At 25.8% G+C, this 72,089-nt stretch overlaps 4 protein-coding genes across 11 annotated transcripts in view; 3 read left to right on the forward strand and 1 right to left on the reverse strand.

The window, feature by feature from the left end:
• Window positions 1-7,157, forward strand: part of LOC112603652 (putative phospholipase B-like 2) — an 8,900-nt gene extending 1,743 nt beyond the window's left edge. Inside the window, exons 2-9 of one of the 2 annotated variants that reach the window (XM_025352342.1) lie at window positions 760-997; window positions 1,068-1,162; window positions 1,311-1,466; window positions 1,712-1,937; window positions 3,287-3,609; window positions 4,390-4,560; window positions 4,658-4,924; window positions 5,902-7,157. In XM_025352342.1, coding sequence (XP_025208127.1) covers window positions 760-997; window positions 1,068-1,162; window positions 1,311-1,466; window positions 1,712-1,937; window positions 3,287-3,609; window positions 4,390-4,560; window positions 4,658-4,919 — 1,471 coding nt within the window. In that variant the 3' untranslated portion in view covers window positions 4,920-4,924; window positions 5,902-7,157. Of the gene's footprint in view, window positions 1-759; window positions 998-1,067; window positions 1,163-1,310; window positions 1,467-1,711; window positions 1,938-3,286; window positions 3,610-4,389; window positions 4,561-4,657; window positions 4,985-5,901 lie in introns of those variants that run through there. The other variant, XM_025352341.1, reaches the window with a different exon arrangement.
• A 17,900-nt stretch (window positions 7,158-25,057) lies between these two features.
• LOC112603535 (putative phospholipase B-like lamina ancestor) lies at window positions 25,058-54,797 on the forward strand. Of its 5 annotated transcripts, none has more exons than XM_025352146.1 (10): window positions 25,058-25,504; window positions 50,174-50,394; window positions 50,470-50,606; window positions 50,673-50,822; window positions 50,907-51,153; window positions 51,221-51,321; window positions 51,707-51,862; window positions 51,940-52,183; window positions 52,254-52,499; window positions 54,067-54,797. In XM_025352146.1, the coding sequence occupies exons 3-10, from the start codon at window positions 50,497-50,499 to the stop codon at window positions 54,613-54,615; spliced, it is 1,803 nt and encodes a 600-aa protein (XP_025207931.1). In that variant the 5' UTR covers window positions 25,058-25,504; window positions 50,174-50,394; window positions 50,470-50,496; the 3' UTR covers window positions 54,616-54,797. The 5 variants fall into 5 exon arrangements, with proteins under 5 accessions (XP_025207931.1, XP_025207932.1, XP_025207930.1 ...); XM_025352147.1 differs by having other exon boundaries at window positions 50,489-50,606; XM_025352145.1 differs by lacking the exon at window positions 25,058-25,504 and adding an exon at window positions 37,590-37,860 and having other exon boundaries at window positions 50,174-50,606.
• A 2,140-nt stretch (window positions 54,798-56,937) lies between these two features.
• On the forward strand, window positions 56,938-57,411 carry LOC112603664 (histone-lysine N-methyltransferase SETMAR-like). Its single transcript, XM_025352353.1, has one exon. It carries the CDS (start codon window positions 56,938-56,940, stop codon window positions 57,409-57,411), a length of 474 nt encoding a protein of 157 aa, XP_025208138.1.
• Window positions 57,412-60,396: 2,985 nt separating this feature from the next.
• Window positions 60,397-71,757, reverse strand: LOC112603610 (SUMO-conjugating enzyme UBC9-B). 3 transcript variants are annotated; one of them, XM_025352276.1, is made up of 7 exons: window positions 71,614-71,757; window positions 71,467-71,511; window positions 62,238-62,307; window positions 62,055-62,138; window positions 61,286-61,403; window positions 61,050-61,194; window positions 60,397-60,618 (listed from the first exon to the last, which is right to left on the reverse strand). In XM_025352276.1, the coding sequence occupies exons 3-7, from the start codon at window positions 62,301-62,303 to the stop codon at window positions 60,552-60,554; spliced, it is 480 nt and encodes a 159-aa protein (XP_025208061.1). In that variant the 5' UTR covers window positions 62,304-62,307; window positions 71,467-71,511; window positions 71,614-71,757; the 3' UTR covers window positions 60,397-60,551. The 3 variants fall into 3 exon arrangements, with proteins under 3 accessions (XP_025208061.1, XP_025208060.1, XP_025208059.1); XM_025352275.1 differs by having other exon boundaries at window positions 71,467-71,757; XM_025352274.1 differs by lacking the exons at window positions 71,467-71,511; window positions 71,614-71,757 and adding an exon at window positions 64,848-65,073.
• Between the last annotated feature and the right edge of the window lie 332 nt (window positions 71,758-72,089).

Below are 72,089 nucleotides of genomic sequence, written 5' to 3' on the forward strand. Positions count from 1 at the left end.
TTTTTATGTAATTTGACGACATTGCAAAACTTAATTTTTGAAAAATATTATATTCTTTTATATTTTTGAATGACAACATACATTTATAATTTCATTGTCTAAAATTGTCTAAAGCATAATATTTTTGAAACTTTTCGAGTACTTCGATCCATCAGGATTTTGAATGAGTAAAATTAGTTATAACAGTATTTCAAGTTAATACAATCATCGAGCGAATTGTAGTGAATCAATATTTTACGGAACATATCTGTTCCTCTATACATACACCTACAGAATTTTATGTTTAAGAAACGGATTGTTTTTAGTAGAATTTTATGCAATGTAAGTTTATTTTTAATTTTAATATGAAATTAAAGAATGAATAAGTCTTAAGTGCTGGTTAAGTAATATTTTTTATATGTGTAAGCAATAAGGACCGAAATGAAACGATCATTTCATAATAATATAATAAACTGGTGTATACAATTTAGAACAAAAAAATATTTATTTTTGGAAATTTGTATTTAAGCCGTTTTTCATTAAGTAGAAAAAGGAACCTTTTAGAGGTAAAGTAAATGACTTACATCTTGTGTCTATAGTCTAGTGTACTGCATAATATAATAATACCGATTTTCACTAATGTGCATATAAGTAAAGTAATTTATTTCAAGGTTAGGAAGACTTATTTTAGTAATAATTAAAGTATTTATTTTTATGATATTTATTGATTTTCATATTTTTGATTGATATTGTTGCGACTTAATTAAAACAAAATTATAGATGGGGTTATTTAGAGATCAGGACTTCACAAAAAGCAAAAGACGAAGATCAAGCTTATGGTGCCGGATACTTGGAAGGAATATTAACCGCTGATCTCATATATAGCTATTGGTTTAACACGGCTAAAGGCTATTGCACCGACCGTTTGGAGGTCTGCCAACAATTAAAAGATTACATGTCAACCAATAAAAACTGGATTAAATCGAAATCAAATGAGTCCGACCCATATTGGTACCAGGTACATTATTTTTTTTCATTACCTTTACATTGCGTCTTAAACGATTATTACAATATATTATATTTTGTAGATCGGACTATATTACAAACAACTTGATGGGTTGTACGATGGATATATGCGAGGCAAGTCGCCCGATACGCCCGATTTGACTTGGGACGATTTATAGTGAGATTATTATTATTTTCATACATTATAAATTAAAAAATATTATTTTCATACAGTAAGATAATGGTAAAATTTTCATGTAAATCACATTATTTACACAAACATTTTAAAATTATTTTGTCTTATATGTGTGTGTTTGTTATTATAGCTGGTTAAACGCCCTCGACGACTTGGGTGACTTATCTGTGGCTTTAAATCCATCAGGAGCTAGTCACCGTATCCTAGGAAGTGGATCATGCTCGGCTCTTATCAAGCTGATGCCAGGAAACAAAGACCTATTCGTATCGCATGTGACGTGGAGCGGGTAAACACGACGGAAATAATAACTTATCATTACAATTTAATAAAACCTTATAATCAATTTATATTAAGGCGTATCTAGAGGATTAGACAATTTAAATGATTTTGGTTTTAATAAGTAATACTGTCAAATCTTCCATATATATACCTTAAAATTGTTTTGATGTTTTACATAAGTGTACGAAGTACATAAAACGTAGACGTTATACGACATATTTTATCATTTTAATAATCTCTTGCACTCTCCAGGTACGAAACAATGTTGAGAATACAGAAGAGGTATAGTCTACGGTTTAGAAAGAGCAAAACGTCCAATAAACTAATACGTGGGTTTGATATGTCATTCAGTTCGTTCCCGGGTGGTATTCAATCCGGAGATGATTTTTACCTGATGTCTTCAGGTTTGACCACTTTGGAGACTACTATCGAAAATTATAACAATTCCCTTTGGTCTAACGTGAAACCAGTCGGTCAGGTACATATATACATATACATCCAATTAATATTTTATGTCTTCAATCCTTTATTGAGATCATTCCGTTATTAAAGACTTGTGACAAAGATATATTTCTAATCTGGATCGGTTGCTTATCGTTTGTTAGTAGATCAGTGGCCATTAGGTTCTGTATAAATAAAAAGTTTGCAAATACTTATATTGTAAAGCATATCAATATAATATTAACATTGCATACTACTAAATACTAATTACAAATACGTACATAATATAGGTACTTAATAACTAATTGAGGGGTATTTATTTTGCTTTTGGGGTTCATCTGGCGTAAACTTTAATGTTTGTTGCTCTTTTAGTCTAAATGTGTATAGAAAATATATAATTCACTCGAAAATAAATTTAAGGTGCTATCAATTATATTTCAAACTCTGAATAGATTACGCTTACAATCGAGCACAATACATTTGAACCTCACTTATTATTACTAATTATATTATTTATTTGATATAACTCTTTCTTGTTGCAGTTTACATTATAATAGGTAGTATAATACGTATGTTTCGAATAACTGAATTAAACTAATACCAATTATATTTAAAGATATATGGTATGTAAGAAATATTACTGAATAATTTACGAGAGTTAGAATGCTTACAAAAGTTCTGAAAATAAATAATATTAGAATGTGCCTACTCTGCAACCTACCGATCTTATGTCAAGTGAACTGACTATCAACGTGATCAAATTTAAATTCTGAAAACATATTTGAAATCACCATGAAGTAAACTTAAAAATTGTTTTTCATTTTTTAAGTTGAAATGTTTAATACTGAACTTTTCAATTAATGTTGATTTAAACATTTTGGATATTAAAAATTTTGAAATTTTAATACAATATTGAATTGAAAAAAATAATTTTAAAATGTTAAAATTTCATTTTTAAACAAACTATATAGCAACTACTTTAGAAGTTTTCTAGATAAATTTGAAATCGTTTCCAGAAATTTCATCGATTAACTAGATAAGTTAATACAATTGGTAAAATATAATTGGTACTTTAGAAATGTACACAAAAATTATAAAATAACTAATATTCATGTGTAGCGCGTTATTAATTTGTTAATATTGCCTTACATACTAAGGACGGGTAACTTACTAGTTACTACATACGGAAGTATTTAGATAATTGCCTATATTAAGCTCCTTAAAAACGTCTCATAGAATTACTTTAAATATTCGTAAAAAGACTGCCACACCCGCATTATTTATTGTCGTAGTCTTATGGAGCGTATTATTATAGATTAAATAAACTTAATATATATATTTAATCTATGGTATTATATAATAACAGTAATAATGATTAAAATATAGGTTTTAGAATTTGTGCGAGCAATGATTGCAAATCGCCTGGCCGACAACCCCACAAATTGGGTGGATATATTCAAGCTTCACAATAGCGGTACGTACAACAATCAGTGGATGATCGTCAACTATGCGGCCTTTCAACCGGGAAGTCCCTTGCCTTCCAAAGACGTACTCCACGTCCTCGAACAGATGCCTGGTCACGTGATACACGATGATTTCACTGATCATTTAAGCAATCGGACGTACTGGGCAAGCTACAACGTGCCCTATTTTCCGTTTATATTCAACATAAGTGGAAACTACGACATGGAACAACGTTACGGCTCATGGTAAATAAAAATTTACATTATGCCAATTTTGGAAACTCTTAATTATTGTATGCACATTTTAATATCTATATGGAGCAAGGTTAGGTTAGTGCATCTCGTGATCTATATCGTACATTTTTAATAGTATAAATGCGTTCTCGATAATATTGATATAAATGTTGATATATCCAAGTACATACGTAAGTGCCAACTATTTGTAAACAACATTATCTTCTTGGAACTATTAAAAAATTCAAATACACGTAAAAGGTTTGATTCGAGCTTCTAATCATAAAGGGAGACAATATATGAAAAAAATAATAACCAAATTGAACGAATCTCTAAATTTTTTTTACTTCTTTGATTATATAAGAAAAAAAATAAATTATATTTAAAGATCAATCCATCATTGAATCACAATTTAAAATTTAGGAATCCCCTCCCTCATTGATTGAGCTACGGAAACATTATTGGACTATGATTTAAAAATAATAATAGCTGATGATGTATTATATTATAGCAGTGTCAATGTTGTTATCTATCATAAACTATAATTTTATAATTATTTTGTAAAAATAGTCCAAATGGCAAGTACCTACTTATAAGTTAGTAAGCATCTAGCATAGAAGTAATATTATATAAGTTATAATTTTATGTTAAGTCATAATATTATAATCTTATTTCATATATATTATATAATATTAAAATACATATCTACAACACCTGTGTAGGTGTATATTTTCTTAATTGTGCAACAGAAGATTCGATTTTTAATGATGTCAGCATAATTTACGATTAAAGGTTCTCGTACTCCAACACACCTCGGGCTCGCATATTTGCCAGAGACCATGTAAAGATTCACTGTGACAATTGTATGTTACATCTGATGCGGTCCAATAACTTCACACGTGATCCAGAATCTCGGTGCGACTGCAGTCCACCATATTCAGCGGAAAACGCGATATCTGCTAGGTATTTGATGGTTGAATGAAAAAGTTTTTATTTTCGTGATTATTTAGTTACAGAGTTTTTTGTATGATAATAAGGGTTGTGTGAATTTTTTTTTCAGAAACGATTTAAATTTTAAAAACGGTACGTATCCCATTGAAGCATTGGGTCATCGGTCACACGGAGCCACTGACGTTAAAATTACTACGAGCCAACTATTCCAACAGTTGAAGTTTAAAGCCATTGCAGGCCCCACTCAGGGAAGTAACAACAGTTTAGGACCTTTTTGTTGGAGTAAATCAGATTTCAACGATAAAGTCAGTCATCTTGGTCATCCCGACTGCTTCAATTTTAAACCAGTATTACATCAATGGACTTTATAAAATATGTAAATATGTTAAACGAGCACTTTTATATTTATATCTATTAATAAAAAATAGATTTTAAATACGCTTAATAAAAATTTTAACATTTTATGAAAGAAATTTTAAAATCAAATATATAATGTATGCTCAAGTTACTAAACAATTACTTTAATAAATGTTTGTATGTTTTTCTTTTCCTAATTATTTTAAAGAAGACTGAAAATTCTTAATTTTGACCTACCAAGAATACTAACTAAATCCAATTCACTACAAAAAGAGACCTATCTCAAAGTTGATTATCATAGTATTTTTTTACTAGATAAAGTGGCACAAAAAAATACACATGGTTGTAAATCAATATACTCATTGCTTCGTTCAAAATCTAAAAGTCGACCATATAAATTCTAAACCATATGTTATTTGTATTTCGTACTATAGTAAAATTTAAATAGGGGTTTGAAAAATATTATATAAAATTGAAAATAGGTCTTAGGTGAAAATATACGATTAAGCGATAGAACGCGTGAAATTAATCGATTTGGTGTAATTTTTTTTTTTTTTGATAATGTAATTTAAAAAGTTTCAAATGAATAAACATAGTACAAAATATACTTTTAATATTGAAAATTAAATTTCCGAATGTATTATAATATTAAAAAAAAAAATTCTAATAAGCTGTAAAAGGGGCCCTACTTAGTGTGTTAGTAAAAATAAAATAATAATAAAATAAAATACATCATTCTGAATTATATTTTTTCTAATACTATACGAGACCAGATTTTAATTTTTTTTTAATTTAAGCCGTTCTATTACTGTGTTAATGATACTGTTCGAATGTTCGATAAACAATCAATGTTCTTTAATGTACTATAGTTATGTATCTACGTACCTATTCGATAAATTTGTATTCATATATATACTGCACAGGTCTAATATATCAAATTATTTGATTACACTTTTTCTTTATTATATTATAAATCATAATACATTTACGCACTAGGCGGATATGGCGATGGCGGCTACAAGTACGGCGCGCGCGTCAACTGCATCCATGCAACTGACCTCGGGACCGGGTCCTGGCGGCCGCGGCCCTCCCGACAGCTGCCCGCGGTCAGAAGTTTGCCGACAACTCAAACGTCATTGGTCAGGCGGCGTCACGTCGACCGCGCCCTGCTACAAGTCGCGGTGCATCAGGCGCTGGTGAAGTAAACACAGCTATTTGTGAAACAATATTGTGATGTACTTTATGTACTTACACCTGTGTAATCTATGATTGTGTTATCTTTTTTCTTACGTGGAAAAGATATCTAATCGACGAACAGGATTTATTTGCGCATTACGCACGCATATTGTAATCGGACGGTTTTTTTTTCGTGACTATATAGGCTGTTTTTAAAATGGTTTTTTTATAGAGCGGTGTTTTTAAACAGTTGAGCTATTTTTTCCCCGAAAGATTACGAGCGTCGATTGACGAAAACAAAAACAACAATAATAATCATGTATTTACTATATACCTACGGTGAAGTAGAGATATTCTATTTATCTAGTGCATATCATAATACCTACGTTGCAATCGAAATAAAAATATAATTGTTCATATTTTCTCTTCTCTGCTCTACTGAAGTGTTTTTTTTATTTTAGACATTACTATCGGCGTCTATATAAATTTTTATTTTTTATATCTTTAAATACACGTATACTTATTTACGCGTATCAGCTGGAGGTTTACTCGTAATTAATTTTGACCGATTGGCAAAAATGTTAAAATTCTATCTGAAACGTTATCACGCAAGCCTGCAGGCTGCTGGTTCTAGACTGTGAACCTAACTATATATATATGTGTGTGTATTGTGATCAAGTAGCATCGATAGCGTTAACCTGCTGCAATACTAGCAGCATATTATATCAGCACGCTAAAAGCAGCTTGCAGTACTTATATAGAACTAGGTATAGGTAATTGGCACGAGTTGTTGGTAACGTACTCTGCGACTCTTGTATACATAGATTATATTTTTGACTTCTTTGCATTTTGAAATACAATCGATGAAAATATATTTAAACGTATTTCTGTTGTATGGTCTAGTAATTATGTAACTCCTTATTACTAACACAAGCTGTTTAAGCTTACAGGTAGTAAGTTTATCGAATCTGCAAATTCTTGTCTTATGCAAGTGTTCATATTACTATTTTTATAAATACGAAAAATAATAGGAATTATGTGTTCATAATAAGTACTAGCGATTTGATATAGAATCTAACAAAAAGAAGTAAGCTAATTTTAATATGTATTAAATTATTATCTCACAAAGCGAGTAATATGATTTAGACATATTATGTGTTATAGATTATTTAATGATTTAAGAATAAAATTAAAAATATTCATTATTTTTCAGTGAGGTTGATCGTAGATGAAAATTACAGAACATCTTATCGTCTCGGCTCTCGAGTATGATTTTATGTGTTTCGTCATTAGAAATATTAATTTCACGTGTCGTCTTCTCACTAACTCAAATAGGAATTATCAACAATGGTGGTGTATTGATAATATTTTTTTCTGCGTGGACATCTATAATTTTTTTCTTTTACGCTTTTGACGTCAGTACTACAAAAATTAAATTGTTTTATCTTAGAAATATGTGTATACAGCAACATATTATAGACCTTAATAATTGTTTATATTTTATTACATGTGTATATTAATAAACTGACTTTACTGAATATATTATTTTGTACAAACATTTTTTATTTAAATTACAGGTATACTTACTCATTGTATGTATAATAAAATATAAACTATAATGTTCTATTAACGCTATACCATACAGTACCAGACAGTAACAGTATATATATATTTATAAGATAAAACCTATTTTAATTTCTTAATGTATTGACGTCAAAAGATTAAAATAAAAAATTTAGGTATTTACGCGTTTTTATATACGTACACAATATATACATATTTGTCTACTAATTAATATCAATGTAGTTACCTTTAGTAATTATATTGATGAATATGCCGTGGATTATGTGTGTTTAAATGTTAAAAAAGTGGTGAAATGAAAAGGTATCACTCAACTCGAGTCTATTTCACATTTAACGTCTTACAAAAACTTTATATTTTAATAACAAAATTATATAATAATTAAAAATGTACGAAGATCGTATTTCGTATAAATAAAATTAAAAATCAATACCTCTTATGCATTATTATTATTTATTATTATATAATTCGAAAACCAATAAAATAACCTCTCGGCACAAAGTGATTTATATAACTAGCTAGTAACTAGCTAGTATACACAGCAGCAATATAAACGATATTGTAATTTAAATAAATGTTGACGTTCGAAATTGTATTGGAAAAACGTAATACAGCACGTTTCATAAATGTTGATAAACCTAAATTATAATCTTTAATGTAAAATACGCGCGATACTCGTTCCACACGTACCCACACCTGTGCACAAAATCCTTGCTTGGCCTATTCGGATCAGTAAATTGTATTGCCAATCTTTTTTTTCCGACATAATAATATAATGCATAGTATTGTGTTTTCGATAGCTCTGAAAATGATGAACACTCAAAACTCAAATATACAAAACTGATGATCATTAATATTATACAATATGTCAATGTGACTGTATAGTAATGTATATACATATTAATATTGACCGTAATAGATACACTTTAAAAGTTTTATTGTTTGACAAGGGTAGCCGTGTAGATCAATAAAATCTTATAGGTTGAAATTGATATATATTATTTTGGTTTAGGACGAATTTGAAATTTAAGCCGAAGACGTATGCTTAACAATTTGAAGTGACGGCTAATTGGAAATACGTTTTTTTGTAATGTTTTCTTCGTGAAATTGATTTTATTTCTAAGTTTTAAATAGTAAGTACCTACTAATATAGTTGTTACTTGCTTTAATATCTAATTATACCGCTAAAATGCAGTATAACGACCATATATACATATATATACAGCATATAATATTATAATAATATCATTAAATTAAACCAAGTGTATACGTAATTATTATAGTTTATAATTTATTGCGAAGCTACTAACTATTTTATGATTATCAAACATCAAAAGATTCACTATACCTGCTAAAGAAAAATATTTGAAGTATTATAGATTTTAAATTATTTTTATACATAGATAGGTACATCATAATAATATAAAAACATTATAAGATTATAAATCATAAGATAGTAATCAAAAAAAAAAAAAAAAATGAGATGGGCCAAACATATTAAGTTTATCAATTTGTTGTAATAATATAAAGGAAATGTTTTAAAACAATAAAATAATTATTTGATTATTATCTACGACGATCTTATATATTGTATTTGTCTTGTCCTAAAGTGAATGTCAAATGCATTACCTTCTACATTTTTACCTTGAGTGTATTTGATGATTGCGATTATGGCATTATACTTATACTATACATAGTAAAATACACATCTAATATACATAAATCTATCGTACATACACCTACATAGATAATACTTACATAAACCTATTTGTTATTATATGCGTTGCTCATTAAAATAATTCCGTTATAACTTGTCGAAGAAATAATACATAAATAAAATATACGTTATTATGGTTATACTATATATTTAAACATACCTGCACATAACTCAGCCAGGGTTACTGCATGAAATCATCAGTGTTAGATATACTTACAATGTATGATGGTCGATTCGTAAAAATATTTAACATTACAATACTATTTATAATGTAGCAGTTATTCTAGTTAACGGATCTAGGACATTGATAAACTGGTATACGTACTACTTATAATAAATTATTATTACTGATGTTCGTTTAGTAATTTTTAATATGAATGTGTTTTAGTTAATACTGTGTACACGGAATGAGTGTATTTCATCGTAAAATATATTAAAAAGATACAATAATACAATAGTTTATTTGTACAGCAAACATTTAATACAAATTAATATTAATATTATATCATAATAATAATTATAAAATATAAACTCATATTTATAAATTATAGACTCGCCAATAAAAGCAGTGTTACGTTGAATTACACTAGAATTTAAAGTATAAAAAATATTAATCAATTTAATGATACATGTTACATTCAAAAGCCATTTTTTTCAAACTCGTATTATTATTCAAATAATTTATAGGTACTTCACGAATATGTGAATTTTATTCATTACTGTTAATATGAAACAGTTAATTTCAACAGTTATAAAAATACTAATTAATAAGATTAGTATATAATATAAACATATCTTCTATTTAAATTCCCATCATTCTATTGATTAAAATTGTCTACATGTTAACATATCCTACCATAAATTTATATTTTTTGCTATAGGTACCTTAATCGTTTTCAAGTACGGCGTGTTCATATAATTTAATAAACCGTTTTAAAAATAACTGTTTATAAATATAGGAATACATAAAAAATATTAAATATATTTTTTCTTATGTTGGATTTTATAATAAATAACCTGAAGAATCAATGATTTGATGTCAAATTTTATGCTAAGCTGAGAAAATCTGCGTTAAAAATATTTGTTATTCTCAACATTGCTTTAGTGGTCGATGATGTCGGTATAGGAAACGTACGGCATGCTATAATAGAGGCAAAAACGTTTTAAGGGTGGTTGACAATTGATTGAAAACTATAAGTGTCATGGACGTCTTTGCACGTCAACTGCAGTCGACCCACCTGTCACAAAATCAATACCTTGATGTTGGTAAATCAACGTATGAGTATCAGGGAGCTTACTAAAGAGTATGGGATATCAGTTAGATCTTATCACAAAATTTTTACCGAAAAATTAAAAATGCACCGCATCGCAACGAAATTTGTACTACGTTTGATGATGGACGACCAAAAAGCCAATCGTGTCCAGGTTTGTCAAAAATTGTTTGATCGTTCAAAAGAAAATAACTCGTATATGCGAGTGAATGATAAGTTTAAATATATTTCAGTTTCCGATTTAATTCTTAAAATACAAAATGCAGTTTAAGATTATTTGAAAGAAAGAAATTCACAAATTATAACACAAGTATGCAACTGAAACACGTGCATTTCATTAGCCAAATCCCTCCTTAAATGTATATTTAATTTTCTAGTTATTAGTGTGAATTTTTGCGATATCGGTTCAAACACAAATTTGAAAAAAAAAATTGACTAAAATTGTGCCTTATAGCCCTATAGTTATGCAACACTCATTCCACCACTAAACATTTTTTCAATGGAAGTAACTGTATAGTCGTATAGGTTATAACTTATAAGTGTTTAAGTGTATTAACCAACCTGCAATTTTTTTTTTAAATTCACACTTAAACCAGTACCTATCACACAAATTCACATTAATGACACTAATTATTTACAAAATGATTTCAATAAATATGAAATCGAAAGAGCTTATCTACGAAATTTAAATTAAAATATTATTTTACGTCGACATGTAGTTTACATATCTATATTTTATTTTATTTTAACCGTAGAAATAAATTTTATAATATGTTTGTATTTTTATCGTTAATTTAATTAGATCGAAAGCGTGTAAATTTTCATCGAACAACAATTTCATATTATTTATAAACAATTCGAAAAACTCATTTTTTTTTTTAGTCAAATTTAATTAAATTTTTTTTTTTTTAAAGAATCAAAAAAACGCTTACTAAACTTTCACTTGCATTGTACAATTATTGTCCAACGTTGGCTAAGATTCAGACTTTTGTAAATTTTTGCTCTCGGGCATTATTTATAGAATAATTGTCGAAATAATCTAATAATAGATTATCTAACTTAACACAATAGTATAAAGCTATTATTTTAAAAAGCAAATATCTACGAAGATATGAGTTAGCAAAAAAAGTTCAGTTCAAAATCATTATTTATAATAATACTGCTTTGTTAATCATTTTAAAATGTGCTCGAATTTTACCAACACTATAGTGTTTTTAAATACTTTTTCATTTCTTCTCTGCAGTATAAGTTTTTAAACTAAAAAGAAACTGGTTATGTTAGGTAAAAAAAAAAAATAATGCATCTGGGAAAGAAATATAATATAAGTAAGTTAATATAACCTAGTAGATTATGGCTTCACGGCTATAAGCATAAGAACGATATTTATGTACATGTAATAATATAATATGGGTAGATATTAAATACGTATAGATTATTTCTTTTTAGTTTTTACCCCGTTATTTAATTAATCATTAGCTGCATGATTTATTTTACATTTTTTTATACGTGGAATACTTTTCCTGCATGTCTAAAATGTTTAAAAATAAAATACCTATTTTTATTATAAATGTACAATACATTATTACCTATATTTAAAATGGTTTTTTATGAATTATAAATTAAAAATACTATTAATTTTGATTAAATAGTTAGATATATTCTTTCTTACGAGTTATTATAATAATAAAATAGTTTAATAAATATAAAATAATTAAAACAAATTAATAATTAGTTATTTGTAAACATTGTTTAAATATTAAAAATAATAAACCAGTTTTATCTAATCTTAGGTATGAATCAATAATATTCTTAACAATTATAAAGTAATAACATTGATTATAAATTAGAATTACTAGTATTTATAATCAATAGTATTATGGTATAAATATGTATGTAAACTTGTAAAATATAATTCATTACAACAAATTCTTAATGTTATTATATTAATTATTTTATACAGTATAAAAATATTTAATTAATAACCATATATCTATGAATCCTAATCTCTTAATATTTTTTTAGTATTTGTAAAAATTATACTACACTAAAACTCCAAATTCTTCATTTTTCCGTTTTTTTTTTTTTAAAAACTTTTTTTTAGTTTGAAAATTGCAATTTTAAATTCTATATATTTTTGATTTTTTAGCAAATAAGTTATTAAAATAAGAAATTCCGATTTAGTAATAAAAATATTATAGTGTTACTTTAAAATTAAATTGCAACTAGTAAGCATGATGGGTGGTATTTTAGAATCATAGATATTCATAAAGTTATTAGGTATTATAAATATAATAACATAAAAACATAATAAAAATTAAACTAATATGTACAGAGTATAGAAATTTTTTATAGTATACATACTATTGGAAACTAAGTAAATGATGAAGTATTGTTTTACTATATAGATAAGAGCTAACTCCGTTATTTACTCAACTACAGAAAAGATTAAATGATGGCTTAGCGCCATGATGTGTGTTTGCATTAAACCATACATATAGAACGAACGTACGTATAGTTATAATTTACTAATTTACTAAGAAAAAAAGAAAAAGCCAGATTTTATTTTATAGTTTTTATCTGTAAATTTGATTTTAATTATATGTAACGTAATTAAAACTATGCATATTTTAAAATCGTACACAACTTCTCTGGACTTTTTTTACTAACTACATAGATTTTAAGATAAAAAAAAAATTAACTGTGCACATTATTACAATGGCAACCAGGATCATGTACACTGACTGTATGTTGGGAGTTGGATGGGGAGCAGGGAGTATACAATCGTTATGCTGCACCATGATATTTTTGGCGCCAGTCTGCAGATAGCAATGTTGTTATTTTAAATTTAAATGCACTGATAAACCGTCACATTAATAAAACAATTTCGATCGAAGTTCGATGCATTACTATATTAGTACAACAAAATTATCGATATTTTTATTTTGCTTGTATGAGAAGATCTTATGTCCACAATAGTATACGCACCTGAATAATATCCTAAAAAGAATTTGTAATGGTATTCACAGGTAAGTAATAACTAATAAGTATTTTATAAGTACAAAATATCTTAGGCTAATTGTAGCAGTTAAACTCTGCAGTCCCTTATTCGTAATTACATAAAATAAATATTGTATCTAGTATGCAATAATTACATTATTCATATTCCCCCTCATATTCAAAATATTATATACATATATATTTTTTTTATGCAGTTATTTAACATGATGTACTTCTACGGCTATTTTTGTAATTTTCAAACGCTTTTAGATTATGCGTATAATTAAAATTTTCCGTTGGAGTTAGAATTTTATGGGAAATTTTTGATTTTACACATAAATAAACTATAAAAGCGTACTAATAAATACATGCCAATTAATTGCATAATATTGTAAAATTTCAAATGCCTGTGTGCCTGAGAAGGAGGATTAAAGAAATGAACGTTGCAATAGTCCGTAAACACTTTCAATTAGAAAAAATGTTTTTCTCCTCATTCGTATAGATAGATATAAAACGTATATCATTATATATCATATAATTTATTAAAAACAGGAGTAAACATGTATATTGCATACGAGTATATACATAAAGTGTTATTAATAACTGTTGCTTTATAAATGAAGAGACTGCTTCGTTTAAATTAACTTAAATAACTTTTTAGCTTCATTTTATTAGTAAATTGACACTATTTCTCAGACCTGTCTCAAGATAAGGTTAGCCAATTTGATACAATAAGAAAATAACTTAAAGATTAGAAAAAATTAAATTTTTTTGCGATACAAAGATAATTTTTTTATTGTTATAATATATATATATATATATATATATATTTGAATATTTAAATATTATTTATTATAAAAAAAGTCAATTTACAAATACATATAGTTAATTAATATTATTAACACGTTTAAATGTTTAATAATATGTCAATTCATTCTATTATTAATGCTTATGGTTATAAGTATTCGATATTTGGATTTAATGATGAAAATCTTCAGAGAGTGCAAATCTTTCATAACAATAAATATTATAAGTTCATGCCAGGAAGGTCTGCATGGTCGGATTACTCAAATTTACTAAAGGGCCAGTTTTAAGAAAGTAAAAGGTTTTGTGGGCAGAATAATTATTGTATTCGAAAAGCTTTATTTTTTAGCTGCAGTATGCGCAATACAGGACTTCAATATATTTTTCAGTATCTGAAATATGCAACAAGACGTAGGTTCCTATTATATGGCCTACTTAAATAATTCGCCGACTATCCAAGACTGTTTGATATGTGCTAACTATATAGTATTTAATACTGTTAACGAGTTTTGTGCTTATATTCAATGGGTACATGATAATATCATATTTTTATTATTATTTATTCTCTAAAAAGATTATGGACACCATTGAACATATTTGTGTGGGTGCCCATAATATGTATGCTATGGAACTTTTTTGCATTACAGCACTTGTACGATAGGTATATCGTATACCTATATTATATTATTATGTATATACAACGTAGGATTTCTATATAAGCCTATTCCATCATAAAATTGTATTATACATCGTATTCGTGCGTATATAGGACAGTACGACAGTACCTATAGTTATATAATTTCTGTATTAAACATCAATGTGTACACTACAACTCTCCCGGCACGAAACGTTGACCTAATTCGGTTGAAATTTAGTCGGTCGTTAAAGACAAAATAATATACATAGGTACTAGTTCATCGCAGCGAAAAGAAACCCCAACGTATTATTATAATATTATGTTACGAGTTTATGCCTTAACCCATATTATTGGCTCGTATACACTATGATATAGTGTATTTTATTAATTTACACTACATTACTGATACAGAGAAAAATTCGGAGCCTATTTTTTTTGTTATTTTTCAATTTTTATATCACATGCATTTTTAGTAAACAAATAAAAAAAAATTAACGTGTATACATTTTTAACTAGATAGTATAGTTGTTTACATTTTTAAGCAATTACCTATACATATATATTTTTTTAAATATAATATAATTTACTATTATTAAAAATTTCTTAGCTTTGACAACATAAGTCATTAGCTTTATAAAATATTATATATTAGTTAATTTTATTAAGAATTGGATAATTACAAAATGTACACTCTTAACTATTATAATTTGTAACTATTGTAATTTTTTGTGTTGTATACATTTCTCTACTTCACTGTTCTTGAGACAGATTCAATGAATGCTTAAAAATTGACAAAAATCCAATATAGTTAAAATTGGTATTTGTCCCCATATTTTTACATAAAAAAATATGTCCATAATTTAGAAATTAAATAATACAAAAAATAATTTAATTGAGTCAATGAGTATTTATTTTTTTTTTTTTTTAAATATATTTATAAAAATTTGCATATGCTATATTTCTACTAAGCACAATAGTAACATCATCTGTGACCAGGAGTGGCAACCATTTAAATAAATGAAAAAAAAAATCGATTTTTGTAAGACAAAACTAAATCCATGTTAGAGTCACTCTAAAGCAATCTAAAGGAGTTGAAAAAATAAGTTATATATTCGTGGATATCCTAAATATCCGCCCGAATTTCTGTCGTGTTTTCCAAATTCATAAGTTAGAACTTAGTATTTAGCATATATAATTTTAAAAAAATATTATTAAGGGGGGGGGGGGGTTATTCTAAAAAATTTGGAACATTTAAGCATATGTCCGAGATCAAATCGAATAACAATAAATTCAAATGAAATATATACCTAACACATAGTATAATGGCGATCTTTTGTACCCTCTGTGAAGGCCAACGTCTAGACACTATACCAACAATACGTTGGTTTATACATACAATATGCTTATAGACATATATATGAACGGTTTAATCAGCAAATATATATAATATATATCATTAGAATAAACTATAAAATAAAATCATATAATATTCGTGTGCCTCCCACGCAATTAGTTGACTAAACTATATGATAATAGTAAATACTTTTAAGCTCACAAAAATGTATATTTTAGTGAAATAATTATAATTATATTAATATTAACAAATCTTATTATTTATATATCTATGATTAATTAAATCATAGACAATTTTTGTTTTAAATTTTTTCACTATTAACAAAATTAAATTTTCTTTCAGCACGTGTCATGGCGCGTGTAGCTCATCATAAAAATTTTACACGACCCGGTCACTTGGTAATATAATTCTTACTCACGTTTTACTTTTTACTTCTGACTTTGCACAAAATTTTAATAGTATTATAAAATAAAAAAAAAAATTACAAAATAAAGTTGATTAGTGTGGTAAAATATGACATTTACACGTGTGGGTAGTAGTTATACTATAATGATACATCCATTATTCATCTAATATAATTAAATATACTCGTATCACTGTATTTTATTAAAAGTTCAAATATACATTTAAAAACCTGGTCTTTTGGTAAAAATTCAAAACTAAAAATTTTAATTAAAGTGTTTATATCTGAAAATATGACATTAATTCATTGGACTTTAATTTAAATATTTAAATAAAAATAAATGATAGTAACTTACAACTTAACAATTTTAATTTTATGATTAATTTGATTGTGTAAATAAATCATAAAAATTAAATAATATTTACTGGTTAAATTTCAACCACTGCGAGTGATACTAGCATTAATTAATAGGTACCTATATATGACTATATTTATTAATAAACTCGTAGTTTTGTAACTACTCCTATGACTCATAAGTAAAATTTTGTAGATAGTATTATGTTAAAAACCAATTGTAAAATTTAATGTTTTTCAATTGAATTACAAATAATTCTTATTGAATAATATGTAAAATTATACAGTCAAATGATTTAAATACTATAACTAACTAATAGTTATATTATAATAGTATTATTTTTATTTCTGTTATATGACTTGAAAAGTTTTCAATATAATATGGCATATGAAATCAACAAAATATGTAGACAAACATATTTAAATTACAAATGCAGCGATAAGTATATTATTTTTACCATGAAGTGAGTTTTATTTTTTTTCAAGCTGAATACATTTTCTGATCATAAATTTATATGAAAAATTCTAAAATAAAAAAGTAATCGGAAAAAAAACATAAAAAAATATAAATATTTATGAACATTTTAATATCATATTAAAATGATTTTTTGATAATCTCGTTCATTAAAAATATTAGACAGTTCTCAATTATAACATTTTTGATTTGTTTTAATTGTTTTTTTTTCTTAATGTTGACAAAAAATTTTTTGCTCGGTTAAACAGCTTAAAAAGGTAACACAATAGATTTTTTATAAGTTGTTAATACTTGAAAATAAAAATAAAAAATTGAGCGCAAGTCTACAATAATTTTGTTCGAGTGTTTGAGATGAAATTTTGACTAATTCTCTTTTTTTCTAATTTTAGATTTTTAGCGAAGCAATGAATATATTAATTTTACAATGATATGTATGTTTTTTATTTTTATTTGTGTCTGCAGCTATCAACTTTTGGGACAATAAAAATGTTTAGGTTTTATCTTTGAGAATGGTTCCTGGTAGAAAATTGAATTTAGTTGAGAATTTAGGAGATCAGAAGTAAAAAATTTCCTGTACCTACTTTTAAATATAACCGTAAGAAATAGAAATTTTTTGAGAAACTAGTTTTTGACAAAATAAACTTTGTTTTAATAATTCAAAAACGAATAAACCGTAAATATTCAAAATGTTCATTAAATGTTTATACTAACATTTTATATCTATGATAACATTTTTAAACATTTTGATTTTTTCAAATTATAATCATGCATTTTCCCAGGGACAATAAGCTTAAAAATTTAATAGAAAATGCTAGTTGGATTCATTGTTATTCGTGGAAACTTGAAACTTTTAACATATATACGTATTATTATAATTTTATACACAATAACGTTTTTAAAATCCAATGTTTTTAGTAAAAATTAATTTAATTTATCGTATTACTAATTTTAAAATAAAATATTTTTCTTTTATAACTATATATCATAAACACCAAATACGTATACGATATTTATGGATTTTTATTAAACAAACGACCATTACGACTTTTACTATGTATTACATATTCTATACGTATTTAATATGCATGTTTGATATTATATATTATTATGACTTGATGAATTCGTTAAATATTTCTAACTCTATGTTAAATAAAAAAAAAAAAAAAAACAATTTATAGAATAATTGATGCAAATAAAATCATTAACCAGTTATTATTTAAAACTAATAAGATAAAATATTTTTTTTTGTTTGAAAATCAATAATTGACACTTTAACCCATAAATAACATTAATCTATGTTTATTGTAGTTTATTTGATCTGAGTATTATATTTATTCGTTGAAATTCCATTCAAACATACCCACTTATATTGATCAATGAAGTTCAATATAATATTAAGTACTTTGATACAGATTATTATTGATCACATGTGTTACGTGTGATTAATATTAAATCAATTCAACACTATTATAAATTATAATATCTTACTATACATTTCTTATGTGATATTTCACACAGTAATTTAAAAACTGACGATACATATTATTTAAATGTAAAATTGTGAAGTCATTAATATTATATATTTTATAGTACCTATTACTACTTAGTATTTGTGTTGCAGCTGTTTCGTTAAACGGTTCTTAACTCGATGTAGCAACTGGTCGCAATTTATTTTATACATTTTTTTACTAACAGATGGCATAAAACACATGGTTTAGTAAGCATAAAAGTATGAAACAATTATCCTCTACGTATCATTATGTATTAATAGTACATGTATATGCCATTATATGTGTATCGGGTAGATACTATAATATTAGTAATTTCATAATAATTGTTAAGTTACGAGTGATGGTTGTATAATTTATATCAACCGGCTTTTGTTATGAGTTATATTATTACTTCTTACTTAATATTTATTAGTACATTCTAATTATAGAAACAATACAAGTAAAATAACACGATCGTAATAAAAATAAATTATTTTGTTAAGGAAAAGGACTTTAACTATTGTCTGGTATTCTCAAATGAAGCACTATTATTTCAACTTAAAAGATCACAGTCCTGATGCAGAATCGGGTAGTGTATTATTAATTTTTACCCGAATAACAAAACTCAATTTGTCAAAAACTAATCGGTTAAAATGCCGTAAAAACGGCCACGTATATTTTACTTACTATTTTCACAGCTTTTTTTTGTTGGTTTTCCGTAATTTTTTCAAAAATGCTGAAAACGATTTTAAATTATAAACATTTATATTACCATTAAATTTCAAAATTAACAATTCTTTCGTCAATATCTGTTTAATATATATTTATTTCATAATAGTTGAAAGCTATTTTTTCATTAAATATTGTGGTATATCGATAAGTTTCCGATTGATTAAAATTATGATTATCCAAAATTCCAAACATTAAGGCTTCAAAAAGTATTTACTAAAAGAAGAAAATAAACTTCGAATAAGTTATTATCATCTTATTAAAACAGCAAATAATTTAATAATATTCAGGAATTAAGATAATAGATAATACCAATTATCTAATACAACAATGACGTTAAGTCATAAAAGGATATCAGTGCGCTATTTTTATTTTCAAACCTTGAATTGTTAGCTTTAGTATTTAAAAGAATTAACATATAATCAAACCTAAAATTAAGAACATTATCAATGTTGGTTTTATTACAATATTTAAATTTTAATGCTAGTAATGAGTATTTTTAAATTTTGACATTTTACATATTCGTAACTGGCATAAAAATAAAAATATTGAAAATGTTCAACGTAAGAAAATAAATTTAAGTTCCTGGCTTTGAGTTTGATAATAAGTAAATTTACTCTGATTCTAAATTTAACAACATAAAGTTGGTTTTGCTAAGCAAAGTTTCCATATTGTTCATCGTGAGTCAAAGAAAAAAATAGTACGCTGACATCCTATTAACATTAAACTATTAAAAATAATTTAATAAAATTCTGAGATTACTTTGTACAATTTTCAATAGACACATATATTTGTATAAATATTAAATGAATATGCATTATTGTATGAATAGAACAAACAAGCAATATTATTTATCATTTATAATATAAACAATAAATTATACATTACATTGTATACACTATCAAGTATCATTTATACATTCGTATTTTAACGTTTTCTTTATTAATATACCAATTAATATTTTCATGTAAGTATATTATCATTTATTGTAATATCGTTAATCTTCTTTTAATAAATATCTCACAAATTACATGTTATATTGTGTTAATTTAATCACTCGGAGCTTGTTATATGAATAAATAGCACATAATTTCCTTTTGAAACGTCCTTTGTATACTCGAAGCACTTTTAAAATTGAAAACTTCAATTTTCTTTAAAAAAGTACAGTGCTAAACTACTATTTCAAAGTTCATATTCTTAAATGATAAATTAAAAATTATACCTACGCTTTATGATATTTATTTTAAAAATATTTTACTTATTTTTTATAAAAAAAAATCATATTATGTGATTCATAATGGTGTAAACAAAAAAAAATTGTAAGTACACCACATCTAAATCAAAGTTATAATTAAACATTTTTTAATACAAAGAAATTATTCATACAATGAATATTACAAACATTATTCCGCTTATCAATGAAACAATAGTAATCAGTCGTTCAGGTTAACGCTGGTTTGTATATATATATATATATATATATATATATATATGTATACCTATTGCATTTATTTAGTAAATGAATGTATTATGTATACATAACGTTTTCACACGTGCGCGTACATCATGCAATGTATTATGCATATTATTTTTATTTATTATATTATAATAAATACAATTGCGTTGTCTTTAATTATTTATTACTTAAAAGTTATAAGTTATAACAATAGTTTACAATATGTATGATATAGTTTGTTTATACGCTGTTGAATACCTATAATACTACTTAATCTTAGCATATGAAGCGTATTATAACTAAATTATCGCAATTTAACAAAGGTTTTTAATAAATAATAGTACTACGAGTAAATACTTTAAGAATTATCATGTTATAAAATATGTAATTCTATCTTACATAATCATCATAATTTTCATTAGAAAAATAAAAAAAAATTTAGCATAATCAATATTTGATCGTTATTTTTTTTTTTTTATCATGGCACAAAAATATATACGAACAATCCCCATTCGCTATATTATAATCTTTAAATGCAAATAGCCTATAATATCTCTTTGCATGACTTCAAATTCTACTGAATTTTTAGAGATTAATTTAGTATTTTAGTAGTCATACAAATTAAATATAATTTACGAAATAATAGCAAACAATTATTAAAATCGTATTCTTAACGCAATATGTGTGCCTATATATCATAAATATACAAAATAAAAGAACTAGGTATTTCCATTTTATTTAATTCCAACCGAAGTATAAAATATTACGTGGTTATGTTTTAGACATTGAACGTATTGAAGTGACGGAATAACAAATATTTGTTTTTATTTTTATTTCAGAATTGAAGTAGAAGTTCCTGTTAAATTTTAATATTACGATTTGCGCGAATTATGATGTGTAATTTTTATCGAGATAAGTACGAAAAAACTAAAATATCGAAAATACTGAAAATTTAAATGCCGGTTTATCGGTTGACATTGGTATTAACCTTAGAACTATAATACTGTTAATCCTTAGTACTAGCTATAAAAATTATACGTGTATAATATTATATCATATTATATCAGCGACCAGCTCGTTTTTTTTTTTTTTAAACGTACTTCACACTTTTTCTGTACATAATATTATTATGTCGAATTTATGAGATGAGAGGATAAACACTTGTTTTTGGAAAACTTTAACTCGGTGATAATCACACCCTATATAAATATATAAATTTATATCACACATTTCCATTTTTGTATTACGGCACACTAAAACTGCCAATAAGAGTTATATTATTAATTATTTAAGTCACAGTTGAAGTATAACTATATTAAATAACGTTATTTAATAAAATAAATAGTACTTAAATCGTGCAATAAATGTATAACAATAATATATATAAATACACAGTAAAATTTGCTTTTAACAATCTTCAAGGGATCTAGAGAATCTGATCGTTAAAACCGAACTTCGTTATATCTTAAAAAGTAGCTACACATAAGATATAAAACCAACTAAATACATTGCTTGGAATCGTTTTACTCGGAATATCGTTATATACGGCATTGTAATAAGCGAATTCGACTGTATATATATACATATACATATATATATATTTATATTATAGTGCTTCACAAATATTATTAATTCGGTAAATACACTCGATATTATCTACTATTGTATTATTTTTTGGCATTATGTAACAAACTTACATTCAGACGAGTATATTCGGATTCTAATGGAGACCACTAAATATAATAATTGGACGGCATACACAGTACAGCTGGTGGTCAAACACGCTGCAGGGGTTCGAAACATAGACGCACACGCACACCCCTCGCATAGATATCGTGTTGTATACGCACGTGGATACACACTGTCTTGCATTGACACTATATTCAACTGTATATAACTATTCTCCAATATCGCGTACAATAATATATTATATTCAATAGCGTATAGTTACGATATAACTCACCTATACCTACATAATATACTGTATTGTAAACGTCTATATATATATATATATATACATATATATATTCGTATGACAAGCCGTATACTCGAGGGGTGATTTTGGGGGTTAAAACCTTCCAAACCCGTTAAAAAAAAAATAAAAAATATCACTACCTACCAAAGTAATAATTTAGATATTAGATATAAGTTACATACATAATATCTAAAAAAAGTTGACACCCCTCCAAATTAGTATAAACAGTTGTGGTACTCGCGGAACACTTATAACTACATAACATGTTTGCACATGTTTAACTACCTATAATATTATACTCTCGTCGACCGTATATTATATACAATGATGGATCACGCGTAACATAAAAAAAACAGGATTAAGTCACCGACACCTCGTTTATAGCATTCTATAATGTTATGTAGGTGTGTATATATTATATTGTACATAAGCGTGCGTGTCTTTAAATCTTCATAGACATAGCGATAACGATACGGAGGAAAAAATTGGTTTTACACGTGCTGCACCTACAGCCGCGTACATGTACCTATACTATGGGCGGCGTTTGTTTTACACGCACATGTGATAGCAAGACGAGACTATTGTATAGGTAATATGTAATTGTACCTATAGAATAATATAATGTACATGTATAGTAGTTCAATAGGCGAACTCGAACGCACATGAAGCCAGCCGATTGATTGACCTAGAGAGGAGATCGTGCATGTGTGTTGTACTCTCCATATTGCACACACACGCACACACATACACACACACACTCACACATACACGACGATATATTCGATTCTTTCTTAGCCACGTGAATGGAAATCTCTTATAATATACTATATTTATAGACGTATATGCGATACACAAAAAAACGTACACGCGCGCTTGCGCGAGATACGGGTTCACAGGGGTTCATCCCGGTAGGTCGTTCAACCCGATAGACCACGAACGTTTCCGCAGCAATAAAACGCTATAAGACAGTCTGATCGTCTTTGACGCCCCCCTAGCGAGGGTATAGTGATCAGATCGTCGGGGTTGTGTGGATCCGATGACGGCGGTGGAGACTATACTGTCGCAGTGCCTCAACTATTGGTTGTCCTGGACGTGCCAAATATGCTCAATGGCTTCAACTCCCCCAGTTAGGTTAACTGGTGGAATTAGGACCATGAGATCGTATATCTGGCCGATTGGTTTGTATCTAAATAAAATATATAATTATAACCATAAGACTGACATATATTTATACCCGGCCCAACTGTGTGTTTTTGATACCTGTGTGCTTATCAAACTGATTATTTGAAAGTGTTATTTTGACTAGACCGTATAAAATACGCTTTCATCCCCATCCATAAATATCAGCTATGGCACTGATACTGTGACTACATACTTACAACGGTGCTCGTCAAGAGCGGTAGTGACGTATGTCCCAAAAAACGTAGGACGTCGTGGAGAAATAAAATGATGAGCTATAATACTAAATAGCGTGTTGCTGCCGCTACGGACCGCGATCGACTTGAAACGTTACTGAAATATAAGGACAGCGCCTCGAGAAGGATACAAATATACGATGGTGTGATAATATCTGAAAATGATAATAATAATAATAATACAAAATAATATAATTTTATTAATCGCGTGATCACCATTTTGGTCACCATTGACCGCGCGCGTAACCCTATATAGAGGGGTCCCGTCTGCTGCGGTCCAGACACAGTCGGCGATGGCGGCGGTGGCGACGACGGCGCGGCGGCTTGCGAGCGCGCGGCCAGGTCTCTCTCTCTTCAGTCGTCCGAACACCAGCTCAGCAGCACCGACTCCTCCGACCGGCTGCCCACCCGGTTGCCCGCGTACGGACTTCACGCACACGCCCGCTGTGCCGCGCGTCGTCGTCGTCTTCCGTCCGCATATTCTTCGTATCTATTTTTATGTTTCCATTTCTATCTTTCCCGACATCGATACACAACACAACGCTCAATATATTTATGTTTGATACATATTTTCCATTAGTATTATATACCTATCGCAGGTATCGCCACACACATATTATATATACAAGTATACAATCCAACAGATAGGTATTTGCTTATTCGTTTCGGTTTCGTTTCTTTTCCCTCGTCGCCCGAATACGTTTTGAATGAAGAACATACGTCAAGACAGTGTATCTCATTACCAGAGATTTCTCGAATTCACAGGTAAATGTCACAAAATACAATTACCTATAAAACTATATGCAATTATATAATACATTTTAAATGTCACAAATACGTGAATATACAATTTTATAAAAAGTACTTTTGCCGGGTTGCATGAAAAATACATTAATTTATTTTTATGATAGGTACACTAAAATTTAATGGACCAACCACATACTCGTAAATAATGTTTAAGGGACCATCAGCTCATTATTGATGTTGTGTGATTGTTCATACAACCCGGCAATAATGCATATAATTCGATAATCGTACCGCACCCACCGGTAAACCTATTATATATAAGGTACAGGTAATGTACTGTGTATAGTTATACGAATTTCAGTTGTATTACTTAAACATGTAATGATTCGTTTGATGATTTGACGATTTGAAACGTTGAAGGAGTTGTGAAGAGGTGGGTAGGAAAATTGTGACGAGGTAGTAAAATCTCGCACGTGCAATATCGTATAGTGTAACATATCATCGCAATATCATAATGATTGTGTAGGTAATGCTTACTGTGTACGCGATAACAGCTGGTCGAGAAATTAGGTTTTTAGAGCACGCATGCACACACACACACACACATAAGATATGCGTATATCTGCACTCGAATCTCCGCTGTCCTCGGCGCGTCCAATGTTAAAAAAATTTGCCAAAACGTGTAGGTATTACACACGTGGCCGTCGCAGTCGGTCGGACACGGACGATTCACCGATTTTGGGCTGCAAAAAAGTTTCATTATTATACATTTTATTATTATTATTATTATTATTCCTGCACAAGGTTTGCTCGGTGGGTATCAAATGTGTATTATACATGCCCATGTCATTATTACAATGCCTAACACCTATATATACAAATATATAGCCATATAGGAACCTTAAATTTCATTGTGCAGGTTATTGTAGTTTATATTATATTAAACACCGTCAACGTTCAGGTAGACGATGTGAAATTCATGCTCAGAAATATGATTTGAGATTTGTTCAACGATTGTATATATTTGATTTAATTTAGACCAACGACGGGTGTTCTAATTTTCATATGACGAGAATAATCTTCATGAACCCATCATGATTGATAACAATTTAAAGAAGGTATTCAAGAAAGGTCCACGTATGTCCTTGATCTAAGACACCTAACAACCAACAAGAAAGTCAAAGAAAATATGTTCATACAAATATTCATGTAAATCAAATGTATACAGAAATAATTAATGAAATTGCAAATTTTTTTCCTATTTTCCTATAATCACTAACTATACTATTATGAAATCAGTTATAACATTATCTTAGATAAAAATACCAATTCAATTATAAAGTACCTGCACATAAATAGTATAGGTAGAGAGAAAATGATAATAATTAATAAGAAATTGCATATTATACGGCTTACACACTTATAATAATAATATAATATTTATGTAATTATATCTTCCACGTTTGTTTGAAATTACTATTATATAATTTATAGTGAAAATAGCAAATTTAAATTGATCAATATTAAATTTATTTATATATACATAATTTTACATAAATACATCATGTATAATTGGTAATTTACCATACACATTTTGCAGAATTTCTTTCGATATAATTTAATTCATACAGAAAAAAACATAATCACATAATATGATTGTACGTGTGTTTACTTTAATTCTAAAATTAAAGTATAATTTTTCATTGTAAATTGTAATATTAATTGATTATTATTCTCTCTAACTTAGATTTTTTCTTTATTAATCTATCTGACCTAAATCATTATGACTCAAATTATTAATTTGCTATGATTATTATTTATTAGTATTAGTATTATTTCACGTATTATTATTTTATTTATTATTTTTATCAAATATATATTCTACTTGTGGTGAAGAATTTATTATATATTCTGCACCTGAGGCCTATCAGACGAAAATTAAAATTAATAAAAAAAACATAATAAATATAATAGTAATTTTAATATAACATATACTCAGACATCTTTAATTGCAAAAAAACAATTTTATCTAAATATATTTTGAAGACTTCACGTAGGTATAAAAAACATTTAAACTTGTTTAAACCACTAGATTGTATATTGTATTATTTATAAAAAAAATTAGTCATTATTTATGTACCTACTACTAGTAGATTAAATATAACTTATTGATCAAAGATAATTTAACCGTTTTTAAATTATTACCACAAAAAATATATTAAAAAAATAAAAAAAAATAACGGAACTTGTATATCCACAATAGTGTTGTCATCATCAGTACCGAAACAAAGATAAATGCCTTATGTTGTTCAAATGACAGTTGTATTGCCAAAAATATTGCTGTACTTGTATTTTTTAAATTTTTTTCATGACTACGATTTTAATACATTAAATTACATTATTCGGAATAATTAATTTTTTAAGTACGTTCTAACTAAATCTAGACAATGTATTTTTAAAAAAAAAAAAAAATTAAAATTAAATATACTATATTAAATCGTATGATATCAATCAGATTATTTAAATTTATACTAATAACTTTCAATTCACTATAAAATAACTTTATCGAGTGAGAACTTTCTTATCAATAAATTTTAACTAATGTTTTAATTTGATACATTTAAAAATATGTGGTACCATATTAGAATAATAAATATTGAAAATAATAGGTATTATTTATCGACAGTAGTTTTTTATATAAGCATTTCAAAAATTACTGTATGACAATATTTTACATTGATGTCTTCAATAAGTGAAACGTATTGTAGCATAAGTGTAGTATGTGATTTAATACAAGAAATTTATAATATTATTTTAATAAGCTAGTAGATTTCAATATTTTTTTTATCCATTTTCTCAATTCGTTCTGTAGAAATTCTATGGTTCTTCGACGTCTATCTTATTACAAAATTTTTACTTTCAACCTAGATATCAAATTATAACTGTAGCATAACATTATATTATACTCCAACTATATTTGCATTTCTAAAATTATATAAACCATCAACATAAACTTGACTCTTGAATGATATAAAAAACGTTATTATCTATTATTCAATTGAATAAAATTTTAATCATAAATGTAAAATAATTGTTGTTAAAAATAAAGCACTTTTATTGCGTTTAACTAAAGGGATGAAGTATCAAGCGTAAATTTTTTTTTCTAAAATATAAATAACATTATAGAATTTTTCGACTTATATTTTACAAGATGGTATAGTTAATAATAACGCTTATAATAAAGTATTAAAATAATTAGTAAACTGATGGAATTGCCGAAATTAATTTTGACACTACGTACAACACAATTGCGATCGTTTTACCTTTTCAGCTACAAAAAACACACATAACATGATGGCGCTAAATAGGTGTTGTTCGTTTAATAATTTTCCTTTGCAGAATTAGGATTGAAAACGAAAATAAATTGTTGATTTTGTTAAAAAATTGTTTCATGTTATGACATTATTACACACAATACACTATTTAAAAATATTAATATATAAAAACACTTATTTACGCTTATAAATCATATAAAAAATTGTTTATTATATTATAATTATAGTTTATAGGATATTGGTCTTCATAAATTTGTGTCTTTAATTTATACATATTAAGAAAATACAAATGTTTAATATGCCATTTATTTATATTTTTAAATAGCTTATTGAAAAATTGTTAAAATTATAACACCTATATTTCATGAAACACAATCCTATTGTATATTTTTCATGTAAAAAAGTAAAACGGGAGCAATCGTCTTGCAACCTATTTTGACACGTGCGATATACGGATTTGATAAAAATACTTCTTCTACTTTTGAATTAATATGAAAATATTAAATTATTCAAATCTTATTTAGAAACGAGATTATAAATATTGGTGTTCGAATAAAAAGCAAAATGTAGTCAAATGGCCGAGACTGGTAACCACATTTATCTATATTGTTTTATATTATAAATTTAATTTGCTTGAAATAAATTATGAAAATATTCCTTTACAATAATTATCTAATATAACTGTTAAATTATGTTGGTAAATTGTATCAAAGTATTTAAACTACATTTCTAGCAAATTTAAATTTAAATAGCTCATTATAATTATACTAACTAGGTACCCTAAAAAACAAACACTATGTAACAATTTGTACATAAACTTACAGATGTGTGTAAATTATAAATTTAAGTAAAACAGATAAAAATATGCATTATTTTAACTATCAAAAAATTATTATTTCCTCTTAAAGTAATCTAGAAGTGCATAATATGGAAAAAAATACGTCATATGTTTAAAATAATATTTTTATGTACAGCACAAGTGAAATCAATATAGGCATGACCTAATAAATTCGCACACAAATACACACAATTGCACTCGTATGATAAATTCAGCATTTTTCGAATAGGGTGGTCTCGTTGTCGGCTGTGGCACTGTGAAGTAACAAGATCGAACAAAAACTGCATGTATACGACCACCCACTTAAAAGATTTAATCAAAATAACACGATAAGTGTAATATCTTCAACATAATTGTTCTATTTTAATGAATTAATTTTTTTAATATATAATGCTGAAACTAACAATATTAATGTATTAATCGTACGTGGTTTGAATCAAATACCAAAACATATTATACATTTAAGGGAAAATATTAAATACACTTTAGTATGCTACACACACACACGTAATAAACATAATTTACCTATTAATACTATTACTTATATTTTATACTATCATAATAACCATTAAAATTTAAAACACAAAATTTGACTATTCTTATTATATGCTCGTAAAACACGCATATTATTATTGTTTTTATTCCTTACACTAAATATTATATGATATTATGAATTTATTATTTAAATATGATGATTGTTGCGCGAAAAATTTAACTTACTCTAAACGATTAATTTTAATATTTGTATGCGTATATATAGCTACATATTATATTCTACATACCTCCATATATTATTTGATACATAATATGTTATATATTCATATCAATTACATACGAAATATTTGGCCGATTTCCAATTCCTATTTTAACATTGGATTATATAAAACATTATTATCATAATGAATAGCGTTTAAAAATCATTTTTAAAATAATATTTAATAATATACATGTAAAAATAATATTTTGTTGACGTATTGTTAATATTCTATACATTTTTCTATACATTTAAGATTCCGACCTTGATTTTACAATGAAGTATGTTCTGTGTATATATACATGATACATAGTTGAAAAATGCATCGATTTAAAACTTTAAAGGGAAACTTATAAAAGCAAATTGGATCTAGTTTATACTTTGTTAAAATTCCCAATGCTTTCAAAATATCAACAATAAAAAAAACAGTATTCGAAAAAATCGATTTTATTTTTTTGGTATAACTAAAAACCGAATAATCATAGATACTTAAATTTTTCACCAAATATTCATGTTAAAATTTCCTTTATATAGAATAATTTTTTGATTTTTTTTTTTTTTTTAATTATTTATAGATATTAGATACTTTCATTTCTTAGATTCTAAGCAAAGTAATAAATATATTGATTATACAATGTGTTTTTTGTGTATAAATACATGATAAGTAGTTGATAAAATATTTCAAATTTAACTTTAAAGGCTGTTTTAGATAGAAAATTAGATCTAGCTTGACCTTGGAGAGATCAATATTAAAAATTCCTAGTATTTTTTTTTCTATTATCGAAAAAAATTAAAAAGAAATAAAAAGAAAACCGTCATTTTTACGCAAAAATCCAATTTTTGCAAAATTAATTTGGATTTTTTGATATAATTCATAAAAGAATAACCGTCAAATTACATGTTGTCATTTGTTATTTATAATGAAATATTCAGTCTTTTTTTTAAACAGTTATAGGTGTAAGAAGTTTATAATTTTCAATTCTTTTTAGTATTTTTTTTTTTATATAAATGTTGATTAAACAATACTTGATAGATAGAAATGCTTAGAAATTTATTACAAAGCTGCTCATAAATTGACAATTTCTCGATAAAATAAAATACCAAAAATCTATTGTTGAATGCTTTTTTTTTTTTCATAAACATTTTATATTAAAATTTTAACAAAATTCATAAAAAAAAGTAAATTAATTTTTAGTAAAACATTTTGTTTTTATAGTTAAAATTTTTTTATATTTTTTTTTCTGTGATTGTTGATAAAACAATATCCACAGAGTCAAAATTCTTTTAAATTTAGTATAATATCTAACATAAATTGTTATCATATCTGTATAAAAATATACAATTAAACAGATATGCAATTATTTTTAAATATATTTTAAGTTAAAATTTTGATGAAATTTATCAAAATCGCGAAAAATTTCTTACTATTTTGTAGTTAGAAATTCATTAATAACTGTTTATATATCTTTGTTTTTAAAATATAATACAAAATTCCTTAGTTATACTTAAACCATATAATCTAATAAATATATAAAGACAATTATTTTTTATAGACATTTTTATTTTTATTTTGGACGAAATTACTTATTTAAATGATAAATAATAATGTTAATTATTTTATTATACTTTAAAAATCTTATTCATGAAAAGTTATAACTTTCAGTATATTATTAATCATGTATTTTACTACACTTACGAAATAAAATCTTTGATTTATTTTAAAATATTGTCAATTTATACAATGAATCTATTTTTACTGTTTTTAGTATTTAAAGAAATATATTAATAAATGTAGAGTTTAATAAATTTATATAATAAAATTGTTTAAGTATGCATTTATATTATTATAATAATTGAATAATAATAATATAATAAATACAATTTTTTCGGAAAAAATTTTATCAACCTACTGAAATACTAAAACTAAAATAAACGAATTTTAATACATAACATATTTTTAAAACTTGATGTTTATAAAAGAAAATAATTTACGGTTTTTATATTATCATAATTATTCAAATTTTGAAAAATTAATAATACAAGTCTTCTAAAAATATTGGTCATTTTTAATTTGAAAAAATAGGTAATAGAAACATTTTATTTTTTTGTAGAACACGAGAATTGACTTCTTAGTTCTTACTACCACATGTATTCTAATGGATTCAATAGTATTTATCTTGAATATTATTGTGAATTGACCATTTAACGATAATAGTTATGTTCAAAATAGGTAAGAACATTAACTATGTTATCTCATTAGTAATGTTAATATTTTAATTTTTTTTTAAAGTTAAGAGTGTTTTTATAAATTTAAAAATTCTTACAACTGACTTAAAAAATAAAATATCTATTCTATAAAACCAACGAGAGACCATAGACAATATTCTTAAAGTTTAATACTCAGTCAATCAACTTTGATATTTAATCTAATAATATACAATTGGGACTGCTGAACGGCCTGAACGCCACTTTGCTATGTTGTCTATGTGTAGACTGTAAGACAGACGCAACATAATATGAGGGTGTAAAGTCTTCTTAAAAGGATGCCAAACCCGTATATCCTGTCTTCGTTTTACAAATATAATACAAAGCAAAACAGAACCAATTATTCGTAGTTAGTTTTAATATTAAAGAATGAATTTATATATTATTTAACTTAAAAGTAAGAATATTATCTAGAACATAAGTTTTTATTTATATTTTAAACTTAAAGTGAGTTTAAATTTTGTAAATTATTATAAATTTGAAATGCTTATAACTCACTTAAAATATCAACAACAACTTATGCAGTTCCCTAGATAATAATATTATTACCTTATTCTATCCTTCAAACCACAGCCTCCATACTTACTTAAAAATAAATATTATAAAAGAAATTGCCAAAATCTTGTACAAGCATTTCTGGTTCAGACTCACGAATCACTCAAATCCGCCAATTTCCATTTTTGGTTCTGACACCATTCCTGGCAACCCTCTCCGCATAGACTAAAAAAAAAAATCTGCAAAAACTTAAACCTTAATTAAAAATTGTTAAATTAAATTATTTAATATATAATAAATTATATAAAAATAAATTTAACTTAATCATTTTATAAAATGTATACATATTCATGTCATTTAATATTCTTTTTTTAACACATGTGTTTGTGCTTATTGTAACACTGATATACATATTATATGTTTTAAAAATAAAGTTTAATAATAGATAAATTAAGTTTAAAATTTAAAGCTAACAAAACATATTAGTTTTGCTGAACGAAGATTTGTTATGTAAAAGGTACGTTTACTAGACAAATAATATGATGATTTGGCATCCCCTTAATATACGTCATCGGATATATAGCAAATGGTAGGTACCTACACACGGCTATACATAGAGTTATGAGGTAAAAATAAAAAAGAAAATAACATTGACAAACATATTATTATCATTATAAATTAAAAGAGCAGCTATAATAATATGTATATTAAATAAACAATTCAAAATTTTCCGCTCAAAAATAATATACTTTACACTATACACAGATCAACGGGTGTGAGGTATTTGTATCTATTGATCGATACCTATAATTTTTTCATAAATCCAATTATTGTTAATTATTATATGCTACCTATGTTACTATCCTTTTGCGATGAGTTTACTACACTACACTTATAATCATATCAAATATCCATATGCCTAGGTATTTCATTGAAAAATCATGGTATCATCTGAAGGAAATCTATATAAAGAAAAAAACATCGTGGAACATAGAGATGCATTAAAAAATAATGTCGTGTTATTCATTTCATGCGCGTAATATGACATTTATGGATAATTAAATGACAAGAAACAATAGTAAAAACACTATAAAAACCATATCCTTATGTTTGTTTTTTACAGAATAATCATATTAATGTGACATTATAAACGTTATCCATTCAACGGGTGCTAAGTTTACGCATACAACTATACTATATACAAAATTTTATAATTATTTATACATTATACATACACCATTACACCCATTGCACACACATAAATTGTATGCGTGGTACATTATTAGTTTAGTGCGTGTCGACCTTCAAATACTAATTTTGTGTTGTAGCCTATAGGTACCTCCTATATTATAGTCCTATTTATTCCATGTATACAGTGGCCATATAGTATATATAAATATCTTGTATATAGATACCTACGCAATAGCTTGATGCGTTTTTCAATCAAAACATAGGTATATATATATATATATATATATACTATAGCCTTGCATTATTCAAAAACAATATAGATACATATAAAATATCTCCATATCTAAAATGAGATTCATCGACTCATTACGCATGTATACAGTTGAAACAAAGAGAGATGGTTCTGCGAGAAATATGATGTACGCATAATTTATAGATTATAGTGCTCTCGGTTGGATATTTTGTTTTGCTCTTATGCGTATTAAGAAATAAATAAAATATATTACCAAGCGCCATTTGATGATATAATAAAAAATATTGAGTGTTTGGCAGTCGATGACTTGGAAAATTTCTGAAAATATTCTTACGTTCGACCTTGATATAAATGATTAATTTTTTGTGATATTCTGAAATTATTGTATAGCTCTTAAAATATGATGAATAATCGATCAGATTGTGGTTAAATTATACCTGTATTATTTTGTGCTTATATTATAATTAACATTTTTATACATTATTCACATTCTTTCTCGAAAATCAACAATACTACAATGTTTAAACAATATTGTGAATCTCACATAGACACAACACTGTCAGTATTATTTGTTCAAATATATTATGATATTGTGTGATTCTATGTTTCTTTTCATTTCGTAAAAAATTTGACCTACTGTCTATATTACATCTCGAGGTTAATCTTGTGTTGAACTTGAATGAATTAAAATTATCTCTTTTGATCAGCTATACTTCCATTATAGAAATATGGTATATAAGTTATAAATGCGTTCTGTGTGCATAAACTTCGCAAATAATGTTAGAAATATTAAAATACCAAGATATATAATAAAATATAATCGTTTAATGTCTCGTTATATCTACCACTTCAAAAAATATTCATAAATTATAGGGTTAAACTACGCAGTGCACACGCTTAGACACTATTTTTGTACGTAATTTATCTTATTTAATGTGTAATAAAATAAACACGCTATATAATATCCATGAACATATTATAATATGTATATATTATAGATACTTATTACTGTTTACCTAAATTTATCGTGATCTAAAGTCTCAGAAAAAAATCTAATATATCTGATCTATATAACCCGAGAAATCTTGCATTTATAACTTAGCTGGATTTAGCATTGCATAATTGAATACTTAGTTTTTAAAATACTAAAAATTGACTGACATTAATAGCGTCTATAAGGTTTCAACACATACACATACACATACATACACAATTTAAAAAAAATAAATAAATACGGAATATTATATTGTATGCATCAATGTCAAAACTCTATACAATTTTCAACATACGTGCATGATACATCACATAGTTAATTAAATATTTAAATCGTTTATATTTTATACTTTATATAAGCACATAATATTTTATAATTAATAGGTATACCAATTAATAGCAGTTATATCGTGTTATTACAATAATTATTATTAATGTCATATAATTTTTTACAACATCTAACATAAAAACATATTATTTTTACTATTTTGAATTTTTATATTTTTTGTAATATATTGATCCCGGAAAAGTACGAAACAAATAATATTACGCATTTATATAGTTAGCTAATGGCTAATATACGTTACACAGTATTAAAATATCAAACAATATTTAAAATATACTTATAAATATTTTCAAATAAATTCCACATACAGTTTATTTGATTTCATCATGAATATATTTTACCTCAATAGGTTCAACATCATACATTTCTTAAGCCTATATTTTAAACATCTAATTAATACAAATTATGCTAAATAATGCCTTGACCTTAAACTTAAACTTATACAAAGGACTAAAGGTATTTAAACTTGATGACCTACATGATTATATATTATATTACATGCCATCTTACTTTTGAGATGTAATATAGCCATAAAATTATAGTATCACGTAACTAAGCTAAATCTACAAAAGTAATTTTATCTCTTAAAATATTTAAATCTGAAGATATTTTTTTACGCTTTAATTTTGTAGATAATACATTAATACGAAATCGTTATTGAAATATAATCAGATAGAAAGTACACGAGAAACTCGATTAACTTATTTACTCATCGTGTACCGGATATATAATTCACTTAGTAATTATATATATTATATATATAGTGTTAATACTAGCAATCAATAATAAGAAACGATTATTTTAATCAAAAAATATTTTAAAATATTAATCATTATATTATCGATGTTCATTTCAATGATATATGAATATGTTTTCCAATAAACTTAGTTACTGATTCCAATACGGTGTCATACGCGAGTTATCGAGTGCATACTACACGCTTTACATCAGCTTCAACTATAGATTTTATTATGCTCGTTATATGTATACTTAATGCCTATACATGGTAATCGTAAACGGGATACATAGCCAATGTAATAAGATTATTTGGAATCAATTACCAATGTTTATGTCACGTTTACGACTCCCACGTAAGTATATATTTATAGTTTAGACTTAAATTTCACATATCCAATTTTTATACAAAAATAAAAATGCAATAACAAACGCAATATTAAGGTGGTAACGTGATGTAAACAAAATTCGGTTACAATAAATAGTATATACATACCATATTATATACTCACCACGTCGTATACTCAAGAGTGTCGTGCAAAAATGTATAATACACCTTATAAATAATAATAATATATGTACCTACAAATAGATAACAGGCACTAACTTCCACGAACAATATTATAATATCTATTTATATCCACAGTTGTACACTGTCCATATCGCATGCAAATATTAAATCTGCCGTTTAGATAATAATTACAATTAAATAACGCATAGGGTACACACACGCGCGCGCACACACATACATACATAATAAATATTTGCATGCATACATACATACATAAATACATACATGCATAATCGTAGTATTACTATCAGTGTCGAAGTTTATTCATCGCGGTAGGCCAATATAAAAGTCCAATGCCGAACCAATTCTCAGTCAGTATTGCGACGGTTAACGCGAAACACGACTACCGCACGATCGAACGCCCGCCCGCCCATCACACACGTGCTAAATATTTTACTATTTTTATTTATTTATTAATTTATTTATTTTTTTTACTTTCGTTTTTTTTTACTCACGTCCAAGTCGCGGGCCATTGCTCACGATTTACGAAATCTCAGATAATTTATATGCATGGTTTACTTCAAACCGAATTCATACAAAAAAACATCCTATAGAGTTATGTACAGAGCCCTCTACTTTTTATTCTGTCGAGATTCCGGTAAGTCGTTTATAATTAACAGCGATAACACTGACTGTGTTATAAATTATAATATAAAAATAAATTATTATAATAGATATATGTACTGTATAGTGTATATTCTGTATAACCAACCTATATATTATATACGTATTATTGTACTCTCCTCTAATTGACTTCTGTCTACACTTTAAAATTTTCAAAACTTATCATTGAAATAACTAACGGAAATAATAAAATATGCAACAGCTCTATAAATTGGTTATTACAGGTTTTTAAAAATATTAAAATAAACATATTTATTTTTTTTTTTTTTTTAAGAATAAGCAAACCTAAAATTTCTATAATAATAATTCTGGTTTTTATTACAATAATGATTTTGTAAACATTTATTGAATTTGAAGATAATTATAAGAAAAAAATTATTGTTAATTAAATGTTCTGAAATTTTTTAGTTTTTTACTGTGCTTAATATAAATATATAGTTGCAGAAATCCGTTAAAACGATACCTATAGGTATGTTAATATTTATAATACTTGACTATATATTAGGTACACGCCCATACCACAGTGCACAAAATTTAAAAACATTCGTGGCTTTTAATTTTATTTTTGACATATGTTGTAATTTAAAATGCCTGTAAGATGTATAGTTTATTTATTATATTGTACAAAGTTATTGAAATATCCAGTGAAATATTCTAATAAAAAAATGTAAGAAAAATGTTTTATTTCACTTTAACTACATAAATGAGTAAAGTTTGGTACAATATATATTTATCATGATATTTTCAATCGCATTACGTATTTACAATATATTATTATATTTCATACCATATTAATAGTGATACGTGAAATATATTCAAAAGGAATATAAATAAAATGTTAAGTATGTAAATTTAATTGTAAAAAATTTCTCTAATAACATACATTTGCACTTAACATTAAAAATTAAAAATTTTTGGTATACATAGGTATATACATAATATTATGTACAGGCTAAATCGCAAATACACATATTATATATTATGTATACAAATATAAATATTGTACTTGCTGTCCCCATAGACAAAATCAATGAAAATAAATTAACATAAAAAAAGTCTCGACTATTACTATTATCTAACTATTATCGTATATGTACATATACCCACATAAGTATAGTTATGATAAAATAAAATATAATTACTTTATTGTATTGCACACGGATATAACCTATACTTCAGCGATCTATAGAATTATTCTTTCGACTGTTGTGTCCGTTGTGGTGAACCTTAGTCCTGCCTATGAGCCATCTAATATCATTATATATCATGAGACGTGTCGTGTTAAAACGTCAGAACGGTGTTAAAAATACACAACACAATAAAATCACCGCATTCAATCTTCATAAGCGATTTAAAACAAAACCATACCTAATGCAAATTATTATTGTTATTGTTGTTCTTATTGACACACGCTCTCTTGTTTCCAGCTGGGCATAATATATATATAAATATATATATATATAATAGGTACTTCTTTCATATGTTTATTGTATGTAATAAACTGTAAAAAATATTATTTATGTATTGTATGTTTTATTATAATATTACGTATATTGTTATTACAACAAAGAAGAGTACGTAGTGTTTTTCGAAGAAAAAAGAGATGAAATTTGACTATATTTAATAAAACAAATACATATTATTGTAACGTTTTGAAGTTTCAAAATAAGTCCAAATGTGAAAACAACCAAAGATTTTATATTATTTTTTTGGAAGAAGAAAGTATCTAGTCTTATTTGGAAAAAAATAAAATCACACAAAAATATTCTTACTTGCCATAATATATACAACCATTTTATATATTATTAAATAACAAAAGTTAAATTAAAGAAAAGAAAATAGAAACTTTTAACATTTTTAATTCATAAAATTATGATAAATAGTTAAATATAATACCAATTAGAAAATTGAAGTTTGGTTTTTTTTCTTCTATAGTCTAAACTCTAAACTCTATACTATTACTTATTCAATATAGAAAGTATGTTACAATTTTGTGAATATAGGATAAGAGTTATGACTAATGATATTACGGTAATAACCGTAAGCCCAAACGGACTATCTATAAACGAATATGCTATAAAATACATTATATAATCACAATAAATGGTCTCATCTCTAAGAAAAAAATAATAATAATAAACCAGATTCTTTGAAATGTAACAATCTGTATAATAATAATTCAAATAATATGCGTGGGGAAGAGAACAGTATATTAATTATAATTATTCCGTTTAATTATCGGGTCATTTGAATTTAAAATCGGTATCTCTTTTAAATGGAACAATACATTTTACTGAGACAAATATTGTTTAGAATACTTTTGGGACATTGTTAATGCGCATGATACTTATGAGTTTTATAAAACAAGAATTGTATTTAATAATTAATAAACGTTAGGCATAAATGTATTTAAAATTGAATACTATTATAGAAAACAAAATTATCACAATAATAACAAAATATTTATATTAAGTATACTCTTTAACTGCTATAAGTAATATTATACTTATATTATTATAACCCACAAATATTTTATGACTTAATAAGAGTGTTAAATATTTTCTGACGTAATATGAATGTTTAATATTTTATTCATCTTGTACCTACAACGTACCTATAATAAAAATTGTAAAAACTGAAATAACCAATTATGTATAGAGTGATTATTTAAGTTAATAATTGCAGACTTTTGAAATTTGAATAATAAGATGAAAGTAACATAAAGTAAAGTATGCCATACGTTCAAGCATATATATATATAATATTTGTCAACAATAAAATCTAAATAATGGTCTCGTGTGATTTTTTACAACTAAAGCAATGCTTACAATTAACGAAATTCTAAACATAAAATATACATAATACATAATATTATGTATTTTTATTAGGTATATAAGTTAATAGGCAATAAATACGGTATCATTATTTCCATGACAAATGTGAAAAAGTTAAGTGTATAATTTTATTATTAAAAACAAATAATAACTAATAATATACTATATAATACACTATAAATTATATTATGCAGAATAATTTGTTATTTTTTACGTTTATATATTTTTTTATATTTAATCATTTCTAGATTTTGGATTGCATGGTATATATTACAACAATACCATACGCGCACACACACACATACATTTATAAAAAATATTTAAATACATATAAATGAGGTTGCACAGTAACTATTTTACCGTAATTATTTACGTTTATATTGTATTCAAAAAGTGTGGCAACAGGAACTGTTATAAAAAAAAAAAAATAATTAAAACGCATCACACTTAACAAAAAACCCGGAAAATCCTAATGCGTGAATGCAAATGCATTGATAATTAGGAAAAAAATACCACGTACAATATACAAAGTAATTTATTATTTATTGTTTTAACAATAAATACATCATAAGTTAAGATAATTAAGTTATACTAATTACTAGGTACTTATAACTGATGACTAATTAACTATTTATTCGAAATTCAATGTATCAAAATTCGCAGAAAAATATATGTTGAATCAAAATAGTAATAAATTTAAAATGATAACGATAAAAAATAATAAAAATATGAATATTTCAAAAATATTTTGTAATAAGTAAATTAAATATTTATTTGAAAAGTAATAATACTTTTCAAGATACAAATTTTTACAGTTATAAGAATCAACCCAGTAAAGCATATTACTGTACTTGGCACATTTTATTATACACCATTTCTAAAGCCATTATGTCTGTACGATTATAAGAATAGACGACAGGTAGTTAAATATTAGTCATTATTATAATTCATTTCAATTTGTAATTTTCTAGATTCTAATAAAGTCTATTGTTTAGACTCTAAGAATTTCGTTTTTTTTTTTTTTTTGTTATATATTACTGTTTAAGCCCGATTATCATTATGTAATTATAACTAAAAGATAGTACGTGAGATCTTTCTCGGTACACATCGGCTAAAAATTTTAAAATTATAAACTGCAGTAATTGAAGTTTAATTGACAAAAATAAAAATAAAAATTTAAGTAATTATAAACACGCTAGCTACATCGAGTATGTGTAAAATAATATCAATTTTAAAACGCGCTATTCTGCATTTCTAGAAAAATCTACAGTATAGTGAAAAGTTTATGACCTTTATAATTTCACAAGTCAACTCGTTTATCTGCGATTATTTCGACGTCATAAATATCTTAAAAACTATAGAATTGCCAACAACTGTTTTCAATACGTATGTATAATGAATGTTATTCAAATAAATAAGTAATTAATTAAAATCTAAATAATGTTAATTAAACAAATTGAAATTATTTATATTTATAAAGTTATCACTTAATAAAATACGTTAATGAACATAATATATGTATCATTATACATTAAAAATCCAATGAATTACTGTTATTATTCTAATAACCTCAAAAGTTATGTAGATCGTCTATTTAAATCGCAAAGGTTAGTGCCATATTTTTTTTTTATTTTTTTTTTTTTTTTTTGTGATTAAAATGAAAAAAAACACATCGTGTGATAAAATGTTACACCAACTTTTTAACTTTATCCTTTATTAATTTTACAATACGTAATATAAGAAAGTTGTCGAAACTCCAATTTATGATATCATCACCAAAGAATTCAAATACGATATTTATTTTAAAACATTTTTATGATAGTTAAATTGTTAATATACGTATATAATATATTTTAAATATTATTGATTATTATATTTTATACAACGTAACATTTTTAATATAAGAGACAGTTGTAAAACAGTTCTTGTTAATTTTTGTTTTTTAAAATAGGTAGAGCCAAAATTATAAAAATACCTTACACTTACTCATCGCCTTTGTTTACCATGGCACTTGAAAAGTTTTATCTAAATAATTATTTGAATAAACTGCAATATTAGTGTAAGTACAGGATATTAGATAAGTCGATAAGGTTTTCTAGAAAAAAAACAATTTCATGTTCAATTTAACTTCAGTTATAAAGTGTTGCTATTGGGTGGCTTCTTTTTTCACGCGTCGCATGTCAAATTAATGTATATCCGCATACATGCTTATTGTAAATTTAAATTACAGATTGTATGTTTTAAAATAAAGTTAAAAAAAAAAAAAAAAAAAATGTCCAATTTATATGAAATAAAATTAAGTATAAATGTGTGTGTATATATATAAATAGATAGATAGATAGATAAGAAACTAAAAACATCTTATAAGAAAAATTTAGTGTCACAATACTATTAAAATAAATATCACATAATATTATGTAAAAAAAACTATATTTAAAAAAAAAATACAAAATTCAGATTGTCTGAAAAGTTACGAAACAAGTTATGTCTTAACAATAATATAACCACCCTATATAATTCTTTGTACAATTAAATTCCTACATTAATAATGATTAGTGACCAATTATAAATGAACACATACACCATACATCTGGCATATGGTATATTCGTCCTGCAGGATGATTTAAATAATTAACAGCAAGTATGACAGTGTTCTCCGAAGATTTTTTTTTTTTGTTTCAAAATGACTGCATATTATAATATATTTATACAAAATATTTTATTACTAGGTACTATTATGTGTATATTCAAAACAATGTTTTTGAAATAATTTTTTTTTATTATAATTTTTAAGTTTTTTACTTTTTGATTAAAAACTATATTTTTAGTAAAATATTCCAAAAGAGAAATTTATTGGAGTACTTCAATATATAAGAATTTAATTTTAAACGAGTACCTAATAGGTACATATAAACATTTTTAAAATGTTGATAAGTTAAGTGGTAAACCAACATTTTACAGCCAAGAGTACCACTACTCTTTTCATCTAAACCTTAAATTTAAATACTTATAAGTTATAGCTAACTACAGTCGTTTGAAATTCGATTTTTATTAAATTATACTCAAAAATTAAATTATCCTATAATAAGCATTGTGATTTGAAATATGTAATAAAAAAATTAACGTGAAAATTTAACAATGATGACAGTATAACAAATTGCAAAAAAAAAAATGTTCAAATGATGTAAAAAAAAAGTTTAAATGTTTTAAACCAATGATTGTAGACATTTAAATAGATCATATTGTACAACAGTTATAAACTAATACTCTACACATAAATATAGCTATAGCCTATTAGTACTTTAACTTATATAATATAGTCATTAGGTATATTATGTATAATCGATTTATGATATAATTATAATTTTTAGACAATCAAACCACAAGATTTGATTTTAATGCGTAATACGGACATAGTTACACATAAATATTCCAATTACTCAAATTCAATACGTATAGCCATATAAGTTTTTGATAATTTATGTAACAATATACAGGAACCCACTTCAACTGAAAAATGTTTATAGAGAATCCATTTTTTACAGAAAATTTTACGTTTCTTAGTATATTATGTTTCACGTGCGTTTAATGTTGATAACGAAAAATGCTATTGATATAATTTTTAAATAATTCACTAGTAAAAATTTTTAATCGTGATTGTAATCAATGTAATCAATGCACTGTTATTATAGGGATGACCCGTACATCTACATTGTACATATTAATCAAATAGGACGTTGAATCGGAAACCCTTTTTTGACTATAAGACATGCGAAGCCAATTAAAGAAATATTTACCACTCAAACACTATAATATACTTTGTGAATGATACGTACAATATTCTATATTTAGTGAAAATTGCATGTACAAATGTTGTAATCATTGGCGTTAATCTAGAGAGAGTCGTGCCCTGTGTGTTAATGTATTTGCACTTATAATGTCTACACGTAAGTGTATAAATAAGGTTTATGTAGTCATGCAGATATATTTATATAAACGGCTATGCAGTTAAAACTTTCAAATAATTATCCATAGGTAATTTATGAAAAAAATAAACTACAAAATAATTTTAATATCTTACTTATATTATAATTATTGAACTAATTGGTCATTTATCGGGATGTGCGATTATATAAATAAACTTTATACTGTAATTGAATCGATACATAAAATATAACCTTATAAGCCTTACACATAGAATCCTTATATTAGAAAAGGAATATAATTATAAATAAAAACATAAAAATAACACATAAAATCAACAATAAAAATCTGATGTTTAGCACACAATAATAAAAAGACAATCTGTTGTCCTTGGAACTCTCGGAACAAACTTGCAATATATTTGCAAGCGTGTCTCCCCTGTGGGCTACAATAATAATCTTAACTAACTCACTTGGAATTGTAGCAATTTTTCTACGCATAAACACCTTATTGCATAACTTCTAACGATTGCTATACAATTTTTAATATTTGACATTGAGTATTGATCGACGGAGCAGTAGTATATTAATATTTTTGAATCAGTTATAATTTATATTATAATATCTTAATTTATTGTATATTTATACACATATAATATGTTGAGATTATAGTAATTTCTACATAATATTTTATGATATAATAAATACATTAAACCTTACACGATATTATATGTCATTTAAAAATTGAGTTTTCTAGCATTTGATTCACCAATTTATTTCGTATTTGTACCATGTGTTTTGAAAAGAAATTTTAACTCTCTCGCTTTTTGTTTCTTAAAGAAAAAAAAAATTAAGAGCAACTGGTTACTTAATATTATTAAAATAAAGAATCTCTTCAGTTTTGGAATTAAATTTTTTTTGTTGATTGGCCTTTGAATAATTGAAGATTAAGAATATAAAATTAACTAATCGTAACTAAAATGTAATCTATATTACATTGGAATAATATAAAATTAAACCGTTATTAATTAACTATACATATTATATTATATGTATATATTTTTTCATTATACAAAAATATGGAAATAAGGAAATAAATTGGTACTCATGGAAGTATATTAAAACATATTATATATTATATATACATAGAATGACGTAACCTTGTACGTATTTTGTATAGTTATTATTTATTTTAATCTATATCTATAATATATTATGTTAGCAAACTAATGAATCGAAATCTTATATTTTAGTTAAGTCAATTTTACTCGATAAAAATTGCATCATACTAGTTAAAAAAATAAAAATGTATTCACTATTTTATATAGCCGGCTTCAAATCTTTAATAATAATGAATCATAATATACCTACTTTTATGAGTGTATTATTCATAGTTACAAATAAAGTAGCAATTCTCTAATATTATATATAGACTTAACACAATATATAAATATATAATCGAAACTCGTTATCTATAAAAGTATAACATAAATCAGTTTTTGAAATTTAAAAACAGTTGTATTCATTTTTAAAAGTATAATAAACTGGTACTAATGTAAACATACATATTTGAATTAATATATTTGCACAATGAAATATTCCCAATCACAAAATACATACCAATATATAAATTAATTTAATAATTCCAATCAAAATTCGTGTTACAAAAATAGTTATAACTGTTTTACTGGATCAAGGTATAATACTTGACTACTTATATAAATCTGTTATTTATATATTCTACATACTCTGCAAGAGTATTTATGACATATGTATAATCTACATACTTAATGCATCGTATCTAAACAACCATAAGCAAAATAATATTTTAGGAGTCATAAAATATGTAATATCCGTTCAAACAATTGAATATATATTAATATATATACTAAACGAAAATGTTAACGGTTTTTCACGGTCTGTGCAACATAACACATATAATTATCATTTATCATACGAATTTAAAACGACACGTTTACATTGGCATTTGACTTGTTTAAACAAAAAGGGTTAGAACATATTTTTGTACGTATACACAAATATGTTATTGTTACTTATTGTATTCATTTAAGAATTGTGTACAACTTAAATTAACTATGTATCTATTTAGACTTTATATAGCATACATGTATTTTATTATTTATTAAAGCAATAGTTAAACAACAAGTTATTTAACATTTTGAAATCAATAGGTATTTATTTTTGCATAAATATAAACTAAATCATTTTATTTTTTTGCTTAACTGCAATCTTAATAATAATATAGTATTAAGAACTAAGATAATAATGACACGCGCTGAGCTATCATATACATACATAATGTATAACTATAATCTTGCGAATATATCAAATTACATTTATAATTATTTCAATATAGATTAATTAGATGGATTTTTAAATTAGTAATATCATAAGAAAATAACGTAACAATATTATAGAATATTAATGTTTTATAGATAATAGGTTAGTAGGTTATTATTTAATACTTACACATCTATACTAATTATACTTATATAATAATATGTGCATTTCGGTTTAAAACAGTTATAAATTTCTTATATTTTGATAACTATTATAAGTATAAGGTTAAATATTGAATAATAATATAAATCAATTTTAAATAAATTAATAACCATATATACTAAATAATTAATTAAAATTTAAAAGTAGTTATCTAAAGTGATATTTGCTTCATTATTAAGTTTTTTACGGTATAACAATAATATTTCCCAAAATATAATTATTAAAGCAGCAGAATTTCTAAAAATTTTAATTGATTAAAAAAAATCTTTGATATATATTATTTTAATTTATAATATAAAGGGTTAGTGGTGTATGATAAATAAATTTGCATTTCATGAATTATTAAAATTAAATAGTAACGGGTTATATAAATTATTCTATTATACAACTCAATGCACGTTATTGAATGATGAATTAATAGTCTATTTATTGTAAAAATTGAATGATTGAAATTAAAATATAAAATATTTTATACGTTTTTTACGTTATAGCCTATCCAGTTCACTCATTTATATTATAATACAATGTTACCGATATTGTTAAAATGAACATTAGAAACACTTAGTTTTTTTTAACCTTCAGGTACTTTGTTTAGACAAACAAATCGTAATAAGAAAGAACCTAATCTAACTAGAAGAGTTAATATCAGCTAGTTGTCGTTAGATTATTTTGTGCACGTGACTAGTATTTTTTAATTATTTTGCGAAGGATTATCGCTCGAAGTCGCGACATTTCTAATGAAAATTGTATCTTTAAAAATATACTTACTATAATTATGATAAGTTTTAAGTGGTACACAAATGAGAAATTCAAACTAAATATGAATAACCTAAGGTATTTTAAAGTAATTTACTAAAAATAAAATATAAGTAATATTACATACATAATATTATTATTATATTTCAAAAAGTGAGTTGATAATTTTCTATCAAAGGTACCAAATGACATTTAATTCTAATTTTTAAGTTTTCTCTCCTCGATAAAATTCAGTTTGTAAAAAAAGTACAGAGTGGTTTGTACCTTTTTATTATAAAACTCCAGTAGTATATTGTATATATTGTATATATTATATATTAAATTCGTATTTCCTAAATTAAAATTGAATATTAAATTAAAATAATAACTAATATAATAAATATTATAACTTAAAACCCTACCTAATCTGCAAATTTTATGATTACAATAATCCATTTTTTGTCTAGTTATTTTTAAAATTATAATGAATTTACTTATCATAAAATTTAAAGGTAAGATGATTATCCAAGGCATCTCAAAGACTTAAATTGATATTTTAATTATGAAGCAAGCTAAAATCATTTTAAAACAGTACATATTTTTATAAATTTTAAAATAATTATAATTTGCCTTAAAATTAAAATTTCAATAAAAGTCTTCGGGATGCCTTGATAATAATTTTACCTTTAAATTTTATGATAATTCAAATTACTCTAATTTTAAAAATAATAGAGTAAAATCGATTATTGTTAATACGGAACGTAAAGTTACATTTATATGTTGTAAGTTTATAAGAAGAAGACAACACATGCTCGGGTATGGCGTCCTCTTAATAACTATACTATTAATTTATTGAAGATAAAATATTAAGACTTATATTTTATTATTTTCTACTTCAAAACGTGAATAGATAATTTTTTCCGTCTATATAATTAATATAAAATATTATAAAATGGGAGATCAGACTGTACATTATATATTACTAATAATTATTATGTTCACATTTTATTTTAATACATATAATATATAATTACATCAGTAAAAATAAACTTTAACTTGAAATTTTCTGTCAATCTTATTTATTGCAAAAAATTCGAAATTTTATATCAATACAGTGCTAAAAAATAAGACGTAGATATTATATTTTCCAAAATACAAATAAAAGTAATAATAATATATATAAAACTAAAACATATCGACCTCGTTAAGGTCATAGACACCACTTAGAACGAGAAACTCATCAAGGTCCTCTAGTTTGTTACCCGCGTATGTATATTCCGTTTTAATGTATGTGAAAAATTTCCTGTAGATATATTTATATATATGTAGGTGACTTATTATTTATCTTAAATATATACAAAATTTCATAAAAATTTACTGTATTTACCGTACTACCGTTAATGATGAATATAAGATGCGTTAAATTGGTAGATATATGCATACATAAAAATATTAAAAAATAAAATATTATTATCATTGTTATACTATAATATGTTATAATTCGTGATATTCGTGAGTTATAAAGCAATTTATAATACATTATTCAAAGTTTAAAACTTTGGTTGGCCATTAAATAGGCTTATACTATCGTTTTCGATGTTTTTGTGTAATAATAAGAACATTTGTAATGTATAAACTATAATTGCAAATTTTAACAAAATCTTTTTTGTCAGTCTTTATTAATATATTAGAACTCCTATTAGCTTACAATTTTTATTAAGAACACATTAATGGAGTTGAATAGCAACTTAATATACTCATTACCCGGTATAATAAATGCCAGTTCAATATACTAGTTGCGCACTAAATACTTAAATACCCATCCAGGCCAACTATATAACGTCCTAATATTATTAAACTAATTTAAATATATTTGATTTAACACATTACTATTGTTGCATAGTAGCACAACAAGGTTCTTGTATGTTAAAATATAATATGTACTTTGAAAAATACTATATATAATATGTTCTAGTATTATAAATATATTTATTATAATAAATATGTCTATTGTCTAGTTAAGCAATTGTAAAACTATTATATTGGATAAAAAAAAATAAAAAATAAATAATTAGTTTCTTAAAACTGCTACTGATTAAAATTATACTCGATACTGAAAAATGTAAATTTGTATTTTTTGAACTATGAATCATTTATTGTTTATTTATTTTTAGTTAAAATGTACTTAATCATTTTTACAATTGTTTTGTACATATCCAACTATTGTAACAAAGCGTTAATATGACAACTTATTTTAATTTTATTTTTTAAGGAGTCATCCAAATATCTTACCAAAGACGGCTAATTCTAGTGATCTAAGCGTATAACAGTTGCCGGTCCGATCGTCGTTTCCTATTTCGATGGGTTGAGACGAATACTAACGAGTTTCCAGAGCCTGAAAACCTATCTATAATAGTTGGTTCAAAGGCCGAAGGAGACATATTGGAGAATTTTTGAAGAAAGAAAATTGATTTATAATTGTCAAATCGCAAGGTTTGAACTTAAGCCAAATTTAAAAAAAAAAATAAAATCTGGCAACCAATTATAATATTATTATCCGAAGAATAGACTTTTTTTTCTACCATAGATACAAAAATGTTGAAAGTAGTAGGAGCATCATGGGCTCAGACACAATTATCGTGGTGTTTGATTATTGCAATCACTTTGTTGGGTTTGCTAGCATTTTATTTCGGAGGAACGATCAGGTAAAATTTTAATGTTTATCAACTGTTTCATAACTATCTGACTATTATTACGTGTATGTTATTCAGAAATGAGTACGATGGTAAATATGCCGCAACAGCGTTTTGGAGCAAAGAATTTGGAATGAGAATTGATTTCTGTGGCCAAAATAACGACCCGCTTAAAGTAAGAAAAGGAGTGGCAAGAGCTTATTATAGACCAGATTTATCTGAAAACGGGTAACAACAAATTTCACGTCCATAATTATCAATAACTCGGTAATACATATTATATATGTGTGTATTTTATATAATTAAATTTAGATGGGCAGTTTTAGAAATTGAAACTCAGGCGGAATACCCAGATTACGTACAAGCTAAGGCTGCTGGATATTTGGAAGGAAGTTTGACGTGGCGAATGATTTATTGGCACTGGAAAAACACAGTGGAAAACACGTGTATCGGGAGAAAGGCATTCTGTGATCGACTTAGAAAATATTTAGAAGAAAATGCTGACGAAATCAAACAAACGGCAAAACGGCGAGGCGAATTAGACCCGTTTTGGCACCAAGTAATAAAAAAATATATTCAAAACTGTTTCGAAAAAAATAAATATTTTAAACCCGATTTACGCTTAGGTGAATATGTTTTACACGCAACTAAAAGCATTGGAGGATGGTTGGAGATTTGGCGTAAAAAGAAGCAGACAAGATATTGACATACCATCTGTAGACTTTTTGTAAGTTTATTATATTTGTATCATTAAATACTAAGATATTTTCATCCGTAATATCACAACTCATATTTATTATTTGCATACCAGTACGACTTGACATGCATTTTATTAAACAGTTCATACATAAGCAATAATAAAATAAAATTTTAATGATTTAGATTGTTATTAATTATTATTGATATATTATCATATCAATTCAGCTATAATGTCATTTTTAGCTTTATTAGTTGAAATTATTCAACATATCTAACATACCAATTTAATAGATCACAATGAGTTACAGTTCGGCATATTAATATCAAATAAATTATTGTCAAATGTAATATTGTATTCAAAAAATTAATATAAAGTGTAATTGAACATAAAAAATACAACTGATTGTTCTTAGATGGATGAACATAATGCCTGATTTAAAAAACTTCGAACAAAAATTTAACGCATCAAAAGATTTTAATCCAAATAAACCATCGATATCTTCTACATTGGTAAAAATTATCGACAATGACCCAATTGACTTTGTATTAGCTCAATCAGCTTCTGGATAGTAAGTACACATTAATACATTTCGATCGTTTCGTAGGTTATTATTGAAAAAAAAAATTATAACTTTAATATTTATAGTTATGAGTCAATGTTGCGCATACAGAAACGCTACAACTTTGGTTTCCATGAAACGGAAAGCGACGACAGTGCACTCGTTAATGGAAAAATAATCGAGTTCACGTCATATCCTGGATCAGTTTATTCTCAAGACGACTTTTATAAGGTCACCAAGAAAGGTTCTAAGATTGAGACTACTGTTGTAGGGACAGAATTACAAAATAACAACAGACAACTCTGGGAAAAGATTATGAAAAAAGACCAAGTAATTAAACATTCACAGTGGTTATGAACACAGTATTAAGTTTTTGAATATAAAATTATGTAATAAATAGGTCCTGTTGGGTGCTAGAGTCATGGCAGCCAATCGTTTAGCGAGTAACAGTAAGAAATGGTACGAGGTGTTTTCGAGAAACAATAGTGGCACTGGAAACAAGCAATGGTTGATCATCAGCACAAACAGCACATCAATTGCATTTGGAGTTGTCGAACAAATGCCCGGCATTGTTAGTTACGAAGAACTATCCAAAAAACTTTTGTCCACCGGCTATTGGATCAGCAATAATATTCCAAGTCTCAAGGTCAGTTGCTTAAAAATCACCCTCACGTAATTAGGTCGTACACTTTGGACTATGGTGAATATCTTTTCTAGGTTTCACGCTAGCGCGATCGGTCTAAAATGTACGCTATCCCTTCGGTACATACTTTCAAAGAAGATTTGGCACGAGTGCGCGCACATTTAGATATCAAGACAAATGTGCACTACCTAGAGCCATAAAAAATCCCAAATATTACATCTGCAGGTTAAACATTTCGTAATAGTTATTACGACACCACATATGCAAATAATATATAGCCATATACCTAGATATAATTTATACACTTAGGTTTTATATAACGGCTAATTTTCGCTTTCTAAAGATCATTTAAACGTAACCATAGACAAGCATCATTAAACAATTGATTGAAAAATATTTTATTTTTCTTACAAAAATACATATAATTGATACACAGTGTAAATGCATCTTAATTAATGTAAGACACTCATTATTTCAAAAATTATTAACGGTTTTAAAAATATATTTTTTTTTTTTTTTTAATTATTTTAAGTCGTAAAAAACAATTTTTTTTCTTTTAGTGAAAACATTCAATATTAATTCCTCATTTCGAAGAATTATAGATTTTGGAGTATATCTTTTCATACAAACAAATCAAATTTTGGACAAGTAGTTCGTAAGTTATCAATATTTAACTTTAAATGGAGTGTGGATGATTCAGAGGTACCCCGCAAAATGTTGGTGCTCTAGTCCGTTCATACAAAGTTTAGACTCTAAACTTCAAATATACAATATTACTGTAACATTTATTCGCAATGAGATTTTTATAGATAAAAATAGACTGAGTAAAATTATACTTCGGAAATGAAATTTAAAATATATATAATTGTTTTTCAAAAGGATGAAAACTTAAAAATAACAATGATAAAAATTATAGTTTTTTGTTAACGACTTACAAATATGTAAAATAAATTATTTCAAAAAATAAACTACTTTTTTGAAATAATGAGTATCACATTATACGGATCACTTCATTTACACGACTGTACATAATACGATTTGAATATCTTTAAGAACTACTGACTAATTTGAAAAATGTACCCTGTCATTATGTTTCTTGTTGTCGTCATTTCACTATCTTTATTAAATATTTTCCATCGAAACGTCGGTTAAAAAGTTTCAAGACGCCAAACGTTTATTGATACTTGTACCGCGCAATACTACATTTTCGATGTTGCTTAGCTCGTATCGAAAAACACTAATACGAGACCTCTGCACGCCTATCACACTTAATATGGTATAGGTATACTCGCAAGTGGCGCACATTAGAGGGTTTCTATAGGATAGCGAATGTTACCTCTGAATTTTTTTGTGAAAAAACAAATTAAATATGATTTATAGTTTTAAATTTAACACATTAAAATTATTATAGTTATAATATAATCATTAGTAAGGCTTGGTTAGAAGACGTTAGTTAATGGGGTGTGGAACATGCTACTCCTATCTATTTTCGAGTGTGCTTCACTGTGTATGCTTTGCGCGTAAAACATTTTTATTAAAAAAAAAAAATCTTTCCTCTTGCGGTTTACAGGAAACGGTGTATATGTCGGGCGCTGACGGACGGGACGCCGATCAACCGGTGGCGAACATACTGCGCGACGGTCAGCGGAACGTCACCGACATGGGAACGCTGGTGGACCTGATGAGGGGTACCGAGATGTCGCTAATCGGCCGGACTGACCTGCTGGGCGTCAAGACCAACGCCGTGTTCCGGCTGTTCGCCAACCAGTCGTTCGTGGAACAGCTGATCGCGGCCAACCGGCTCCGGTCGGCCGACGCCGCAGCGCCACTAAAGGCGGACGACCGGACGACGATCGTCACGACGAACCAGCTACCGCCGTCCGCTGTGTCCGCCGACAAGTCCAACACGGACAAGTACTTCACCGGAATTGTGGACCTGAAGGTCACGTCGGCGTACATGAGCGGTTACTTCGCGGCTTCCGGGCCCCCGTTCACCGAGGACCACGCCAAGGTCGAACCGTTCCGGTGGTCCGAGAGCCCGATCCGGCACTTGCCGCACTACGGGCACCCGGACGTCTGGGACTTTGAAGTGGAGGGCATCGGTTGGGTTTGGACCTGAAGACCGAGCGGAGATTCAGCGATACGCGACGCATGATGATATTTTGTATACAATAATAATATTACATTAGATCAATGGGTGTGTGTGTGTGTGTGCACTACGATATTTTATACTGTGTGTACGATGTAAACGGAACATCGGACACGACCTTTAAGATGAATATATTATTATTATTATTTTTATTATTACTATTATTATTTTTATTATTATTATTATTATTATTATTATTCGCACGAGGCGTACGTATATTAATTGCATACGGACAGATATCGCAGACGACTCGCGCGTTTATATTGCGTATCATGTATACCGCCAATAGAAAAAAAAATTCATTATACATACACAAACTCGCGTCCTAGTTTTGTCTGGAAAGTCCTATATACCTACTATACATATATACCTACTTTATATATTATAATATTATGTGATATCTACCTATACTATATATACCTACAATCTACATAAACGATAATAATATAATACATAAATGCACACTTTAGAGCAGAATTATTGAGACATGTGGTTATTGCGAATAAAATGGAATTATTAAAACACTCGTATCCAGGTATTATCCATGTTATGTACACCAAATAGTGTTGCAGCGAAATAACAACTTATTCACCGTCGTTGTATTTTATCATTATTGCACGATTTTATTCGATATACTATACCTATGTATACGAATGTGTATTATAAACTCGTCTTCCAACATTATTACAATTATTACCCTTTTTTTTTAGTACCTTTATAGACTATTTCCTTTATTTCCTATTTCTCAGTAAACTTATATTTATGTATTTTTATTTCATATTTACGATGCAAACGTTCTTATTTTGTAGCATTCAATGTGATGTAATTTTTAAATAAAGATTATTTTAAATCGAATTTAATAGTGTTTGATTTGTTATTTTAAACCGTCTAAATGGGCTGAGAAACATAAACAAAAACATCAGTATTCATTGTTGTACTGAGATTTAAGTTGGAAACAGTCAACGACTGGTTAATGAATTGTAAACGACAATAATAGTAATATCGATAACATAAATTACAGTATATAGTTATAAAACTATTGATTTAAATCGACCTCGTTGTTTAATTACGCTTTTTGGCAAAAAAATTAAATCTCAGTAATCAATACTTTTATTATATACTTTGTAATATTAATTTCAATATCCAAGCCATTTAGCAAGAACGCAATTTCAACTTCCTATATAAATAGAATATTTTATTGATATTTATTTAGGTAGCTCCTATAATAGAAGTAAATAATATTTACCGAAAAAAAATCCTTATTTTCTATCATGGACTGCTTGCACAAAAAATAGTTACTACAATAGACGCCGTTTATAAGACTCACTTTGTGCTGGTCTCAAAGTGAGTCTTATAACCGAATGAATCTTATAGGCGAAGAGGAAAAAAAAATTTAATTACGTATTTATAAATTTTATTTTACTACATATTTTGCTTTGATTTTAATACATTAACACATATTACATATTACATACTTTATTATTGAATAAATTTAATAATCCCGACAAAAAAAAACTAAAATTATAATCGTTATAATTATCGTTGCGATAAATGTGAACTTTTATCTGCGATAAAAATTATTATACGTTATAAGGTACTAACAGAAACTAGAAATAATCAACACGAATATTATTTCATTTTTCAAAACCAACTTATTTCTAAATTATAAACTAAAAAGTTTATTTTCTATTATTTATTTTACGAAATTTGAGTCTTATAACCGAAGTGTTGAGTCTTAAAACCGATTTTTTTTAATGTATTTGGATACGTTCGGACCGTTCCAGACGATTTTGAGTCTAATAAGCGACTGAACCTTATATCCGTGAGTCTTATAAGCGGCGTCTACTGTATTATTAAATTATTCTAAACATAAATTAAAACAAAACCAGAAACCTTGCTTCTGCTATACATAGAATGAATGAATTAAAAAAATTTAAAAATTCAATATGAGTAGGTACACCTATACACGAAAAAAACGATTCTGAGCCAAGAAAACAAATAATTTGAACTAAAACGCGTATCAAATAAAACCGTGGGTACCTATCTAAATAATATGTCTTTTCGATATTTCTTTAATTGCTTCAATAACCACTTTTGTGGAACATTATATCGTGTTATCAAACCTTAAGTACGTAAGCTGTCCGATAAATAAGGTACAAAATTATTTTTGGCGTAAAAAATAAACGATATCGGCTTGAAACTTCCAGCATTGATAATATATGTAAAAAACAACGTATTCTATGCAACATGACTATTTTACTTTAGTGTTCCGTCGAATACGTAAGTATAAACATGGAAAACCAATATTTAAGTTTCACAAAAGAAGAAGTTCGCGCCGTCATTCGGTTTTTTAATTTTCAAAATGTTTCTCCGACTGAAATTCATAGAAAATTAACCGAAGTTTATGGCCCGCACGTAATGTCTCAAAAAAGTGTATCGGTTTGGTGTACAAAATTTAATTTGGGTCAAGAAAGTGTTGAAGATGAAACAAGAAGTGGTCAACCAATAAGCACGTCCACCGCCGAAACCATTGAGGCAGTCGAAAAATTGTTACGATCGGATAGACGACTTAAAATTAGGGAAATGGCTACACAACTTGATCTACCAAAGACCACTGTACATGAAATTGCCCATGAGAAATTAAATTTTCGTAAAGTTTGTTCACGTTGGGTTCCGAAAATGCTTACACCAGACCCTACATTCAGCGGGAAAGACCAAAGCTTGGCTGGAAAACAAGTGGGAAGTATTGCAACATCCACCATATAGTCCTGATCTGGCACCTTCAAATTTTTTTTTGTTCGGTCCGTTAAAAAAACACTTAGGAGGAACTCATTTTCAAAATGAAGAGGAGGTAATGAATGCAGTTACAGAGTACTTCGATGAAAAATATGCTGCATATTTCCGAGATGGCATTTTCAAATTACTCCATCGTTGGGAAAAATGCATCAATTTAAATGGTGACTATATAGAAAAATAGCAAAATATGTCTAATTTATTGTGTAGAAGTTTTAAAGTAATAAATTCATTTTTCATTATTCGGTATATTTTTGTACCTTATTTATCGGACAGCCTACGTATTTAAGTTGAAAATTTTAAGTTTTAATAAACAAATGTGAATCTTTCGAGATTTTTAAATATATTATAACATTTATAAAATGAAAAACATTGCTATATTATATTATTATCTTTAACAAAATTTTAACAATACATTTTTTTTAATACTTTTAAGTAATTATCCTACCCTCTTTTTCAAAATTAGAAAACGATTTCTGCGTTGAAATGCACCCAATGCGAAAAAGATCTGGACACGTTATGGTCGTTTGATCGGCAATAAATCAGGCCCTGCCGCTGCCGAGTAATTACGTATTTTAATTGGTCGATCATGTGAAAATAAAAAACACTTAAAATAATATGACTATATTGTATAATGGTTTAATCGGCTTTCCTAATGAAATATAGTTAACCTAACATTTTTTTTTCGGTTTATTATGCATGTATTTCACAATTTATACTAGTGTAGCAGGAAACTATAAGAATGACGTTTACCTAACCAAAAACTGAATTTTCTGGAAACAGTAGAAACCATAAATTCAATCAATGCATATAAAATAAGTGTTAACGTAACAGATGAAATATACTTCCGTTTTAGATTTTTTAATCAAATAAAAACATATTTTTTAAAAAATTGAAAATAACCGAGCAATTTTATATATTAATATTTTTATCATACATTTATACGTACCCATAACTTACTTGAAAGTTAGAATATCGTAAAAAACCGACAAAAGAACACAGATTATGTTCTTAACTTTGGGTTTGAAACAGATCATTTCATTCTAATATTTAAACTGAACATAAAAAATTAAACTGATGAACGTATATTTTTCTATAGTATGTATTCTGTGACGAAGACAACACTGCATGAAGGAACGACATCCTCTTAAGAAGTCCGGGTTAAAATGAGAAGAGAGCTGGACATAGGTAGCATTATTAAGTCACATTTTTTTTTAATTAAAAGATAAAAGATTAGTAAGATGAGAAAAAAAGCACTTATAATTGATTTAAATTTATCAAGGTAAAAATCTGACTGTCATTAATATTTATAGGCATAGTCGCATAGAATTTTGGTTAGGTGAATGGTGTTTAACTAATGTGGGTAAATATTAATGTAATACACACAATTTATTTAAATTTTAATTTTAGCCTAGAAAATTAAGTCTTTGTAACAATTGTAATGCTATTTACGGTTTATCCTTCATACTCTATAGTCTTTACTGCAAAAAAAAGGATTTAATGGAGTTAGAATTAATAAAGTTTATTATCGGTTAGATTTGAATATGTTTTATGTTTAACATAATTCTGGCAATAAACACATGCCGTGTTACAACAATAACCATATACCTAAACCAGAGTTCTCAGCATTGAAGAAAACCAATAACGGTAATATCTTGAAACATTAACGCCAGTTTTTCAGACACGTTTCTCTTGTTGAAATTCGTAAGCAATAAGTACGGTATATTAACTAAACATGGTATAGGACATAAAGAACATTAGTTCTCCGTAATTATAGCCGGTGAAGTATGAACGAACTAGACTACAATTTAGGTTATCGAAACCAAACACTGGATTATGGGGTTTACCGAGTTTGTTAACGTTCACTTTACTGTTTATTAGACAGCCCGAACTTCTTCATTCCTACGTCATCAGCTATGTCCAACTCGCGGTATATTATGGTAAACGAATGACGCCATAATTACGACCATATTCTGCATATAATACATGGATATGACACTAATAATCAAGTGACTTCCACCCACCCACCCTCATTAAATAAATACATACTATCAAATTAAATTAACGAAAAAACCCCTTATTGAAACGAGTGCGTAGGTGAATAATTTTTCATCCACATTATGGTTGCGACTTCTTATTATGTTTTACCTATTTATTCTATTCTCATGTCATGCCTATGATCATACCTAATTAATTATGTTGATTCTAACTGTAATTAGTAATTACTAATTGACAAATGAAAATTAAAATATTATTTCATATACTTTATTACCAGTAAACTATTAAGCAATTTAATGTCCTACACTAAACTGGATATTGAGTTTATCTTTATATAATAATATATATAAAATGTATAACTATATTATATAATATCAATTTTAAGATTGAATATTTGATTTAACTTATTTAATTTAAAATAAATGTTTGATTCAATTTTCTATCAGTCATATTATGGCATTGCTGAGTAAAAATTTACCAGATATAAAAATGATAATAATTCTAATTCAATGTGGAAGCTTATATATCAGAACATTTGATTTAACCAATCTTTGTATACCAGTGACCACAGCAAAATTAGAAAAAGAAATTCAACCAAAAGTAAAAAATTGATAGGTCATTTTAAATTTGTTAAGAAAAAGAATATGCAATTTTACAAAATCAGTTTCATCAACGCAAGAAATCAAGAGAAAATTAATTAAAAATGATACTTAACATTATTCAAAATAATTAACAATTCAGGTTTTTTATAAAACCAATTGGAATCAAATTATGACCAATCATTTGTCTACTTTTGATTGCCTTAATTTTTTTTTTGTATAAGAAAAGTAGCAATTAAAATCAATTTGTTCTCAAAATATTTATAAATACAAGTAGTAATATAAATAGTACAGCTATAATAATAATAATAAAAAAAGAATATAATCTTTTAATGTAAAAAAAAAAAAAAAAAAAAAGAGAAGACAACTGGCAACTGGATCTTTAATGTTGAGTTTGATACACATCAATATTTCTTACTGATTAACAGAAGTGAAAACTTAATGAAAATTGTTACTATTTAAATAGGGTAAAGAAATAAATTCAAATTCATCTTCTTCTCTTTCTGCCAATTATACTTATTCAGGTCTGGACATTGCTTTAGCTTGTGCTCGGACACGTTTGTCATATTCTACACGATTTTGGCTAGAAAAAAAAAAAAAAAAAGTTGAAATTAATACCAACTATTATTTTAATATAACATTAAGTTAGCTTTAATATTTGAATGAATTGTTTTATAATCTATATACAGTACATTATCTGATTTTGTATGTAGCTTTTTATCACAATATTATAATTATATGCAAATTTTTTAGTTAAACATTTTTACTGGTTACAGGAAAGTTGAAATATAATAAAAAGAAAACATACAAATTATACATTTGATTTTAAATTAGATAATAGAAAATTCACTTTAATATTAATGCTAAAAACACAAACATTTTTATATATGTTTTATAGAGAGAATATGCCATGTATTGACTTAGGCAAGTCATACACTCACTTTAATGAGCAATTACTTTATAATAAAATATTTTTAAAGCTTATTAGTCTATTTAACGTTTAAATATTATTACCAATAAATAGTGTATGCTTCTGCTTGAGCAGGATCTTTGATGTTGGGTTCATTCAAAAGATCTTGTATTCCCAACAATATCTGCTTAATAGTAATAGCTGGACGCCAATCTTTTTCTTCATCCAATAATGATAAGCACACAGTACCTAGTTTTTATCATGAATTAACAACATTGATATTTATATAAGTTAAAAATTAATATTATAAATGTATATAATAAATATAGCTTATATTTACCAGAAGGGTACACATTAGGGTGGAATAATGGAGGCTCAAATTTACATTTAGGTGGACTGGATGGGTAATCATCTTTGAAGATCATGCGTAAAAAATACATTCCATTTTCCCAAGGAGTCTAATAAAAACATTAATACAAAAAATTATTTAAAATGTATCAATAATTATTAATACAGACATAAGACATATTTTAAGACTCTTAGCAAAGCAATGAATATATTAGACTTTTAACAACTGGGTTGAATACCATGTTTTTTTCTGACTGATTTTTGTAATACTCTGTTTTTAGTAACATGATTCCTTACATAAAAACACAGAAATATAATGTAGTTATTATTTATTTCTCTCAAAAATAAATTTTAGGTTAAGGTTCATAGATTTTCCTAGTAGAGGAAAAATAATAAGTAGCGTGCTATGTTGTCTGAAAATGCCTAATAGAAGAAAAACATTCTCTGATTGTAAAACCTTTGAGGGGGATCTCTGGTAATAAATTGAATTTACTTTGTATTTTACAAAGAGAAATTTTTTAATACTTTTCGAAATATTCAGGATAAAGAAAAACAATGATACAAAAACTTGATAATTTTACACAAAATCAATTTTGTTTTATATAGATTAATTAGATAACTAAGCTTTATAAATAAAAAATAGCTAGGAAATATATACATACATTAATCTAAAACATGATTCTAATTTAGTGAACAATTCTTCAATACTCTACTAACTTAATCAGTCAGCTAAATAAAAAACCAATTTTATTAATACTTACACTCTTTCTTCCTGGTATGAAGCATTCCCAAACCATGAGGTTCAAAGAACCATCTGGATTCTTGCCTGGCTTAGCAACAAAACCCTTAAGATGAAAAAAAAAAATGTTTCCAATTATTAAATGTAAGTTGCTTGTTTTTATTGTATAGTATGTTTTATATTTTATAAGTGATATAGTACTTACAAATGGATGATCTTTTCTCCATCCTTTACGTTCTTCCGATAATCGAGTTAAGGCAATACCGGACATTTTTCTGTAAATAATAATATAACTCAAAATATAATTCTAAGTACAAACATTTAAAAATGTATTAAAGTTTTAAATATTATCCCTAGAAGCTAATATTTTGGTGTTGAAATTAAAAATTACTTATTAACTGTTCAAATTGAAAACTTTATATGATTTTAGTTGGTTAATTGGGGAAAAATTAACCTGATAATAATAAAATGGTGACAGGAACCATTTCATATACTTCTATCATATCAGATAAAAAATAAAACAATAACTTATACCTATTTAAATTTAATATTTTAAAGCACACATCTGTTAAGTAAAAGAATTCAAATGAATATTTTAAAGTACCTACTTTGCTTTCATATCTTTCAGTTAATTGTATACAACTAATAATTAGTGTATAATAATTATTTGTGACTGCTTGTCCTACATAATATCTACATGTAAATATATTATAATTGTGTACTATGGTGATTTATATTGGGACCAAGCCACAAGGAATATTGTCATACATTATTCCACAAAATTCAAATTCTACGAACATGACATTGAGTTTGATAACATAACATACAGCCTTTATAAATTAATATACAAATTTTTTCTCAAAATAATATATTATGTATAAATCTGGCCTCAGGCTTAAATATTAAAGCAAATTGAGTAACAATGATATAAACAATCTAAATATAGGTAATTCACTGGTATCATATGAGATCTACCATAATTTTGTCGTCCACAATATGCTATGTATTTACAGACCCATTAATATTGGAGTCTATTCTCAAAACATTAAATACTTTAGCAAATTAAAAAATAAAAATAAAAATATCAATGAAGAACGCCTTTGCTTGAAAGAAAAATACAAAAAGCATCCACCAAGAGATCCAATTTTTGATGATTTTCTAAATTATATGAAAGCCACATTTTAAGAGTAATTAATATAATACTTAATAATAATAATTTTTTTTATATAATTAATATTATTTGTTTATATTTTTTGTTTTCTTTTAAGTAATATTTAATAATGTTTACTAAAATAAATTATATTCACCATTAGTATTTTTTTAGTAAATTACATGTAAAACTATATCACCATAAATTGATCAATTGATAATAATCAAACTTTAAGTTATGAATGTCATAAGATTATTAAGGAGAAAATATTGAAGTGTATTAATATGTATAAATTCATTATACGTTCCAAGAATTTTAGTAAGTAGTATACCAGTAAGACATACCAGGCCGATTCATACGGACTTTGAAACAAGTTGGTTACATAATTACTTCATATTGATTAATATTATATTTTAGATTAAAATAATTCAAATTTATAAGAAAATTAATAATATTTAGACTTAAATATTTAAAAATTTTAATAACACACTTATAAATTAAAACATAATAAAAGACTAAAAAGAGAATACAGTTAATGTTCTAATATTTAAGTTCTACAATAGGTATATTGAATATTAGATTAACAACATAAAATTGGAACTGTTGAACGCAAATTTACTATTAATATTAAGACTGATAAAAAAGATATAAATAGATGTGATGTCTTATAACTTAGCCCTTATAAGCTAATTCTATAAAATATATACGAGTTAAAAATATAATCAAAGTGCTTAATTCTATTGCCTAAGGTAGAGATATTCAAACTTTCTCATCCCACAGCTCTTTTTTGTCTTTGCATACTTAGACAGCTCCCAAATTAGTAATTTCAAAAAACAATGGTTATATTATTATGTATATTAATTAATATAATGTATTAATATTTATTTATTATACGACTGTATAAATCAATTAACAAATAAATAGGTAATATAGAAAAAATTAAATTAAATATTTTATACTTAATAAATACAAATTAATAAAAAAATAAAACATACACGTATTGATACACATTCAACGGGTTGTGTATACTGCGTTATCACTCAAATGATTGTAAACTATTAATATTTATACACATTCCAACTTGTCTAGAGTGTTTTATTATTGTTTCCATAATTACCACATTATTACATTAATTTCATTTTTTGGTTTTCAGCCACAGCTCAATTCACTAACTCACACAACACTTGTAAGCGTCGCAACACATAGTTTGAATACCTCTAGCCTAAGAGTTTAAATACAAGTTCAAGTTGTATACTGTAAATTATCAAATTTTAAGCCTGCGATTTGAATAAACTTAATAAGTTTATCTTATCTACTCTAAGAGAACAAAATATATATTTAAGTAATACTAAGTATTAAAACATCAAAAACACATTTGTTAAGTAATCCGTGATAAAAGACCGCAATGAGCATTTTGTAGTCGGTGATGTCTGGCTATGCCCAAAAAGGGTAATCATTTAATTCAACACATCGCTCAGACATCATAAGTATCGAATGCATCTCATCAAAACAATACACAATACAACCAAAAAAACACTCCAGGAATCAAATTGAACGGAGAGAACGCAGTAAAAGGTGTTGCGGTTAGACTTTTTCAACATTATCACGCAACAAACGCATTAAAGGTGATTACGCGGAGCGTAGCGTAAAATGAACAAAACTTACGGATTGTCTGGATTAGACGGACGGCCAGCAAAATGCACGCAATATGAATTTCTTCGAGACCAAAGTGGACAGTGGCGCACAAGTAGCCTATGTAAATCCGAAACGATCAACAGACGACGGCGTTGAACCCGCGGGAGAATCCAGTCGATATGAACGGAGAACGGACAACAAAACACAATCGGACGACGGATTACGCTTCTACAGTTCTACTAGACGGACATGAACCAAGGGAGTGGGATTAATGTAAAATGCGAATAAAGGAAAGGAGAGGGGATATAGGCAAACAATAATAAAGAACGCTTAGTATGAGTAGTATCAGTGTGGCTGCTTTAAGGGATATCACGACCAACAGTTACCGACTTGGAAGACGCGAAATTTATGAGCAAATATTTTAATTATTTTTTTATAGTTTATGTTTATATATACTACCAAAAAATGACTAAGGCAAAACAATTTTCACGTTCCGAAATATTCTTCTATTGGTTTTAGACTCGTAACATAAAAACAATAGAAATATTAAAAACTAACGCTAATATTAGTTTTGTCGAAAGTCTGGCAACGCGGTAATAAATAAATGCCGTTGCCAAACTCAAAGGAAAAAAATGAAACAGGTTAGCCAATAACAGTTTGTAGAGGTAGAAATGTACAATATTGATATTTTCAATTTTTTAAATAAAAGTCGTTAGATGTTAAAGTGTAGAAAGTCGTAAGCCTCGCTAGTCATCATTCGTAGGGCAATAAGGCGCTAAAACGTAGGCAAGGTTGGTACCATAGTATATAGATTAAATATAGACGATTTCATTAAAGTTGACACTCTAAATGCTGAAGTAGATAAAAATAGGTGTAGTAACAGTAGATTTCGTGTAACAACTATCAACAAAAAGTACTTAAACAAAAATTAGAATATGAATCTAGCCCATAAAAAATCAGTTTGCTTTTTTGAAAATGAAATATGCATATGAGGAATAATATTCCTATAGACCTTATACTAATAGACACAAAGTATGAAGTTCATGAATATTCCAAAACGTACTATTGCAAAGAACTTGATTTTTTTTAAATATCAAATTTTTATTATCATGTAACTATAATTTCCTTTAATGATAAATATTAGTTAAAAACGAATAGATCTTCATTCTTCGCAGGAAAAATTCCAAATTATTCCAATATGGCGTCACTACACTATTATCACAAAATATATTGTTTATCACAAAATGTTATTCTTATCACAAAAGTGTATTATTAAATAATTAAGTATAATAGTAATAATAGTTGAAATAAAATAGATAAATTAAAATTCACTTTCATTATATGCTAATAATAATAATTTATTAGTATATATTATAATCTAATAAAAACGTTATTTTTTTTTTTCAAAAAGCAAGTATGGTCATTTGTTGAGTAGATATTTGATACTTCACCATTCCTATCTTCCATTAACGAATCTCTTATTAGTTGGCTCTCATTTGTAGATAAAGTGGTATCAAATAAATTATATTTATTTTATTTTAAAACGACTTTGTCTTTCTATATTCTATTTATTATTGTAATTAATGTTAGTATTAACTGTAGTAGTGCCTGAAGAAATAATGGACATAATTTTATCACAATGTTTAATGTTTTTTTTGTTCTCTTCATTTAAATTCGACCGATTGTATTTCCAAACATAATTTCCATTTTTTGTTTTATCTCATCATCTAATGAAGAAAATGGATTACTTATTTCTACTGCGTTTTTTAATATTAAATCTTGGTCAATGGTTGATATTGATATTTTTTTACTTTTTGATAATGAATTTGAAATATTAAACTTAGCAATTGCATGTATGTGTTTGCAAATATTTAAATATATAATATTGTTTATGCAAGAGCATTTAAATGTATGAACACAAATATTGAATTTATCGCAACGTAAAACACAATTACTACATATTATATTAACTTTTTCAATTGAATATTTAATTTTTATATCTGTTTCTGAGGTAACCATCTATACATTATCTTCAACTTATTCTATTTTATTTAATTGAATGCTTTCACTTTTATTATGGCTATTAATGATTTGTAACATTTTTGAAGATATTTTTATTACTCTTTCAAATGACTTGTCCCTTATTAACGACATTAAAGTAAAAAAAAAAAAAAAGAATAGAAATTAGTGTTAATAAAAATGTCTAATTAATAAATTTGCCTGATACATTGTGACTTTTCAAAATCGGTTTTGAATTATTTTATTAAGTCCCAAGTAAGAAATTTTCGTATAGACTCAAAATGTACGACCGTGTATGTATCGCCATACCGCTGTATGTCCGTCGCTTTCTTGCATTTCGACATAATCGCGAATACATGAAGTTAGTCGATAATACTCGACGTGTATTCATATAGACTGTGTAATATTTTTATTGCTTTCAAAAGTTGAATCATAATGTATTTTGAAAGGCGGTAAAAATTCAAAATTATTTTATGATAAGAATAACATTTTGTGATAATAGTGTAGTGCCATATTGGAATAATTTGGAATTTTTCCTGCGAAGATCCATTTGTAGTTAAAATAAATTCTTCTAAATTGATTCTTAATAAATACATAAATTCAATTATTTTTTAAAACGACATTACACTTAATAATAAAAAATATAAAACCATACATTTCGTCAAAACTATACCATTTTTATAAAGATGGTATGCATATTATAGAGAGCAAAAAAATATTTGTTTAATCTATTTTACTTTTTTCAAAAATGTACCATATCTATCAGTGTTTGACTCTAAAATAAATAAATTAAAATTGATTAGTAATTACTTTATTAAATATTTCTATACAAATATGCTCTTCAATAAAAATAGAGAATAAATGTTAATAATAAAATATATAATACAATTTAAAAACATTATCAAATTAATAAATTATTTTATTTTTATTAAAATAAAAATTTGTTTTTTCAAATAATAATAGTATTGAATAACAAAAATTTTAAATATAAATAATTTTTAACACACTGGAACACATCTCTTTAATTAAACAGTATAAAACTATAAAATATTTGAAAACAAATCTATATTTATTACATACACTAGAGACTCGATAGTTCGGAACACTAAACATAGTAATCTAGACAGCGTAAGTCCATTTGTTTGTAAATATATTTAGTTTTTTAAAAATTAAAAGTATTGTTCAAAAAAAAAATTACTGACTTCTTACTTAAGTTCTATTATTATAAACATTTTTTTTGTAATTCATTATGTTAAAGTTATTTATTATTTTTGTAATTTTAAGTGCACTCTGTTCTTTTACTTAACAAAATATATTAGCTGAACTTCCCAAATAATTACATTTAATCTATCAGCTTTCTTCAATACAATTTTCTTGAAATCATAATTCCTCTAGTTTATTAAATTATAGGTTCAGTGTACTCAGAATCAAGATTTATTTGAAAATTTTCTGTTGTTATTCACAATAATTAGTTGATCGGTATTATCCAATGTCATGGCAAAATGTTCAGTAGAGTTGAAAATTAATGGAGCTATGACAATTGATAAGAATATTCAAATTGTATAATATAATTTGTTAATAATTAAAAAACACATATTAAGTAAAGTTAATTAATTAACTCTAATTATCTAATTACTACTAATTAAAGAAAAGACAATAAAACCAAATTTAAAATAACATGATAATATTATGCTACACTATCAAATATCAGTAACTTTCTATCAATAGGAATTGTTAACAAGGTAATTAATTTAAATTCTGAGTATGTAACATCACTATTATCACTATATATAAATGACATATTCATATTGTTAAATTTAAGTTCTAAATAATAATAGTATTGGAAATAATGAATTATGAAAACAAATATCCCCTTCACATTGGTTAATTACATGGTTTTAATATGGGTACCTAATAATAGTTGTTTGGAACTAAAAAAAATAATGTTTTAGATGAAATTAAAACATATTGGCGCTTAAAACCATGTCTACTACAAGATCTCCTTCTTTCAGAATCAAGCAGATGAAGATCAATAACTAACTATAATCTGTAATTAATAACTATAATAATTTTTAATTTGTAACTTGTAATTAGTATGTTATAAAACTTGTAATAGCATGTAATATGCTAAAACATTTTAATTTTAATAAATTAAAAAAAAAAGATGAAATTCTTAGTGTATAAAGTAAATTTTTTCAACCATTAATTACAGATTTTTATTGTATTATACATCTGTGACATTAATAACACATTAATAAATCTTTTATTTGTCATAAGTAAAGATAATCAAATATAAAACTAATAATGCCAATTTTCTTTTTCTAAATGAAAACTTAATTTTGTATATTTTGGAATACTACTCAATACCCATCATATACTGATCAACTGGAACTAATTACTCATTAGGTGACTGATTTATTTTAACAACACTTTTATTAAAATTATAAATTTTTTATTAATTGTTTATAAGACAATGTCTACAGTATCCCAATGACTTAACATTTTAACCATAAGTCATTGTCATTTAAATCCACATTCTATGAGTACTGTAAAGTTTTTATAAAGATAAATACTATCTCTAAGAAAACATGAAAATACAGTCTAGTTTATATTGTACATTATAATATGAGGAAGTACAAAATAAAAATAAAACAAAAATTATACATATGTATACAGAACACAAATATAAATAGAATAGGCAAGAAGTAACTGTTTAACTGTAGTTTTAATAATATAATTGTAGAATACACCATTTTATTGAGTAAGTCACAGTAATAGATTTTTTTTTTTAAATTGTATTTTATAAAAATATATAGTAATATTATACAGAGTGACTAATGGGAACTTGACATTTTTCTTGATATAACTGCATTCAGGAGGAAAGACATTACTTACAAAGCATAATCTTTCACAATTAACAAATGTTTTAGATGATATGTAGTTATAGGTAACTTTGAGAAAACAACTGAGCAATATTTATTTCTAAAATGTCAGCTTTCAAAACACAATTATTTTTCTATAATATTAGTAGTTAGTTAACAAACAGAAATTCATATTCCCTTCTTTTAAAATTATTAAGCACACTACTAATATAGTACCAAAACTCAAATAATATAATTCTGACACAAAACCCTGATAATTAAGCTAAATATTATTAGATAGTAGCTATTAAAAATATTTTTATCTATGTCAACTGAATTTTTTGTATTTAAATTATATTGTTGCTCATCGCTTTCATTTATTTCATTAACTGAAGAAAGAAAAATCAAATTTTCATCATAATAGTTTTTAACTGAACTAGTTTATAAATGCATACTTACTATAATTACTAAAATCAATTCTATCCAACTAATTAAAAGATTTAAGCTTAAAAATAAAATTATTTTTCATTTTCATATGCCTTGCAAAACAATTTCAATGCAAATAATAATAATAAGTTATAAATTTAAATATAAATAAGATACAACACAATTACACTACCACTTTACAACATTCTAGGGCGATAAATTTGGTAGAAAATAATATATCCATATATAACTAAATAAAATACTATATTATACAATATAAAAATAATAAAATAATTAACACGTAACATTAATACACAAGGTACTGTTTACTAGTTATTTATAGCTCATTTCATATTTCAATAAGATTAAATACTTAAATAAAATCATGTATACATTATATAAACAATGTTCTAATTAAAATACAAGTATAACTCATTTTAAATAAATAGATAAAATGATAATTTTTAATAACAATGTTTTACTACAATTATAAACATTATAAACCAAATAATTTTATAACTACATACCTATGTCATATCGCAGATTATAAGCATCTCAAAATGAGAATAATTATAATATAGTTTTAGATAAAATTCAAAATAAAAGAAGTCTAACCATAAATTTCCTCCTAGAGGTATCTATACATGAATCTTTATAAAGTATTTCATAAATAAATATTATTAAATAATAAATAATCTTGATAATAATAATTATATTTTTTAGGTAATAAATTATCTGATATCAACATAACTATAAAAATAATATTCACTATCACCACTATTTACTACATATTTCAATTAGTATAGATTTTAACTATTCACTTTTTATTTTATTTTAAATTAAGAAGTAAATAATTTTTTTGTTAACTATCAACAATAAGTAAACTTGAATCTAAAATTAATTTTGAATTTTTAAACAAAAATACAATTTCTATGTTTTTACTACAAAATAAATTTAGAATAAAAATAACTTAATTATTATGTCATTCACAGAAAACCAATTCTAAGAACTTTAGTTTACCTAACTAATTTTTGGAGAGGAAATAAAGAGTAAAAACTACCGTGATAAAAAGTTATTATAATCATTGTTGATTTCAAACTCTTATCCTTAATTTTCCTATTCTAACCAAGTAGTTCTATTATTTTTAAATATAAATAATTACAATTACAAATTGGACGAAGTACTGAAGATTTCATTTCAACTATAGGTACATACATAAAATTAAACTTACAAATGTGTACTCACAAAAGATTAGTTTGTTATTCATAATATAAAGTGTAACTTTAATAAACCATAACTTTTACAAAATAATCAAAATTATAAATCAATAATAATTTACTAACCTTTAATCAACAAAAACTTCGATATATAGTGTAGACTGTAGGTATCTAATTTTTAGAAAAATTAAAATTGTTTTTAACACAAATGACTAGTAGTAAAGCGTTTATAAAAATTTAAGTACACAGAAAATGAGAACGTTAAACACTCACAATCAAAAGATACTCACACGGCCTGGAAAACGATCAACACACTGAATCACACAGAATTACTAAATACGGATTACAAAAATAGGAAATAGTTGGAATATAGATTATTAGTAGCAATGATGATCAAAAATGTTTCAATTTGACTCTTGTCTTTGATCTCTTATCAACGTCTACTGATAATAATTTACAACAATATATTTATATATTATACTGTGATGTATTTCCCAAAGGATTTACATTATTCTTCAATTATGGAAATCACAGCGCGATCTACTAGCGTTACAAAACAATATTGCTATTGAAAATGATGAGGCACAAACTCAATGTCTGGTAGATTGCATTAAATATACCTTATCAAATTATAAAAATAATCCAAGTACCAGAGAAATGGAGTACAAGTAGTACCAGCGACGTAAAAAAGGGTAGAACATTTTTTTAGGAATTATTTCTTATTAGATATAATTTTTTAGTCTATTTTA

Source organism: Melanaphis sacchari, unplaced genomic scaffold, assembly GCF_002803265.2.
Source record: "Melanaphis sacchari strain LSU unplaced genomic scaffold, SCAv2.0 Contig10_pilon_pilon, whole genome shotgun sequence".
Lineage (NCBI taxonomy): Eukaryota > Metazoa > Arthropoda > Insecta > Hemiptera > Aphididae > Melanaphis > Melanaphis sacchari.

Excerpts from the sequence above, each read along its gene's own strand:
- LOC112603535 (XM_025352146.1), top strand. The coding sequence starts at position 50,497 with ATGTTGAAAGTAGTAGGAGCATCATGGGCTCAGACACAATTATCGTGG. Across the intron at positions 51,322-51,706 it reads ATACCATCTGTAGACTTTTT|ATGGATGAACATAATGCCTG; the intron begins GTAAGTTTATTA and ends GATTGTTCTTAG. Across the intron at positions 51,863-51,939 it reads GCTCAATCAGCTTCTGGATA|TTATGAGTCAATGTTGCGCA; the intron begins GTAAGTACACAT and ends TAATATTTATAG.
- LOC112603664 (XM_025352353.1), top strand. The coding sequence starts at position 56,938 with ATGGAAAACCAATATTTAAGTTTCACAAAAGAAGAAGTTCGCGCCGTC.
- LOC112603610 (XM_025352276.1), bottom strand. The coding sequence starts at position 62,303 with ATGTCCGGTATTGCCTTAACTCGATTATCGGAAGAACGTAAAGGATGG. Across the intron at positions 61,195-61,285 it reads CCCTAATGTGTACCCTTCTG|GTACTGTGTGCTTATCATTA; the intron begins GTAAATATAAGC and ends GATAAAAACTAG. Across the intron at positions 60,619-61,049 it reads GAAGCATACACTATTTATTG|CCAAAATCGTGTAGAATATG; the intron begins GTAATAATATTT and ends TTTTTTTTCTAG.